Source organism: Mus musculus, chromosome 6 (assembly GCF_000001635.26).
Source record: "Mus musculus strain C57BL/6J chromosome 6, GRCm38.p6 C57BL/6J".
NCBI classification, from domain to species: Eukaryota; Metazoa; Chordata; class Mammalia; order Rodentia; family Muridae; genus Mus; species Mus musculus.
The window spans coordinates 73,365,327-73,426,274 of NC_000072.6; the positions used below are offsets into that span (position 1 = coordinate 73,365,327).

At 43.0% G+C, this 60,948-nt stretch overlaps 1 pseudogene; it reads right to left on the reverse strand.

The window, feature by feature from the left end:
• Window positions 54,991-55,892, reverse strand: Olfr210-ps1 (olfactory receptor 210, pseudogene 1; annotated as a pseudogene).

A 60,948-nucleotide genomic window follows, 5' to 3' on the forward strand; every position in this document is an offset into this window, starting at 1 on the left:
TCTCCCATAGTGCATTTGGGCACTCTTCTAGGAAGAAGAAAGAGCCATGAAGTGTTCGATTACTTTGCCTTATGGTGGTTGATAGTTGACCTGATCAACTTCCTCTCGCCCTTTGTCTGGAGACCCAGGGCTCGTATTCCTTTCTGGCCGCCCACTGCGTCGAACCTTCTCATCTGTGCATCACGTCTATTCTGGAACATTCTTCCTTCCACTCAGACGTAATTTGTGCAGTATTCACCCACCCCTAATGCTCAAAGCCTTGCACACGAGTGCTTGAAGCAGGTCCAGCAGCTAGATGCTCTTTGAATTTTTGGATATAATATCCTGTCTTAGAGGAGTCTAATACCATATGGTTTTGGTCAAGCCATTTGATGAATCTTTCTTGAACTTGTCATGCATTATTAAATACGACTCAACATTATTAAATACTATAGTTAAAAAGGAGTAAAATTCCAGGGCACTTGCTTGGTGATGCAGCAGATAGGTCACCTCCTGACCCCCAGCTCACACACATCTGTGCTTATTACCTGCATTCCTTACCCCTTTGTTAGTCCCTCCTCTGTCTCCCTGCTTCTGCTCAGCCAGAAGATCTCAACCTGTGGGTGTCAAATGGTCCTTTCACTAAGGCCATCTGAAAACACACTTATTTATGTTACAGTTCGTAACAGAAGCTACGTTACAGCTATGAAGTAGCAATGAAACTAACTTTATGGTTGGGAGTCACTACGACGTGAGGAGCGGTGTGAAAGGATCACAGCATTAGGAAAGGGAGAACCACTGAGTGAGAGTCTCGCCGTTACCTAACCTCTGCACGCACACACACCACAGCTACGGCGGTACCCCAACAAACCCAGGTCTAAGACACACTAATGGCAGCTAGTGGGAAAAGATTAGTGGTCTTTGCTTTTTTTTTTTTTTTTTTTTTTTACTGTGTTAGGGGCTCTCTCCCATGAACCCTGGTCTGGACTGCCTTAGTCACAGATAGGAGTGACAAGACTGTGGCCCAGAATTAAAGCCTAAAGCTGCCCCCCCCCCACTCCTAATAATGATAATGAGATGAAAGTAACCCATACTCCAGGGAAAAGCATCAAACAAACAAACAAAACAACAGACAAGCAAAACCCAAATTATCTGTTTCCCAGACTAGCCTCAACGATGGCTGCGAGTCTAAGCATGGTTCCAGTTGATGGTTTTGGCAGAATAGGCTGAGGTGCTTCTGGGAGAGGAGAAAGTGTCTCCCTCTACTCAGGCCCAGCGGGTGAAGGAGGGATTAGTGCACATCCCTTCTGAAGATCACACAGGCCTGTGAGAATGGGAAGATGGCATTTCCTTTCCTTGGGGGATGCTAATTGCTGTAATGTCCTACCTATGACATGAGGGAACTGGCCTTTCTGCTGCTTTCTGGGCAAAGGAGCAGATAAAGAATGGAGGGTAAAGGAGAGCCCACTGGAGACAACCATTACCATGCCACCAACCAAGCTCACAGCCCATGCAGAGGACACCAGCAGCAGATACCACTGGGTCCTGGAAGCAGTCCCTGGGGAGCGTGACATGAAGGCCAAGTTTCTTCTTCCAGAGATCTGTGCTCTGGGGCGCTCCAGGAGCATTGGCTACTGCCCCTTGTCACACAGAAAGCAGCCAAAAGCCAAGGGCTGAGATTTGCCAGTGGGTGGACAAGCCTTACCCTTCACCTTACCCACTCCTTGGAGTGGCAGTGTGAAGGTAGAGAAGTGCCCCAGAGACCAGAATTCCTGTCCTCACCCTGTTCTTGCTCTGAACGGCAAGATGGTGTCTGAGAAAAGTTTAAATGTAACAGAATAAAATTTTAATAATCAAAAGTGTCCCCCAAATATAGACTCTGATCAAACTTCCATTAAGAGATCTGTTCTTCAGTGGGTGGAGATAATGTAGTAAAACAAAAAAAATTAAACAATTGGAATTTAGATTCCCACACTGAGCGCAGACCCCTCAGTAAATTCTTCATGGTCACCAGGAAAGGGGGTTGCTGGAATGAAAGACAAGAACACTTTGAGATTTTAAAAAAAGTATTTATTTCTTTCTCTCCTTTCTCTCCTTTCTCTCCTCTCTCCTCTCTCTCTCTCTCTCTCTCTCTCTCTCTCTCTCTCTCTGATACTGAGGGTGTGCATAGCAGGGTGTGCATATGCAGAGGCCAGTGTCTTCTATCAATCATTACCTTATTTTTATTATTTAAAGAAGTTGGCTGTGGTTTTCTGTAATGTTCCCCCTCTTCTGTAAAGAGAAGGTTCCTTGGTGAGGACGAGGACTGTATTTACCTGTATTTACCCGTGGTATAAGGACAGATACTTAGAGTGTCGTTAAGGATTGTGATACTTTCGTATAAAAGTGGGGTTTGTAGGTTCTCCTCCAAGATCCATGACTTTACTAGCCTTGGGTAGTTGGCTAGATTTCCAGTCATAAGGTTAGCCTTCAAGGTGTTAGGTGAGTAATGTCCACAAGGTGGCAGCAGAGGACTAGTATGGCCAGTGGCCGCTTGAGTGTGGAAGTAGGAAGTTCTGAGTAGTGCTATTTCCATGAGGAAGGTTGCAAGTCAAGGAAGCAAACAAACAGGTTAGAAACCTGGGAGATAAATACAAACAGGTGCAGATGAATTTTAGGAGGGTATTGAGATGAGACTTGAATAGAAAAATTAGTAATCTCGTACTATGTGTTTATTCTGGGCAGGCAATACGCTCAACTCTCCTGCCTTGTCTGAGCCATTTCTTGGAATAACCCTGCAATTATTTCTATTTCACTTCCGAGGAGATAGAGGCATCGATGAATTAAGTTCCTGACGGAAGTTTACACAGTGACTAATAGGTGGAATTAGGACTAAAAGCCGGGTTTGTCTGACTTCTGAGTCAGACTGAGTCAGTCTGGCTTCTGAACTGCCTTGTTAGACACTGCTGGAGACCAGAGGTTCTCAGAATGTAACACATGGAGACTCGCGGTATTTCTTACTGCATCCATATAGTGTGTGCGTGCGTGTGTGTTTCTGGCACGAGGCTGGGTAGAGCACTGTGGAGGTCAGAGAGCTATATTCTTGAGCTAATTCTACTATGTGGGTCTGGAGCATTGAACTCAGATCCTCAGTGTTGGTGGCAAGCATCTTTATGTACTGAGACATATTATTGGTGTGACTCATGTTTTTAAAGCAGATATTGAGGGGATTCTGATGTGGGTTAGGTTTTGAGAACTCAGCAGGGTTGCCCGCTCGCACTTTGGCTCTTCCCTGGGGTTTTCACAGTGAAACTGGTGGGGACAGCCTTAAAGGTACGGGAGGGGCGGGGAGTCACCCCAGCTCCCTCCCTTACTTACCTGCCTCGATTCGCTTCCGCTTCAGCGCTTCGCTTCGTCTTTGTAGAACTTGGAACTTCTCCCTTCATTAACATGACAAACAGGCTACCTCCATCAAGGGCGGTCGGGTGAGACTAGCCTGGAATTTAGAATCTCCTTATAAATAAAGTCTCAGCTTTAAGCATTAACAAAAGACATTGGATCTTTATAGCGCCATTCATTTCTGAACTTGCCAATTCGGCAGCCAGAGAGCAGCTTCTAGCCTTGCTCCCACCACTAATTATGAAACTGTACCCTGATGCGTGGTAGCGCAGCTTCTTAGCAGAAGCTGTTATTTATCTAAAGATGTTGCCATTTACAGGACTGGGGGAAAGACAGAAAGTTGTTAATCTGTTTCTCTAGCCAGGAATTTCCACATGATGCGGCGAACTGGTTTCCTGGTGCCTTTGGCAGTTTGCTTAAACTTTGAAGTGTACTCATGTTCTTTTTCAGTAAGAGGGGAAATAATAAATGCTCTTCTGCAAACAAGTCTTTTATTCTGAGAGACGAACCCAGCAGAATGAAAGTTATGAGTTGGAAGTTCCTGGTGGAGTTGGGAAGAGCTGGCTGAAGTTTTTGGATATCCCTTTAAAGAAAAAAAGAAAAGCAAGCTAATTTTCACTTTATTTGTTTGAAATTTATGATTACATCCATAGGAGATAGGAGCCCCTTTTGCAGAGGCTACAAAAGGATAGAGAGTAAGGCCTTGGTGTTGTTTACGGGGACACATGGTTTCCATGAGTTTGAGCTGCCTTTGACATTGCCATTTGCATGTCTGCATTAGTATGCTCCGTGAGTAGTCTTGTTTATTCATGTGCACATTATAGATTGTAGACCTCTCCATCAGCACCCATCGCTAGCTTTGAAATCAGAGGGTAGGCATAGCAATTAGGCGCCAACTGTTTGCAAGTGTTTATTCGGCCAAATATGAAAATGATGATCTCATTCTCTGTGCTGAATCCTGGATCTCCAAGGCGCCATTGCTCTGGACTTAGTCAGGGTCACCATAAGGAGAGCAAATACTTGACAGAACAACTCAAGGGGAAAGGTTATCTCTTTTAACTGCAACTTTATAATTGTAGTTACAGTTATAGTTATTGTTGTTAGCATTTTGTCTAGGCTCCACCCCACAGTTATCTGGCAACAGCCAGGTGTGCCTGACTCACTATAAAAGGGGCTGCTGGCCCCCTCTGCTCTCTCTTGCTTTCTTGCCTTCTTGCTCTTGCTCTGTTGTTTCCCCCCTTACCCCTCTCTCCTCATTACCCTACCCTTCTCTCTCCATGTGCTTATGGCCGGCCTCTTCCCTTCCCTTCCCTTCCCTTCCCTTCCCTTCCCTTCCCTTCCCTTCCCTTCCCTCCCCTCCCCTCCCCTCCCCTCCCCTCCCCTCCCCTCCCCTCCCCTCCCCTTTCTCTCTGTCTCTACTACCCTCTCAGCTCTTCTCCCATGCCCTGAAAAACTCTATTCTATACTATACTGTCTCGTGGCTGGTCCCTCAGGGGGAAAGGATGCCTCAGCATGGGCCTGCAGAGACACTTCCCTTATCCCATACCTGACTACACACTCACCAAACATATTCCTTCTCTCCTTATCTTCTTATAAAACACAATAATAGTTATAGTTGTTATAGTTATCATTCCAGCCAGCCATGGATCTACTGATTCTGGGTCCACGTTGAGACAGAAGATAGTGGCGTGGGAACATGTATTAGAGGCTACCCATGTCATGGTAGAGGAAAGCTGGGACAGGAACCAGGTACCACCATCAAAGGCATGTCCCCCAGTGACCTGCTTCTTCCAACTAGGCCCCAACTCCCAAAGTTCCCAGAACCTGTTAGATAGGAACCACATACAGGAGCTTGTGGTGGGCATTTTAATGTGTGCGCGTGCATGTATGTGTGTGTATGTGATGTGTGTGTGATATGTGTGTAAGTGTGTATAGGTGCTCATACATTTGTATGCGTGCATGTAGATGCCAGTGCGATTTATTTATTTATCAGTAGGTTCTCTATTACTGAGCCTGGAAATGCTCAGAGATCCAGCTCAGCCTGCTGACCAGTAAACTCTACTGAAGTGTCAATCTCTGCTTCTTCAGTACCACCGGGAACGCTATCTTCCTAAGCCTAGTTTGCAGCTTCTATTCTGCCCCCTGACAACATCCTGGTTTTCTTATAGAGAACCACCTTCCTGCTTTAGTTAACGTGACGTGGTCCTGGATCCTCCCTTTCAGACTCTTGGAGATGGTTCCTCAGCTCTGGTGTAGCCTGGGTTCAGCTGCTCTCTCCCGAAGCTTTGACTTTGAAACAGACTAAGGGGGCTGAGAAGAGTGCATAGGATCCCTGAGTCTGTCAGCAGTGGCCACTGGAGGGACAGACAGTTGACTGTGTGATGTCACTGTACTTGGTGGCTCTGTTCTCTTTCTGAGAGTCCCAAGCCTCCAGCTCCCACAACCCTCTACGGTCCGCCGTCATCCTGCATTCCACTGTTGGTGCCTACAGTGTCCTGGCTGGAAAAGGCCTGTTGCTTTCTCCAGAGCATCCTTAACATTTTACCAAGTTATAAGTGTGAACCTTCAAGCACATAGCTGAGAGTCTTCACTGTCCCTCTGTTGCTATGGAGAAGCTCGTTCAGTGAAGCATTGGCTTCCTCCTGACCCTGTTATTGGTTCTGTCTTCTCTTCTAGACTGGTACATCTTCTTATCCCAGTTAAAATGGCAATGTTCTGAGTTTAGGATACGGATCACTTCCTTAATGAAAGTTTTTCTTTCCTCCCTAGGACAGAGTATTAGGCACACCATTGTTTAGATTCACTTATTGATTCTTATACACCTATAGACTGAAATTTCCATCAAGGTGGGTGTCATATGCTTTACTCTTATGTTCCCAGGCTAGTTTTTTTAAATTTTTTAAAAATCAAGATGTTTTAAAATGTATTTTTACTATATTTATGTGTGTGTGTATGCATTTACCTCTGTGTGTGTGTGTTTGTGTGTGTGTACTCTGTGGAGAGCCGTGAGCAATTGCCATCATGAGCCTCCGCTGTGCCTAACTGGTAAACAAGGAATGTGCACAGGTGCAAGAGTAAATTCGTGCCAAGTCACTGCCCATCCCGGGGTGTGGTGATGAGGCTCTGGGAGAGCAGCCAATCAGGTGTGGACATGCCACACTAAAGTGTATATAAGCAGCGCCTTTTTGGTGCTTAGGGTCTTCCTCTTCATGTTGAAACTGGTGTAATAAAGTTGCTGCAGAAGGATCCGTTTCTCACAAGTGTGTTCTTGCTGGCGAGACAATAGCGCATGTGAGAGTACTCGTGTGTGTTTGTATGCATATGTGTGTGTGCCATGGTGCACAGGTGGTGGTCAGAGGATACCCCACATAAGTTGGCTCACTCCTAACACCACATGGGATCTGGGGATCATACTCAGGTTGCCAGCCTTGGCAGCAAGTACCTTCACCCTCTGAGTCATCTCAGCAGCCCTAGCATGTTTTTAAAAATATAATTATTAGCACATTATAGCCACACCGATATCAATGGGCTTCCCTGTGGTAGCCCCATGCAGGCAGTCATGGAGAAATGGCTGTGTTCATCCACCCTTCTTTTGCAAGTTGTCCCAACCCTCATAGTGCCTCGGTACCTTTCTTCAGAGCAGGTGTTTCATTTCATATCTGATTGTCCAATGGATGAATGGATCACCCATGAATCTGGCAAACACACAACATGACGGTTCCTATTGATTGCCAACTCACAGGATCAGGAATTGCCTAAGACAAGCTCCTGGGTATATCCACGAGGGAGTATAGATTAGGCTACACCCTGAGCATGCCTAGGAGGGATTATCTTGAGGAGGTTAGATGAGCAGGAAGCCCACTTTCACTGTGGATGACATCATCTTATAGGCTGAGAGCCTGGACTGAATAGGAAGGAGAAATGGGCTGAGAACTACTATTCCCCCCTCTCTGCTTCCTTACTGTGGAAAAATGCAATCAGCTGCCTCTCTACTCCCCGGCACTGTGCTCTTGACCTGTGTCCTAAAACAGCCCCCCAACCCCCTGAGCTGCTTTTGTCTGGACATTTTATTATAGCAATACTAAAGGAAACCAGCAACCTGCCTTAGCACTGGGGAGGTGAGATTGACAGTCCAAAGGGAAACAGGGTGCGTGCTGATAAAGTTGACTGGAAATCCCCTTGTGCAGACACACCAGGGCACTCAGGCTCTATTGCCTTTCCCATCAAGAGAGTGGCCTTAATTTTCCTATCATCGATCTGGCCCCATGACTTAGTTTGACTGTGAGACTTCTGAATTTAGCCTCCAAGAGCTCTGTAGTTACTGCTATTGCCCTTTCAGATTGCTGGCCAGAGTCCACCATGCGAAGCATCTCTGAGCAGCCTGCCAGGGACAGAAAATGACAGCACTGTAGCCAACAGTGGGATGTGTGAATGGGGATGTTCCTTAGCATCCCCCCTGGACAAACAGCCAGATGATTGGCGCTGCCTGATGGAGTCTGCGGAGAGTACCAGCAGCAGTGTCTGCCCAGATGCTCTCAGCCCAGGCTGGTACCCTGCAGAGTTGTGGACAAATGAATGTGGTTGTTTTAAGCTGCTACGTTTTAGGTGGTTTGCTATGCAGGGGAGAACTGATGTGGATACCGTGAATAAAGAAGCAAAAAGAACAGGGGTTCACAATGTCCCTAATACTTCCTACTTTTCAACAGTTGTATTTGCCCCCCTGTGCCCATTTATGAAGCTGACTGCCAGAAGTGATTGCTGTTAATCCCAGCCTCTTGGCTGCCTGAGTTAGTTTGCTAGGGGAGCCATAACAAAAGACCACGGACTGGATGATTTATGTTCATAGAAATTAACTTTCTTGTAAGTTTGGAATTTAGAAGTCCTTAGACTAACATGGCAGACTTGTTTTTTTTTTTCTCCTAAGATCTCTTCTTGTCTTCTGTATGGTCATCTTTCCGTGTCTTCTCATGGTATTTCTTGTCTTTTGTATGGTCATCTTTCCGTGTCTTCTCATGGTATTTACACATCGATTGTGGCTTTATTTACTTTTCTTATGAGGCGCTGAAGATGAATTAGGTCCTATCTCATTTCATTCTAATTATCTATGTTAAAAGGTGATGGCTGAGATAGGCTCTTAATATGTAGCCCAGGCTATATATCGTGAACTTCCAACTTTAATGTCCAAGTGTTGAGGTTGCAGGTGTCTACTACTGCACTTAGCTCATACTTAACTTTCTAAAGGCTTGCCTCCAAAGACAGGCACAAATTAAAATATGGAGTATAAGGATTTCAACATCTAAATTTGAGGTGATGTAATTTGTTTCATGGCACAGGGTGCCTGAAATTTGGGCATTAGCTTATTTTAGTAGATTCTTCCTATTGGTTTTTGCTGGGCTGCGTTTATTTGCTTGGTGTGACCGACAGGTAAATGGCCAGGACCACTCTGAGAAGCTCCCCTCCAGGTTGGTGACAATCAAACCAAGTTAGGGAGTGTATGACTCCATAGAGTTTCTGCCTAATCAACCACTGCGCTCTTCCTGGCTGGGTTCAGGGTTGCCTGAGCAGTTCCCAAAATCTCACTGCAAAATGTAAGAAGGACAAACCGAGGAGGGAGGAGTCCAGCCATTTGTGGAGGTCACTACCACCTCGGGGCTGACATCACTGCTGGTGTGGAAATATCTAAATAAGAACCATAGATCTCCTCTAGACTAAAGGATACGGGTGGTGATGTAGTTTTTACTGAATTCTTCAGCAAGAGAAGCAAACTCACACGCACTTTTAGAATTAGAGCTGGCACGTCAGCAGGCAGCCTATCAGCGCAGACAGTGAAGTCTCAAAGTAGAGACAGCGACAAGATGTGTGTGCATGCATGTGTATTGGATTTTGGCCTCTGTCAATCAATACACCCACAGCAAAGACAGAATTGAGTTGCTAGAAGCATCTAGATTTCTAAGGAGCAATCGGTTAGTATTTATTGAACGTTCACCACCTGTGAAGCCCTGTATAATAGGCTGTGAAGAAAGATTCCAGTCTTGACTCTTGCTGTGTAAATACTTTCTGAAACATCCGAGTCAACATTCCTGCCTAATTAAGTCTCCGTTAGCTTGTAAGGCTGAGCCTGATGGCTTGGCTCTTCTGCAGCCTGAGGGTGTTAATTCTTATTTCTAGTGATCATTGGGAGAAGGCTGCAATTAACTGTGGGAAAATGACTGGGCTGCTTGTCAATGGACCCAGTTCACTGTTCTGTTCAAAAGGCATTTGATGATGATACCATGGGACCAAAGAGATGGCTCAGTGGTTAAGGGCACTTTGTGTTGTCCCAGATCACCCAGTTCAGTGTTTGGTGTTCATGTCCAATGGCCCACAGTTACCTGTCACTTCAGCCTCAGGGTATCTGACACCTTTTCTGGGAGACCACACGCCCTTGAACACATATGGCATAATACGAATAAATCAATGCACACACATAAATAAAAATAAAACCAAAATTGTAAAACTCTTGTGATGGGTGCCAGATTTGAATTATTATTCTAATATCTATAGAAACAGCTAAGTCAGGACTACTATGCCAGACAGCCTAGAACCCAGTGGATTATTTAAAAACTCAACCTAAAAATTGCTCATTTAAGTGAACTCCTGAAAACCACAGAAACCATGACTTGCAATATTAGAAAGGAAACCTCACCAAAAACTGAGTATATAGTGAAAAGTAGCTTTTTGGATTATATATAATTTTATGTTATGTATAAATCTATATAGTGTTCCCTCCTACTAGTTGACATTACTTGCCTTTTGATATACATGTCGGAGTAGACACCAAGAGACCTGTATATAGAAACATGTCTGTGCAAGAGAAGGGTCTTTGTGAAACTTTGTGAGGTGCCTTCCTAGGAGAAAGGTCACGGGACTAGGCACTGGCATGACATTTCACCTTGGGATTCTTTGTCTTTAAGTCCAGAACAAAGGGCTGGGGAGATCACTCAGTGTTAATATGCTTGCTGGCCCAGCATAAGGACCAGGGTTCAGATGCTTACAAGTCCACATGCATGCTGGGTGGATGTGACAGCCTGCTTATACTTCAGTCCCAGAAGGCAGAGGCAGGTGATTTTCAGGCCATATCAACAAACACTGGGTTTGACTGAGAGATCCTGACGTAATACATAAGGTGGACGAATGATCAAAGATAATTCCTGACATCAACCTTGGGCCTACACACACACACACACACACACACACACACACACACACGCACACACACTGATAAACAAAACAATTCCATTATGAAATCTGTAGTGGGTGGTCATCATTCATACTGGCATTCCCTGGAAGCGGGAAGCATAACTTCTGAGGGTGGCATGAGCTGAGGCAGCCAATGACTCAGATGAAATGACAGAAACCAAAACCAAAACTAAAAAACAAACAACCAACCCATAAAGCATGTGACATCTTCCATAGGGAGACGACTAGCAACTCTTCCTTGTAAGCTGACTAGATGGTGTCTCTGTGGGAGGCTGCATGCTACAACATTCTCATGTGTCTGCCCGATACTGTGGTTCTTGTAGCATTTCTTCAAAGCAGTTTTCCTGCTGTTCCCTCTCATTCTCTTTAGATGATTAAGTGAGATGTTATGTATGAAGCACTCAGAGACCTTTGGATGAGCTTTCATTGTTTTCCTTCTCTGACTTGCTGATTTTACAAAAAGATTTATTTTTGTTTCTGTTTTTTCTTCTTTTGGTGTTTGTGTGTGTGTGTGTGCATGCACGTGCGTGCGCGCCAGGTTAGTGTAGTACCGGAAGGGGCCAGCAGAGGGCGTCAGGTACCATCGAGCTGGAGTTACAGGTAGTTGTGAGCCTATTCCTGGGTGCTGGGAACCACATCCATCCTCTGGAAGAACAGCGAGTGCTTTAATTCACTGAGCCGTCTCTAGAGCTCTTTCGTTGTTGACTTAAGGATGCCACCCGATGACTGGACAGGCACAGACAGACCATTCAGTGTCCTCCAAAATGTGCATCTTCAGTAGATAAAAGATGAGAAAAAATTTTCACTTTTTACTATTTTCACAGCTGCTTACTTTGCTAGGGAACATAAGAACCGTTCAGGGAGGACTGAACTCCGCATCTCTCTGATCTAATTGTCAAGAGAACTGGAGAGTCCTTCTGGCGGGAGGCTGGGATGCCTGCAGATGGCGAGTGAAGCAGATAAATACCAGCACTTGTGGGAACGTCACACACCCGAGAAGCTCTTTGGGGTGCATATTGATCACGACAGCATGAGCTTCGGGGGCCTTGCTGTTTTGCTGCTAGTAGAGGGGAAGATGATTGTCAGGTCTGAGTGAGCTGGGAAGGAACTTGTTTTCAATATTTATTATTAAAAATCACACAAGTATATTACATATAAATACATTCTACCTGTAGATGCAACTTCCCTCTTCTTGTCTCTCTCTTCCCTTTCATAGCTCAGCTCCCTTTGTTTATCATCTAATAAATACAGGATATAGTTTTATGTATTTGTGTCAAAACCTAGGAACCGGAAATGATAGGAAACCTGATATTTATCTTTCTGGGGATGACTGAATTTGCTTATTATAAATATCTCCAGTTACAGCCATTTTCCTATACACAACATAACCTTGTTCTTTTTTCACATTTGCAAACAATACCATTGAGTATTCTTTATCCGTTGCTCTATTGCTGAACGCTAAGACGGGCCCCAGAACTTTGCCATCGTAAGCAGTGCCACCACAGATGCTGGTGTGCAAACATCTCTGAGTATAAAGAGTATCAGAGTTGGAGAGGTGGCTCAGCTCTTCAAAATACTTGTTGTCTTTTCTGAGAACCAGGGATTGCTCCTCAGCATCCATGTGGCAGTTTACAATCCTCTGTAACTCCAGTTCCAGGGATCTGATGCCATCTTCTGACTTCTTTGGTCACTTCATGCATGCGGTGCATGGACACACATGAAGCCATAACACTTACATGTATGAGAATAATAAAATCACTTTAAAAAGCATCATCACATTCTTAAATAGAAAAGATGTATTTATTAATTTTAAAGGCAGATCTTCACTATAAATTCAACCATATTAGAACCAAGGCCTTCTGTTCAGTCTCAGATATCCATAGGAAAGCGGAAAGCATGAACCACAGGCTGGAAAATGTATTGTTAGCAATGGCTACTACAAAAGGCTTCTGTCCTGTGTGCTCAAACCAAGAATGGGGCAATTCAAAAGAAAAATAATTGGTAAAAGATTTGAACCCACTTTTCATAAAGATGAAATGCAAATGGCACATAGTGAAATGAAAAGGGGCTAAGCCTCGTTAGCCTCCTTAGTCATCAGGGAGATGCAAATCCACCCACCAAGGATGTCATCACAAGCTTAGCAGAATGGCTGGGATTCAACATTCAGAAGCTGGTAAGGATCCAGAGCAGTGAAGATTCTCACTGCGCTGCTGGAAATCTAAAACGGTTCAAACTCTACAGATGAACCCCATGAAGAACACCACTTTCTGCGTACACACAGTCGTGGACGAACGATACAGTGTTCACCACAAGCTCTTTCTTAATTGACCCAAACACACACGATGCAATCTAAATGTCTATTCACAGAGTAGCAAGTAAATAAATTGTGCTATTTGCACACAGTTACTGTAGAATATATTTAGAAACGAAAAGTAGAGTCGAAGCTACTCACAATAGCACGAATGACCTTTTCAGATATATTCATTAGTCCTTATCATGAGACAAAAGGTGTACCACAAGTACTTCTTTAATGCTTGGGAGAGGTAAGAAGAAATTCCTGATCTTCTCCAACCATTAAAGTATGCGAAGCTCAAGAATTGTCCCCGGCCCTTTCATCCTGGGTCATGGTCCTGGCTTTTATGTGTGAGTTGCACAAACCAAAATAAGCTTCAGAGTTAATGGGCTGTTTTGTTTTGTTTTGTTTAAAACACACACACACACACACACACACACACACGGCATATTTTGTGGGTCACTGGGGAGGTTCCTTCTGAAGAGACTGGCATTTCAAGTGGAAGTTGTGAGGGCCAAGGCTCATCTGTGAAGTTGTGTGTGGCTGTGATAAAATGCAGTTTAGGGGAGAAAGGATTTATTTGGCTTAGACTTTCAGGTAACAGTCAATGGTTGCTCCTACCGTGGCGTCTGAGAACAGAGACAACACAAGAGTGACTGCTTCCTGCTCAGCTACCTTTCTTTTTTTTTTTTTTTTTTTTTTTTTTCCATTTTTTATTAGGTATTTAGCTCATTTACATTTCCAATGCTATACCAAAAGTCCCCCTTACCCACCCACCCCCACTCCCCTACCCACCCACTCCCCCCCTTTGGCCCTGGCGTTCCCCTGTACCGGGGCACACAAAAATATCTTGGCATGACTCTAACTAAGAAAGTGAAAAATCTGTATGATAAGAACTTCAAGTCTCTGAAGAAAGAAATTAAAGAAGATCTCAGAAGATGGGAAAGGATCTTTACCTATCCTAAATCAGATAGGGGACTAATATCCAACATATATAAAGAACTCAAGAAGGTGGACCTCAGAAAATCAAATAACCCCCTTAAAAAATGGGGCTCAGAACTGAACAAAGAATTCTCACCTGAGGAATACCGAATGGCAGAGAAGCACCTGAAAAAATGTTCAACATCCTTAATCATCAGGGAAATGCAAATCAAAACAACCCTGAGATTCCACCTCACACCAGTGAGAATGGCTAAGATCAAAAATTCAGGTGACAGCAGATGCTGGCGAGGATGTGGAGAAAGAGGAACACTCAGCTACCTTTCTTAAGTGCGGTACAATTCAGGGCGCAGTCTGTGAAAAGCTGCCGCCGGCTTCTCACAGCTGCTGAGGCTTCTCACCTCAACTTAGGCAACGAAGACAGTCCTCCCCAGACATGTCCGCAGACTGAGCTCGACTCCACAGTGTCTGAGTAAGACCCTCATCCTAGGTGACTCTAGGTTGAACCAAGGTGACGGCACTAGTCATGACTTTCTCCTCTCTAGTCTGTTGACGAATGGCTAGGGCATTAATGGAAGAGATTAGAGAACTCCTCTGGGCTTGGGATTCAGAAGAAACACAGGTGCAACCTGGTTCTAGCACTATGGTAGAGGGTGGCTGGGTTTGTTTGTTTGTTTGTTTGCTTGTTTATTTATTTAATTCATAGAGGCAGTGCTCTCTAGGTAGTTACTCCCAGTGTATCCAGTTGTCTCCTGGGTTTGTGGGGGAGGATAACAGGGGCTGGTATGAATGACTGTTGAAAGCTTCCCTCACTTTCTCCTGCCTTGTCATCAGCGTGCTCTAGGAACTCCAGAGGCCTGCCTCTGACACTCTATTAATTTTGGTCCTCATTTCTCCCCCACCCCCGTACAGAGAGAGATTTGAATGAGGTGATGGCTGAAGTCCATTTGCGCTCTGAAGCGACTTCTCTTATACATTTCCTGTGGACATTCTTCAAGGCAGCTATATGGGTTTTACAACTTTAAATTCATTCCTTTGCTGCGAATCCCCTGCCTATAGGTGGGATATCAGGTGGGTGTGTTATTTGCAATGGAGAATTCCTACGTGGCAGTCCTTGTTGAAGGGATAGCCTGCCCGTGAGTCAGAAGCCTACATTCAATCTATTTTTATGACCTCGGGGTGTATTATGTGGCCCAGAGAAGCTGGATGGGATGCTGGGATTTTGTGTGACGTGCCCCTTTCTGTTTTGAATGTATTTCAAAAAGCATGGGGTTACCGGTCTAGTGTTTATCCATTGTGATTTAATCCTCCTGTGCTTCGAGCCCTGGGGATGGGGGGGTGGTTTACTAGGCCCCTTCATGATGCTTTCTGGCAAGCCTCGTTGCTGCTCCTTTATCCTTCCCCATGTAGCTCCTCAGAGTTGGTCCTCAAGATGGAACTAGTTTGCTGTCTTTGCGACAGCAGGTGGAGGGTCTAAAGTGGCCTGTGGTGAGCTACAGGGTCTCACATGAAATTTGTGATTTCCAAAGATTTCTCTTTCTCACAGCCTCTTCTGTCATGGACTTCTGATTTAATGTGCTTTTATGATTTCATCTTTTCTTGTCTTTAGGTTTAATCTTCCCCCCACTAAACATACGTCTTCAGGCTTATATGGCAAGTGCTTTGTCCACTGGGACTGCAGAAATGAGCTACAACATCCAGGGTGGCACAAGATCTTTTTTTTTTTAATTTAAATTTATTTTCTTTTACTTATTTACTTTACATCCATCTCAATGGCCCCTCCTGATCACTCCTCCCACAATCCTTCTCCTGTACCCCCTCCTCTTCTCCTCTGAGTGGGTGAGACTCCCTTGGGCATCTCCTCACCCTGACACTTGATGTCTTTGCAAAGCTAGGTGCTTCCTCTCCCACTGAGGCCCGACAAGGCAGACTCACTAGGGGAACATATCCCATGTACAGGCCATAGCTTTTGAGATAGCTCCTGCTCCAGGTGTTCAGGACCCACATGAAGACCAAGCTGCACATCTGCTACGTATGTGAGGGGAGGCCTAGGTCCAGACCATTTATGTTCTTTGGTTCAGTCTCTAAGAGCCTTAAAGGTCCAGGTTAGTTGACTCTGATGGTCTTTCTGTACAATTCCTATCCCCTTTGGGACCCAAAAGCCTTCCTCCTGTTCTTCAGGGCCTAGCAAACACAGAAGTGGATGCTCACAGTCAGCTGTTGGATGGAACACAGGGCCCCCAATGGAGGAGCTAGAGAAAGTACCCAGGAGCTAAAGGGGTCTGCAACCCTATAGGAGGAACAACAATATGAACTAACCAGTACCCCCAGAGCTCGTGTCTCTAGCTGCATATGTAGCAGGAGATGGTCTAGTAGGCCATCATTGGGAAGAGAGGCCTCTTGGTCTTGCAAACTTTATATGCATCAGTACAGGGGAACGCCAGAGCCAAGAAGTGGTAGTGGGTGGGTAGGGGAGTGGGAGGGGGAGGGTCTGGGGGACTTTTGGGATAGCATTGGAAATGTAAATGAAGAAAATACCTAATAAAAAAATAAAAAAAGATAAAAATAAAGGAGTCCCCAAGCTCCATCAACTGTTTGTCTGTGGATGTCTGCATCTGTCTGAGTCAGCTGCTGGGTGGAGCCTCTGGGAGGATAACATGCTCCCATCTGCAAGCATAACAGAGCATCATTAATAGTGTTAAGGATTTGTGCTTGCCCATGGGATGGGTCTCAAGATGAGCCGGTTATTGATTGACCATTCCTTCAGTCTCTGCTCTATCCACCCCCCATGCCTGCATTTCTTGTAGACAGGATAAATTTTGGGTTGAAAGTTTTGTGGGTGGACTGGTGTCTTTATTGTTCCACTGGGGTTCCTGGTTTGATATAGGAAGTGGCCTCTTCAGGTTCCATATCACCAACGCTATTAGTCACAGCTAAGGCCATTCCCATTGATTCTTGGGTGTCTCCCTTATCCCAGGTGTGTATCTCATTCTGGAGATGTGTCCCACCTCCTCACCCCCATCAGTTGTAGATTTCAATTCATTTTCATGGCCAGCTAGTGGTAGAAGATTTTAATGATAGCTTTGCTCACCCCCATCAGTTGTAGATTTCAATTCATTTTCATGGCCAGCTAGTGGTAGAAGATTTTAATGATAGCTTTGCATGACCCATCATATGGTCCCATGGCTTCAGCGCCAGTAGATATTATTCTCGTAGAAAGTGCTTGCTTGCTATTTTCTAAAACAATGTTGAAATTTCAGTTAATCCTTCAATGCCAAATATTTGTTTTACTAATATCACACCAATATCCTACCGTTCAATTCTTTCTTTTCTGGAAGTATAATAATCACTTCATCTCATTGTCAAAACACTGTGTGCTTTTAAAGACATTGTTCCTGTCTATTATGGAAATGTTTAAGTATAAAAAAGTGGAAATAATAGGATATTGAGCCCTATAATCTATTAAGTGCAGTAATTACAACACCTTGCTAGTTTTCCTTTTTTTTTTTTTTAAACTTTTACTTTTTTTTCTTTGTTTTTGGTGGTGAGGATTGTACTCAGGATCTCATAGCACACCAAATTCTGAAGATTCGGATTACTCCAATACCATGTTCCAAAGTAGAAGCAGTTTCATGAAGATGTCATAGTAACAGAACAAGGAAATTCATAGATCTCAACACCTTTTTTAAGGTTTTTTTTCTTCAGTCTGTTTTTCTTTTTTTTTTCAATTTTTTTATTATTACGTATTTTCCTCAATTACATTTCCAATGCTATCCCAAAAGTCCCCCATACCCTCCCTCCCCAGATCGCAACACTTTTAAACACATTGCTGGAAACCTCAGATAGGCAGGTTAAGGAAAGCAGAGAGCTCTGCCATGGGCTTCAGATGCCATCTGATCACATGCTTAGCTTTTTTTTTTTTTTTTTTTTTGAGGGTGGTGGTGGTAGCTAGGTATCTGTACATTCCAAAGAGTTTTCCTAATGATCACAAAGATGTTAGTTCACTACAAAGGAGGGCAATAAGTGACTATTAAGAGGGCATAGACAGCCCAAGATAACCTGTCTGTAGATGCATTGACAGTCTAATCCTCCACAGTCTCTGCTTATTCTTCCATAAAAGTCTCCAAGCTCCATGCACTTTTTGTCCGTGGGTATCTGTGTCTGTCTAAGTCAGCTGCTGGGTGGAGCCTCTCAGAGGATAACATGCTCCCGTCTGCAAGCATAACAAAACATCATTAATAGTGTTAAGAATTGGTGCTTGCCCGTGGGATGGATCTCAAGATGAGCCAGTTATTAGTTGAATTTCCAGTCAGTTGATCTGCCTGCAGAAGGCTCTGGAAGGTGCAGCTTCCTTCAGATAACTTTCATTTATAGGCCTCATGCATGCTAGGCAGATGCTCAGTCACTGAGCTACATCCCTAGCCTTTGCTATTCTATTCTGAGGTAACTGAACTTGGTACACGAGTGAAGGCATTGGAGCTATCTCGGGCTGTAGGGCATGACAGTCATACCATAGCTGCCGCGTGCCTGGGAGGGACTGGAGGCCACCATTACTGCAACCTGCATGCAGCCTTCAGAGTCACCAAAATGTAAAGAACGTGTGTCTTAGAATTGCTGGCATAGTCCACACAATAGCAACAAGGCCAAGATGCATTTGCTATTTGTGTCCATACCCAAGAGGTTAGAATTTTCCTTAATGCTTGAGGGAGGCTCTGCTGTTCCCATTCACCCGCTCTGCACCACCAGAACACAGGGATTATATTTCTGTGTCCACAGCACATCTCCTATTGAACTCTCGTGACCCCGGCAGATCCATCATCACTGTGAAGAATGCTCGGTGCCCATTTCTTTCCAGCCATGGATGCTTTTCATTCTCCTTGGGTTTGAGCTACTTCTGTATACTAGAGATGTGCGCACCACTCAAGTGTGTTTTGCTCTGGGCTCTTTGTACCCTCTCCAGAAACACATGCTTCTGTGGATCAGAATGGATGCTTACTGTTTGTACACTCAGCATGCCACCTGAACCAGGTACTGAGTGCTCAGCGGTCTGTCAGCTGGCCTCAGGCACTTGCTGTGTTGTTATTTGTTAAGGAGTCACTATTCTGCCTTCTGCCAAAGTATCTTCTTGAATTGATCTCCTGGAAATAGACCCTGTGCCACACACTCAAATTTGTGCCATGCCAGTGACAGTGTATTTGGCTTGCAAGTCATAGGTTTGTACAGGTTGTATAGCTCTGGCCCAAATGGACTCTGGGAGGAAGTGGTTGTCAAGGACAGGAGACTCATAACGGGGCTGATGAGTGCTAAGCCATTTCAGAACAGGATGACAGACAAACTTGAGTTCAGCTCTTAGCTGGTTGCTAGCTGTTGAAGCCCACATGTGTGGTGTGGGCCTTATAATTTTAGTTAGTTCTGACCCTCCAACTGTGGCTTGCCACTGTCTGTAGGCTTCGCTTTACGAGCTGGGAAAGGTCACTCTGCCCACATCTGCCCAAGAAGCCCTCAATCAGTGGCTCTGAGGGGTTGGCACGTCACTATCCCAGTTGGCTCATTAGAGGGGAGAGATAAACGCAGAACTCTGTCTTCGATCGACTTCATGTTTTGAATTTTCTCAGGGAATCAACCTCCAGGTGCACACAGACATAACTAGATTGTTAGATCATTCTTGCCTGCTTTCCTTCTTCCTTGGCTTTCTTCTCTACTCTCAGACTTTCACAGCTTTTGTTGCATATCTGAAACAAGATATTTGTACTTGAATGCTCATTTCAAGGACTATTTCTGGGGATGCTCAAACTAAGACAATGAGTAAGTGGGCCATTTACTTTCCTTGGGCTACAGGCTTTTTTCCCTGTTAGTGACAGATAAGCTCTTGCTTTGTGGAATTTCTTCAGCATCCTATCTCTAGGCAGGATAGACTTGTGAGGACACAATGCCTTTTTTTGTGTGTGCATTTTGAAGATCAGAATCTCTGGATTCTGATCTTCAGGGCTCCTTAGAAAGCACTCAAGCCCCCGCTGATTATGACTATCTGAGCCAAGACTGAAGCATAGCTTTGTACTGCAAAGCTAGTTTCCTTTCTAGTACTTCTCGGCCTCTATTGTTTCTTTTCAGCACTGGGCCTTATATTTCTCAAAGAAGAGATCAATGTGTGATATAAGTTTCAGGATCTTTCCTCTGGGACTGTGGTCAGCTTTGACTGGAGGAGGTGGCCCTGTGTTTCTGGGTACCAAAAATGGATGGTCTCTGAGAGGCTCAACTTCAAGGAATACAGTTATATCTCATGTCCCTTCTGAGTGGGTAGATATCTACAGTTTTGTCTAGTTTGCTTTGTATTGTTTTCTCAGTGCCATGATTGGGCTCAGAATTAGTGGCTTTGTTGAGTGGTGATTTACAGTAACCATAGAAACACAAAGAAGATGTTTCTGGGAAAGTTTAACTTTGCAAGGATTATCTGTTTTTTACTGTCAGAGACACCATCCCATAGCTGGGGTCTTGTACTAAGTGAAAAAAGGAGAAAGTGAGTCAAGCAGTGTATTCCACCTTTTCCTGCTTCCTGACTGCAGTTCTCTCATGGCCCTGCTGCCACGCTGCTGTTCTCCACCGTGATGCATGATGCGCTGTCTCCCTTCTTACACTGTGAACCAAGGCAAATGGTTTCCTTCTTTACATCACGTATATCAGGCATTTTGTCACAACAATGAGAAAAGTAATGAATAGGTTAACACAAGTGTTGGTAGGCACAAGTGTTGTAGCCTACAGAGTATGCTGCCTTCCTTGCTCCCACAGTACCACATGGCTAAGACCTCCCACCAACATTAACTGATTACTGATACTAACTTTCAGAAAGGCTTTTTCCAGAGATGTCATGGAGGACAAGGGCTAGCCAGTAACCCCAGAGGACTGTGACGATCCTTACTGAATAATAAGATATCATTTTAGAGGCGTTTTAGTCCATTCTTGAGTAGACAGCTTTTGGTGATGTTCCTACACTCCTACACCCTAAACCTTTAACCTGGGCCCATATTCTATAGGGCTTTCAGATAGGAAAACAAAATAATCTTGTTCTAACCCTCAGGCTTCCTGATGGCTCTCTTCTGTTCTCCTTTGTTTGCTCTCAGAACACTCCTTCACCCCAGCAGCTTTCTCTGTTAGTTCAGAGGTTTGTAGTTTTCCTTAGTGTTTGGAAATTAACAGAACGGAGTTAATTCTCTCTTGATTTGGCACTCTTTAGGACAGGATTGCAGTCACCCAAACCTCCATCTGTTCCAGGCTATTTCAGGCAACTGCTTCAACCAAAGCCAACTGTAGCTGCCAAGGCTGGCTAGGTATTGACACCTTGGCCAGCGTCTGGATGGGCCAGTCATGACCTACCATAGAGAGTATTTGGAAAGCTACTGCTGCCCACTTAGGTGGCCTTTACAGCTCTAGAGTGGCAAAGCAAAAACTAAGTCTTCCTTTGATTCCAATGCTTTAGGATAATCTGGGAAAACTTTCTTCTATTTCGTAGGTTATTCTTTGGGGAGGTATTTTTGACTATCTTCCATGAACAAACTAATGGATATGAAATGGTTCCTTATTGTGGGAGGCTAGAAATAGCCTTACCTCCTACTCAGTAATAGCTACACATCTTGAATGCAGCTATTCCTGAATCTCTCATATTAGCTTGGGGTTGATATTGAGTTATCAGAACTCTCATCAAAGTAGCTGCGCCATCAAGGAAGGGTAGCATCAGAGTGTCTTGTGGTCCTTAATCCTAGCTCACATACAGAGAATGACTCTCAGAATGGAGTGCATCCATTGCTCCGAGAGAGTAGAAGGTCGCATGAAAGGACAGGTTAAAGAGAGAGAGGAATTACTGAAGCTAGAGGATAGGGTATCATTCTTGAAGGCAACATGGGAGAAACCATATTTAGCATAGTGCAGGGCTTCCACCAGCCTTCAGTATTGGAAGGCATTGTGTGTGGAGGTGCATGTCTGTAATCCCAGCTCTTGAAAAGTAGAAGTAGATTTCAAGAGTTCATAGTCATCCTTCCTGGGCAATTAACTGAATTCAAGGTCAGCCTGGGATAGTTTGAGACCCTGTCCAAAGTGTAGGAAACACAAGGCAGTCAGGTCTACCAAAGCCTGTCTTCACAAATGCTTCCCATCACCGAGCTACACTGACCAAAATCTATAGCAATTTCCCCCATCCATTTTAACAAAGTGGACAACTCTAGTTTTTTTTTAAATTCTATTCCATTTCAGAATAGGTATAATATGAGTGGAGAAAGCGTCAAGTCAGGCCACTGGGGTGATGGTGTATGTTTGAGGAGGGTCTAAGTTCAGTACCCAGCACCCACAGTAAGGGGTTCATGACAGTTTATAACTCCAGTTCCTGGGAATCTGACTCTATCTTCTGGACTCCACAGGTTAGTCCCATCACACCTTCAGTCACACACACACACACACACACACACACACACACACACACACACACACACAAACACACAAATTAAAACTAAAGCACTATACCCCTACAATGAGTGTCTGTTTTCTCATCTGTAGAATAGGAGAAGTTCAGAGTGATTTTAAGGCTGTGGTGAGAGCACCTGTCTATCGTATTTTGTAAACTGCAGCATTATAAGGGAAACTGTGGCCTTACTGTGTTTGCACGATGAGGAAACTGCATCTTTCTTGGAAGATGCTTTTTACACTGCCCTCACTTTGGCCTTTGGAAAGGCAGTCAAAGGTTGTACCACGTCTCTAAGCAGCCAGAAGTGTTTTCGGAGTCAGCAGAACCCTGGAAAGAATGACTTCCGACAAGCCTGTTGGCAGTAGTCACTTTTCCCTCTTGGACTTACCAGGAGGGGCTGTCAGAGGTGCCACCCATTAGGGGGTGTGGAAGAGATTCATCCAAGGAGGCAGACAGGGTTGACTCCGTGGCCCTTCGAACATGAAAAAGCATTGCTGCTCGAGACCTTTTGTTCACTGCCTTCTCAGCCTTCCACAAAAGTCTTACCCAGTCTGTAAGCTTGGCAATAGCAGATATTGTTGTCCATGAACGTTGCAAATGTCAAGCCCATTATTGAGCTGAGCAATGCAGAGTTTTAATTGAACTTTCTCTTCAACCTTCTGTTCTTTGTAGCTATAACAGAAGCTGTTTGCACCACTGTGAACTCCCCCTGTCCACCCCAAGGCCTGGGCTGGAAAGAGTAAATTATCTTCAAAGATATGTTTGGAAAGGAAAAGTCTGAACTTTGGAATTTCTGTCAAGGTCTTGGTGTCTTCTTGCTGCAAGCATATTTTGCTAGTAGGTTGAGGACATCATTTGTACCAACAGGTCTACATGCAGGTAGAAAAGAAAGAGAAGGAGCACATGGTAGGGTTTGGATGGAGGAGATGGAGGATAAAATATGATAGTTATATTATAATCTAAAAAAAAATAAAGGGGAAAAATAAGAACAAGAAAGAACCATGAAGACATGAAAGCCCATCCATCCATCCATCCATCCATCCATCCATCCATCCATCCACCCACCCACCCACCCACCCATCCATCCATCCATCCATCCATCCATCCATCCATCCATCCCTCCCTTCCTTCTCTCTCCCCTCTTCCCCATCCTCCTTCTCCTCCTTCCCTTCCTAGCTCTGGGACTCTATCCTTGTACACAAAAGAATGGCATCTCTCCTTAATCTCCAGCCTTTCCGTATTCTTCTTTAACTCTGTGCCCTCTGTCCTTCCCCACAGCCAAGCCTCTATAACATGCAACCTGCTTGTTGTTCTGCTTCTGTGTTTCCTGTCACCCACATCTCCACCCTGGCCACCTTCCCACTCTACTGCTCCCTGGCCATGCCCTTATGATATGACAAGTAGCCTGTCACCTTTGTCCATTCCTTTGTTCCATGCCCACCTCTATGCTCTGCCTTTCTGCAAAGTCAGTTTGGCTGGACAACTTCAACAGAAGACTCAACTGGTCTCAACTAGTCCTCAGGCTTCTTACCTCGGTGCTTGCTAGCGCATCCTCCTGACTGCTTCCTCAAAGGCACTTTAGAAGCTTCACATTGCTCTGGCTCCCCAGCCTGCACTGCTAAGCCCTTTGAAGCAGTCTCTGCTTGCTCTGTGGCCTCAGGGCTGCCACTTCCTCCCTGTCTTCTGCCCTGCAGCCATATTGATCGAATCCTACAGTGTTTCCTAACTGGCTCTGCTTGTTTCTCTTCTCAGGAACTTTGTATCTACTCATTCATTCCTCTGTCAGAATGGTTTCTTCCCTGGCTATGCCAACGCCCCCTCGTTTTCTGCAGAGCCAGCAGAGACGTCCTAGTCTCTGGGAAGCCCTCAGATTCCTAGTACTTGCTCCCACGTGCTTCCCTCAGCATTCTGCATTTCCCCATCCTTCCTCACTCCATGGGCTGCTTTCTAGTGTTTTTCATTTTAAAGAGGGCATCTTGAAGGCAGCAGAGGCAGAATTTGTATGTAAGCGGGATATTGACAAGGGACCCCTAGGGAGGACCAGAGAAAGCCAAACAGCAAAGGTGAGCATACCTAGCAAGAGTGTATCCTCAGTCAGGAGCCTGGGGAGCAGCTGCAGCTTTACCTACAAGGAGCCCTGGAGATACTTCAATATCTGTGGTCACTAGTCAAGGCCTGCCCCAGTGGAACCAGATTCCCCGTAGTTTCTCTCTCTCTCTCTCTCTCTCTCCCTCTCCCTCTCCCTCTCCCTCTCCCTCTCCCTCTCCCTCTCCCTCTCCCTCTCCCTCTCCCTCTCCCTCTCTCTCTCCCTCTCCCTCTCCCTCTCTCTCTCCCTCTCCCTCTCCCCCCCCTCTCTCTGTGTGCATGTGTGCACTAGCTTCTCAGGGCCTGGAGGTGTCATAGCTACTGAAGCTGTCTGCCCTGATCCCAGGAGACTGAATGGATCAGTAGTTGTGTGCTGCATGTGGCTGGTTCCAGTGCCTATGATATCTGGCACATCAGGTGCTCTACTGCACACATCTGGTGACTTGAGTTTGATCCCTAGGACCCACATAAAGGTAGGAGGAAGACAAGTGACTACACCGAGCTGTCCTCTGACCATCACACATGTGCTATAATTCTTGTTCATATGTCACATACACCAGTAATAAATAAAACAGAGTAAGATAAAAGGAAAGCGGAATGACCTAGCACAATGTGGGCTGCTGAATGCAGAAGTTTCTGATGACCCATAGGCAGACTCCCTCCCTCCATCTTGTGCTATTCTGAGTACAACCTTGTTCTTGACATTGTCAATTGAGCCGAAATATGAGCTCTACCACTAATGGGCTTTTGTTGTCTCAAAGCTGGTGACGTCTCCACATTGAAGAAGACCTATGCAGCCTGAGAAGTAGAGCTCTTCTTTGTTTGATAGAGGTTGTTTAGGAGTGATATTCCTTGAGATGTCAATATTTCAATCAATAGCAGCCCCTTTATTCGGAAAATGAGTATTAATTAGGTGACAAGGAAGGTCAGACTTCAAAGGACATGTGAGTTGAGAAAGAGGAAATGAAGCTAATTGTTTTCAAGTTCCAACTCTGTCATTTTTTTTGTCTTATGATGAATAAGTACATAAAATATAATTGATAGTGAAAGTGTAAAATCCCAGGCAATGTTACATGGCTTCAGACTTGCTATTCTAAGTGTATGAAAGCTCACCGAGACGGGTAGGGATTGGGACTGGGCTAATATTTGTTTAAGCGCCTATCTTAATCTAGCTGGGTAATGTTTTCATTTGTGAGTTAATTACAATTGAGTGATTTTTAAATACATAGATGAATAGATATCTAAGCACTTTGAATACCTACCTCATTTGTATATTATCAAACAAAAAATCCACGCAGTAATAAAGATGACACAATAAAAAGCAAATCTATGACTATAACAACAGTTCACTAATATCTTCTACTTTGTGCTGGTTGGTTTCTTGTCAGCTTGACGCAAGCCAGATGTCACCTGGGAAGAGGAAAACTCACCTGAGACAATGCCCCCATCAGAGGGGCCTGCAGACATGTCTGTGGGACGTTTTCTTGATTAATGATGGGTGTGGGAGGACCCAGCTCACCATGGAGTGTGCCACCTCTGGGCTAGTTGTCTTGGGTTGTATAAGAAAGCAGGCCAAACAAGCCACGAGGAGAAAGCCTGAAAGCAGAGTTCCCTCAGAGTCTCTGCCTCAGTTCTTGTCTTCTTAACCTCCCACCTTGAGTTCCTGCCTTGACTTCCCTCAGTCAGATGGACTCTGACATGGAAGTATAAGCCAAATAAACCCTTTCCTCCCCAAAGTGTTTCTGGTGTTGGTGTTTATCACAGCAACAGAAAGCAAACAAGAATACATTTAGACAAATGTCCAGAGTAGCTTTTCATGCTCACGGAGATAGAATCTAGTGTCTTTAATTCACAAACAAGGCTTGAACTAAACTGGTGGCCTGAGTCAGGGTAGGGTGAGGAACAGGCTGCCCAGGCTGAGATCATGCCCATCTCAGACACCCAGGCCCTGCTGACTGCTTCAGCCCTGACTCCTCCCGCCCCCGTGATGGACACCTGCTGAGTACACTCTTATGCCTTTTGTGACTATATCAGACATGTCTACAGATGTTCAGGATGCAGGTAGAAAAGCGCTCTGGTTTGTTTCCCAGGATGTTAGTGGCACTCCATGACATGTAAGCCGGTGTTCTCTGAATCAGGCTCTAATTCTTGTTAAAATGTTTTGAAAATTGAGTGCTCTGCCATTCCTCCAGACCAGGCCTGTCCTCAAAAGTGCCCTGCCAGTTCTCCAGCCTATTCCTGGGCCTTTTACACATTTGCTTTTTTTTTTTTTCTTCCCAAGGGGTTTTCCTTCTTTTTTAATATTCAATTTGGAAATTTCTACTATTCTATCAAGTTAAAACTCAACTGTCACCTTGCTTTTGTGCAATTTTGTTTTTCCCTCTGTACTGGCTAGTTTTGTGTCAACTTGACACAGCTGGAGTTATCACAGAGAAAGGAGCTTCGGTTGAAGAAATGCCTCCATGAGATCCAACTGTAAGGCATTTTCTCAATTAGTGATCAAGGGGGAAAGGCCCCTTGTGGGTGGGACCATCTCTGGGCTGGTAGTCTTGGTTCTATAAGAAAGCAGGCTGAGCAAGCCAAGTGAGGCAAGCCAGTAAAGAACATCCCTCCATGGCCTCTGCATCAGCTCCTGCTTCCTGACCTGCTTGAGTTCCAGTCCTGACTTCCTTGGTGATGAACAGCAGTATGGAAGTGTAAGCCGAATAAACCTTTTCCTCCCCAACTTGCTTCTTGGTCATGATGTTTGTGCAAGAATAGAAACCCTGACTAAGACAAATTGGTACCAGGAGTAGGGTATTCCTGTGACAACCTGACCATGTTTTGGGGAGGACTGTGGAAGGACTTTGGAACTTGAAGATCCATCCGTTGTTAAGAGCTCTGTCGGATGTTGTGTAGGAGCTTGGAAGATAATGTTGAGAACACTGCAGAAGATGGAGGTCTGGTTTGTGAAATTTCAGAGGGAAAATTAAAGACTCTTTTCAGGGCCATTGCTGTTTTGATTGTGAAGATTCTGTGGTTCTGGTTAGCTGGGGCTGAAGAATCAGCTGTGATTAACAAGATACCAGAACTACCAAAGCAAAAATTTTGCATTACTGGGACTATTGATGCTGGTTAGCTGGAGCTAAGAAATTAGCGGTGATTAAGAAGAGACCAGCATCATTGAGGTGACATCTTCTGGGAAGTGTTTTCTGAAAGCACAAAGAGGCTGTGTTCCAGAGATGGTCAAGGTTGTACTCCTGCTGCAGCGGGACTTGGTAATATGTAAGGGTCACCCAGGTGGTACTGGTTTTGAAGGCATGAAGGGGTCACGCAAAGCAGCTGAGGCTCGGCACTGTGAGAGGCCATGGAAGGCCACTGGTGAAGGTGCAGCCTCAGTTGCAATTGAAGGCCCAAGACTGAAGGGGTCATGCAGTGTTTTGGAGATGCCAGTACCATGAGATGACCACCAAGAGCAGCAGCAGCAGTGGAGTACAGGCATCTGGAGCCTAGAGGATGACGCGTGTGCTACAAAGGGCCTGGCTGGAGAAGTGACCCAAGCCCTTGGAAGAGCCCAGAAGATCGTGAGTTGGATCCCAGACATTGGACGGTTGGAGATTGACTTTTGCTTTTGATTATGACTGTGCCCTGATAGTTTCCCTCTTGAAGGATGAAACTGTTTTAGTGGAGCCCACAGTTAAGAGACTATTAATTGTAAAAAGACTTTGAATTTTAAAAGAGATGGATATTTTTAAAGAGATTGAAATTTTAAGAATATGTAAAGACTGTGGGACTTTTAAAGTTATTTAGATCTTGGGGATGAATAAGATTGTAAGGGTTGAGGCTTACTAGTGATGTTTTTGTGTGTCAAGTTGACAAGGGGTCAATTGTACTGGCTAGTTTTGTGTCAACTTGACACAGCTGGAGTTATCACAGAGAAAGGAGCTTCGGTTGAGGAAATGCCTCCATGAGATCCAACTGTAAGGCATTTTCTCAATTAGTGATCAAGGGGGAAAGGCCCCTTGTGGGTGGGACCATCTCTGGGCTGGTAGTCTTGGTTCTATAAGAAAGCAGGCTGAGCAAGCCAAGTGAGGCAAGCCAGTAAAGAACATCCCTCCATGGCCTCTGCATCAGCTCCTGCTTCCTGACCTGCTTGAGTTCCAGTCCTGACTTCCTTGGTGATGAACAGCAGTATGGAAGTGTAAGCCGAATAAACCTTTTCCTCCCCAACTTGCTTCTTGGTCATGATGTTTGTGCAGGAATAGAAACCCTGACTAAGACACCCTCTTTTTGCTGTGCTGGAGACTGCCACACACTGGTCAAGCAACTTTCTAGTGAACTATACCCCAGCCCCTCTGTGTGACTATTTTCTAAGATCAATTTTCCTGAGTTGAGGTCCCCATGACACATTGATCAGCATAGTCTGTCCCACTTCTGTTACTCAACCAATCTTACTGTGCTGAAATTTCATCTGATTTTTTTTTTTTTTTGCTTATGTTTTCCTTTATGAGCAACTAGAGAATAAACTTGATAGTAAGATTTATTCATGCCACAGAGGTGGCATTCAATGAACATTTCTTAAATTAATTCCTACATAGAATATATAGTCATTGTACTTAGAAAGAAGCTCTGGGGCTATGGAAGGCATATTGAATTGGGAATCAATTGAAATAAGTTAGCAAGGTAGCTTTACAGGCTATAATGCAGAGGCTTTGCATGCAAGCTGATGCTGTCTGAACGAGGAACTCAGGCTCTAAATCTTTAATCACTTAGTGGCTACAACATTGGGCATTCAACCTGAGTACCAGTTTTCAGGTAATTGGAGTTCTAAAAATTAATCATGACTGTGAGGTACTTCCTAGAAGAATCAAGCAAACACCGAGTGCTCAATACCTGTTAGCTTAATGAATAACTAAATGGATATATTAATAACTTTCATGTTAGAACAGCTGACACCTTGTCTGACATTACATGTGCAGGGGAAAAATTTAGACACCAATTTATTTATTTATTTTTTTTTTCCATTTTTTATTAGGTATTTAACTCATTTACATTTCCAATGCTATACCAAAAGTCCCCCATATCCACCCACCCCCACTCCCCTGCCCACCCACTCCCCCTTTTTGGCCCTGGTATTCCCCTGTACTGGGGCATATAAAGTTTGCAAGTCCAATGGGCCTCTCTTTCCAGTGATGGCCGACTAGGCCATCTTTTGATATATATGCAGCTAGAGTCAAGAGCTCCGGGGTACTGGTTAGCTCATAATGTTGTTCCACCTATAGGGTTGCAGATCCCTTTAGCTCCTTGGCTACTTTCTCTAGCTCCTCCATTGGGAGCCCTATGATCCATCCATTAGCTGACTGTGAGCATCCACTTCTGTGTTTGCTGGGCCCCGGCATAGTCTCACAAGAGACAGCTACATCTGCGTCCTTTCAATAAAATCTTGCTAGTGTATGCAATGGTGTCAGCGTTTGGATGCTGATTATGGGGTGGATCCCTGGCTATGGCAGTCTCTACATGGTCCATCCTTTCATCTCAGCTCCAAACTCCGTCTCTGTAACTCCTTCCATGGGTGTTTTGTTCCCAAATCTAAGGAGGGGCATAGTAGACACCAATTTATAACATCATACTGTTTTGTAAACATATCTAAGTGTGTTCCCATTTTTATGGCGCGCGCGCGCGCGTGTGTGTGTGTGTGTGTGTGTGTGTGTGTGTGTGTGTATCTATTAGCTGATCCTGCTATACTATGGAAGAATGCCTAACAAGAACAACTTAGTGGGGGAAGAAAGATGTATTTTGCTCATGGTTTCAGGATACCAGTTTATGATTATCTGGCTCTATGGTTCTGCAGTTCATTATGGCAATGGTAGTGTAAGAGATTCTTCATCTCACAGTAGGCAGGAGAAAGAGAGAGAGACAGAGAGAGAGACAGAGAGAGAGAGAGAGACAGAGACAGAGATGGGAGACAGAGAAACAGGCACAGAGAAAGGAAGGGGTGAGGTACTCTGGGCACACACTACAGTGGTACATTTTTTAAAAAGCCAGATCCATTCTCTCAAAGTTCCAAACCACCTTTTCAAACAGTGCCAGCAGCTGGGGACCAAGCATCCACTGTATGAACCTTTGGGGAGCATTTCATGTTAAAACTCCAGCAGCAGATGCATTCATCTGTCCTGGCTATTTTTTGTCAACTTGATACATCTGAGAAGAGGTTGACTAAAGAACTGTCTTCATCAGATTGGCCTGTGGGCACTTGTCTGTGTGGCATTTTCTTGATTGATGGTTAATGTAGGATGGCTCAGCCCACGATGCGCGTTGCCATCCCTTGGCAGGTAGGCTTGGGCTGTCTAAGAAAGGTAGCTGTATATAAGCATGGGAGTGAGCCAGTAAGTGGCTTTCCTCCATGGTCTGTGCTTCAGTCCCTGTCTCCAGGGTTCTCTGGTTTCCCTTGAGGATAGACTATAACCTGAAATAAATAATCCTCACCCCACTTTTGGTGTTTTTGGTCATGTATCACAGTGTCACATGCAAATTTGAATAAAAATGTCCCGCATAGGCTCAGATGTTAGAATACTTTATCCCCAGTTGGTGGAGCTGTTTAGTACATTGGAGGAATTACACCATTGGAGACCAGTTTTGAGGGCAACAAGTCCAGCACCATTACTAATTTGTTCTCTTTCCTTCCTGCTTGCAGTACAAGATGTGAGTTCTTAGTTGTTCCTGCCACCATGCCTGCTGCCGGCTGCAGTGATTCACTGTCATGATGGATTCTGAACAGTAAACCTAAATAAACTTCTAGAAATGGTCATGGGGTTTTATGGCAGCCATGGAAAAATAATATAGTGATAGAAAGCAAACTATAACAGCATCTCTTCCTGAGACAGAGTTTTTACTTCTCTTACGCATACTGACTGGGATTCCACTTTTTAAACTTCTCTGACAACCCTCCAGAAAGAGCTGTGGCTACAGTTTTGACAGTGTGTCTAGTGAAGCTTCATTTTCATGTCTGTTTCTCTCTAGCTGGAGGCTGTTATCCACCTTCCCTTCCTGTGTACATTGATATGTGCCACTTACTGCAGCGTGCTGGCCGCTCGCGGATGGCTTGCAGTCCACATTAGTCTCCTATGGCCCAAGGATGCTTGTGTTCCTGTGGAGTCTCAGAGTCTTTTGTGGGTTTAATTTTTCTTTTTCTTGAAAGTGTTTACTTTGCTGCCATTTAAAATCCATGATTTAACTCTATAAAAGCTTCTCTGTGGAAAAATAATGTCTTTTTGACAAGCATTAGGAAACTTCCATTTGTCAGATTTCACTTTCAGTTGGTTTTGGGGGCTTCTTTTTGCCCTGTCTCTCTGTCTCTGTCTCTGTCTCTCTGTCTCTGTCTCTGTCTCTGTCTCTGTCTCTCTCTCTCTCTCTCTCTCTCTCTCTCTCTCTGTGTGTGTCTGTCTCTTCTCTCTTTCCTCTTCCAGTCCAATTCCTTTTCATTTTTGAGTGTATTTTGGTAGAAAAGCTGGGCCTTTCCCTTATGTTCCTGTGTGATGGTTAGTTTTCGGTATCATCTTGAGCACGACAAAGGATGTTCAGGTGGATGGAAAACTTGTTGTTGATGGGTGCACTTGTGAAGGATCTCTGGGAAGAAAGCATCATTTGAAGTAGTGGGCCAAAGAAAGAAGATCACCCCTCCAATGTGAGTGGGGCCTGAACTGAACAAAAAGAGTGAGGCAAGATGAAGTGTCTCTGTGCACTCATCCATTCTTCTGCCCTCCCATCCATTTTTCCATCCATTTACCATCTATCTCTGTATACTGTCGGCTGTTCATTTCTAAGGAATCTGGTCTAATCCAGCTACCAAATTGGCATGCAATCAATGCATATCTTTGCTTTTTTAAAAACAGAGATTCTGAAATGAAATAATAGACATGTACTTGGTTCATAGTTCTGGAGGATGAAAGATTCAGAGATGTATCTGCACCCACTAAGGGTTTTCATGCTGTATTGTAACAAGACAAAAGGGCAAGTGAACACACATATGACCAGGGCAGAAACTAAGAGGGGTCAAACTTAGAACATACCTACTCTCACTATAAAGGAGTACTCCCAAGATAATATTAATCTACTGCCCAGGACATCTGTTAATGCTGTTGCTATAGCAATTACATTTTAGCATACATTTTTGAGGACACACTCTAGTCATGACACCATCTTCTCTATTGTCAGGTTCAGTCTCATCTTAGATTTCAGCTCTCGTCACTGATGACCTGGTCTTTTGAAAGCAACTGTCCTAACTCACTAAGGTGCTTCTACTTCCTCCCTGACCCTAGAGACCGTGTATTTCTTTTTTTTTATTGGATATTTTCTTCATTTACATTTCAAATGCTATCCCAAAAGTCCCCTATACCCTCCCCCCCTGCTCCCCCCCCCACTCACTCCCACTTCTTGGCCCTGACTTTCCCCTGTAATGGGGCATATGAAGTTTGCTAGACTAAGGGTCCTCTCTTTCCAGTGATGGCCAACTAGGCCATCTTCTGCTACATATGCATGCAGCTGGAGACACGAGTTCTGGGGGTACTGATTAGTTCATATTGTTGTTCCACCTATAGGGTTGCAGACCCCTTTAGCTCTTGGGTACTTTCTCTAGCTCTTACATTGGGGGCCCTGTGTTCCATCCTATAGATGACTGTGAGCATCCACTTCTGTATTTGCCAGGCACTGGCAAAGCCTTACAGGAGACAGCTATATCAGGGTCCTTTCAGCAAAATCTTGCTGGTGTATGCAATAGTGTCTGTGTTTGGTGGCTGATTATGGGATGGACCCCTGGGTGGAGCAGTCTCTGGATGGTCCATCCTTTCGTGAGACCGTGTATTTCAAGAGCAATATGTGAGAAAGCTCCTGCCATCAATCTATCCACTGCACACATCCATTCTTTACCTTTCTGCAGGGACACCAATGTGACATATCTTGGGACTCTTTCCTAAGCCAACCAGTGGGCTTCACTAAATGCCTCCAATTCCTGATGGTGTCTCACTTGAAAGATTCCTGAGTGCAACTGGGTTGCTAATTTTTAGTTTTCTTCTCAGTAACTCCTCTTCTTACTTCTCCAAAATGGAGCTCAGAGCCTGTGGGGCTGCCCAAAAAAAAAACTCAAATCTTCCTCCTATTTTCATTCAGAATGGTTTGTCTTCTGTGTCAACCACTCTATCCAGAACAACATGTTTGTCACTTTCATAGCCAAATGCCTACCCAAAGTGTCCTGGTAAGACACAGAAGAGCCGACTTCACCATCTACTTCCCCAACACATGAGTGTGTTTCCACATTTAATACCAATAGAACTGTTTTTCTATATAGTATACAACTATTTTTTCAAGTGTTAATCCAGAACTTTATATTTCAAATGCTTCCTATCTCTTTGCCCACTAAAAAAAGCTTTAAATAGACCAGTCTGTAGGCCTTTCAGTTACAATTGACCTATTAATCCACGACTACTTATGATAATTATTATTAATGACAAGGAAATTACTAAACTGTTATTAATTCTTGGCCTCTATCTATTATAAATATCTGTGATAATTCACAATGAAGAATCTGCATTTAAAAGGATTCTCCTTAGAATTCCATACTGTGTTAGGTACTTATTTCATTGATGCAACAAAAAATAAGCAATATAAGAAGGAAGGAAGGCTCATTTGGACTCAGATTTCAGGTGTGCGGTCCACTGTGGTGGAAAGGCATGGGGCAGCAGTAGAGAGCAGCTGGTAGCATGGTGCCCACAGTCAGGAGCAGAGAACAATGAATTCTGGCACTCAGTGCACTTTCTCCTTTATATTTAGTCTGAGATCCCAGACCATGAGATGGTGCTGCCCACATTTAGGATGGGTCATCTGATCTCAGTTAACACAATCTAAATACTCCTGCATAGATATGCTTAGAAGCTTGTCTTCACTGTGACCCTAGATTCTGTAAAGTAGATAATATGAATCATCACACACACTTTAACTGGTTTGACATTCCAGAGTAGGGCCTGCATTTTGGTTGGTCTACTGTGACCGATGTGATTGATGGATACCATGCTAAGTATTATTTCATAACTGCTTTCATCCTAGCATGTCTGACATCAAATAAACAATTGGAAATAAAATCAGTCAAGCTTCTAATTACTTGGAAGATGCAAGTCCAGGCATTGATTTATTTTAATTGCTAAATTGGCTTACTCAACAGACATGTGAATTTCATAATTATATCCTAAATGTTGGCACCATGTGTTCAGGTAACAGAAAACATAATTGAGTGTGCAGAACCAACCCATATAATGAATACCATATGACTTTGGTGCTCTCTGCTTCTTGCCTAGATCTAGTCTAGGCTTTGGCTGATGATGACCTAGGCTTTCCATCCTGATTAATCTACATATTCCGATTCTCAGATTTATTCATGTGTGGCTAAGATTTCCTGTGACACATTTGCTTTTCCAGCTGCAGTTGATGGTTTTTGGTGGTCTTTGACCTTATCCAGATGACCCTCCTAGGTTCACTGGAGGCTTAGCATTCCATCATTACCTGTGGGGCAGAGGTAGGTGTAGCAAATAACTGAAGGAAGTATCCCTGGTATAGAGCCCAGCCAGGTGAAACATGTTATGGACCTTGTAGGAAGCAAAATCTAGCGTTTATTATCTAAGATCAGACAGGAGAAGAAGGTAAGGGAGGCATTGGAGGCAATGACCTGTATAATGTGGAAGTGTTTCAAAAGGGACCAAAAGTTGGAGGGCACTGGTAAAGGTTAGCATTCTTTCTCATTTTTAAAAACATTTTTTTGGATGTCTTCAGCAGAGAAACCAGTTCATATCCTCAAGATGTCGTTGCTCCTGATGATGAGAACGAACTCCTGAGGGATTTGGACCCATTACTGCTGAGATATGGTCTGATTTCTAAGTGGTGATGGGCCTTGCTTCATGTATTTTCATTATTCCTCTGAAGTTTTCAAGGGAATTGTCCAAGGTGAGGCCAGGACACCACCTAGACGTCTGTTGGGACCCACAGACTCCAGCTGTTTCCTGTTTCCAGTGTCAGATTACTTTCCCAGGGCACTTATTTCAGCAGATCCTCCAGTGGGTTAAAAAGCTATGGCTTCTCTTTTTTTTTTGTCCAAAAGTCATCATGCAAGTGTCTTGGAGGTAGACTGTCAGTCTCTGAGATTGGCAGCATTCGCACACACAGTTTCTCAAAGTCTTTTCCTAGAGCTCAAGGACTTTCTGAAGATAAAAGTCACCACTCTGCCATGCTGGGCACTGTACAGATGGCAAAGCGAGAGAACACACGATGACCACCATGCCTATGAATGTCAAGGGGACAGGGACATTCAGTCCTAGGCTAGTGTTTCTTTCTTCTCCTTCAGTATAGCATCTGCCTTCTACTTCTTCCTCCCTCCTGCTCCAGCTCTGACTTTTGGACCCTATGATGAGACCTCAGCACTAATTGTCCACCCCCTTCTGCCCTTGAGAGCTGTTAGCGCAGCTTATACATGTTAATGCTCCTCTTTGTGGGAGCAGGGTGAAGGGTTCTCAGCATGTGGTCCTTATGGTTCACAGAGGGCCAGAATGATGCCAGGCCAGTTTGACAGATCTAGTCAATGGGTCACTGCACAGCATGCCAGCCTGTCAGTTGCTGTCAGTTATGGGCAAGGAGGAAGGAGAGGATTTTTTCCTTTCTTTTTGAAAAATCATGAGAGTCAGGTTATATTTGGCAGCAAGGTGAACTTCGTCTTTCTGGTAAGAAATCTGTATTTCCACACTCTCACAGTTATTGCCGTCTCTAAGGAAAAATAAATGAATTAGCCGGGGGCCCTTATCTGTAGCCTTGCAAAAGCCAATCATCTGGTCCAGACTGGTGTGATATGAGGATAATATAGGGAGTGACACATCAGTAAGAGACACTGAGCTACGACCACGGGCTACCCGAGGAAGCCACAGGTTTGGTGAGACATGAACTGTGAAAATGCTCTGAGATTATCTGGATTGTAATGTTGATAGGGTTTAGAATCACCACAGAGCCACCTCCCGCAGCCACAACTATGCCTTCTATCCAGAATGGACTGATTCTACCCTTAAATTGTAAGCCAAAATAACCAATCCTTTCTTAAGTTGCTTTTCTCAGAAAAATGAGAAAACAGAATGTGTGTAATTTTAACTTCTTATGTTCATAGTTGGTTCCTATCTATAAAATGAAGGAAAATGAAGGAACAGATATAAATGGTTTCTGTATTCCTTTTTCAGCAGAAGATACTGGTTGAAATGTCTAAGATTTACATTTTCTGGACTTCAACCAAACACTTTAAAATATTTTTGTTAGGGTGTAGGAATTCCCTCACAAACTGCACAAACACCGATCTCAGTCAGACAAGGAGAGTTTGTTGAGCAGACGCCCCAGGACTGGTTGACCAGGGCCATGGTCCAGATGTGAAAACTGAACCATGACACCGAGTTAAGATCCCACAGGGGTTTTAAGCTCAAAATCCACAAACATTTGTGCCAAGTTATTTCACCAGTCAGGATTTAGGGAAAGGGGGATTTCCTCAGGAACATGGCTTTGTTGCACATTTATTCTGCTCCCTTTGTTTGGGGTATTCAACAGTGGCAGAGGATATGTCTTATCTAATATTCATGTCCTAACTTGTCTACCAGAATGGGACTTGTCTTACATTCATATCTTTTTTTAATTTTCTATATTTTTTATTACTTATTTTCCTCAATTACATTTCCAATGCTATCCCAAAAGTCCCCCATACCCTCCCCCCCACTCCCCTAACCACCCATTCCCACTTTTTGGCCCTGGCGTTCCCCTGAACTGGGGCATATAAAGTTTGCGTGTCCAATGGGCCTCTCTTTCCAGTGATGGCTTACTAGGCCATCTTTTTTGTTTTATTTATTTATTTATTTATTTATTTATTTATTTATTTGGTATTTTCCTCATTTACATTTTCAATGCTATCCCAAAAGTCCCCCATACCCACCCACCCACTCCCCCTTTTTGGCCCTGGCATTCCCCTGTACTGGGGCATATAAAGTTTGCAAGTCCAATGGGCCTCTCTTTCCAGTGATAGCCGACTAGGCCATCTTTTGATACATATTCAGCTAGAGACAAGAGCTCTGGCATACTGATTAGTTCATATTGTTGTTCCACCTATAGGGTTGCAGTTCCCTTTAGTTCCTTGGGTGCTTTCTCTAGCTCCTCCATTGGGGGCCCTGTGATCCATTCAATAGCTGACTGTGAGCATCCACTTCTGTGTTTGCTAGGCCCCGGCAGAGTCTCACAAGAGACAGCTATATCTGGGTTCTTTCAGCAAAATCTTGCTAGTGTATGCAATGGTGTCAGCGTTTGGAAGCTGATTATGGGATGGATCCCTGGATATGGCAGTCTCTAGATGGTCCATCCTTTCATCACAGCCCCAAATTTTGTCTCTGTAACTCCTTCCATGGGTGTTTTGTTCCCAATTCTAAGAAGGGGCAAAGTGTCCACACTTTGGTCTTCCTTCTTCTTGAGTTTAATGCGTTTAGCAAATTGTATCTTATATCTTGGGTATCCTAAGTTTCTGGGCTAATATCCACTTATCAGTGAGTACATATTGTGTGAGTTCCTTTGTGATTGGGTTACCTCACTCAGGATTATGCCATCAAGGTCCATCCATTTACCTAGGAATTTCATAAATTCATTCTTTTTAATAGCTGAGTAGTACTCCATTGTGTAAATGTACCATATTTTCTGTATCCATTCCTCTGTTGAGGGGCATCTGGGTTCTTTCCAACTTCTGGCTATTATAAATAAGGCTGCTATGAACATAGTGGAGCATGTGTCCTTCTTACCAGTTGGGACATCTTCTGGATATATGCCCAGGAGAGGTATTGCTGGATCCTTCGGTAGTACTATGTCCAATTTTCTGAGGAACCGCCAGACTGATTTCCAGAGTGGTTGTACAAGCTTGCAATTCCACCAACAAAGGAGTAGTGTTTCTCTTTCTCCACATCCTCGCCAGCATCTGCTGTCACCTGAATTTTTGATCTTAGCCATTCTGACTGGTGTGAGATGGAATCTCAGGGTTGTTTTGATTTGCATTTTTCTTATGATTAAGGATGCTGAGCATTTTTTCAGGTGCTTCTCAGCCATTCAGTATTCCTCAGGTGAGAATTCTTTGTTTAGCTCTGAGCCCCATTTTTTAATGGGGTTATTTGATTTTCTGGAGTCCACCTTCTTGAGTTCTTTATATATATTGGATATTAGTCCCCTATCTGATTTAGGATAGGTAAAGATCCTTTCCCAATCTGTTGGTGGTCTTTTTGTCTTATTGACGGTGTCTTTTGCCTTGCAGAAGCTTTGCAGTTTCATGAGGTCCCATTTGTCAATCCTCGATCTTACAGCACAAGCCATTGCTGTTCTTTTTTTTTTCTTTTCCATTTTTATTAGTTATTTAGCTCATTTACATTTCCAATGCTATACCAAAAGTCCCCCATAGCCACCCACCCCCACTCCCCTACCCACCCACTCCCCCTTTTTGGCCCTGGCATTCCCCTGTACTGGGGCATATAAAGTTTGCGTGTCCAATTGGCCTCTCTTTCCAGTGATGGCCGACTAGGCCATCTTTTGATACATATGCAGCTAGAGTCAAGAGCTCCGGGGTACTGGTTAGTTCATAATGTTGTTTCACCTATAGGGTTGCAGATCCCTTTAGCTCCTTGGGTACTTTCTGTAGCTCCTCCATTGGGAGCCCTGTGATCCATCCATTAGCTGACTGTGAGCATCCACTTCTGTGTTTGCTAGGCCCCGGCATAGTCTCACAAGAGACAGCTACATCTGGGTCCTTTCGATAAAATCTTGCTAGTGTATGCAATGGTGTCAGCGTTTGGATGCTGATTATGGGGTGGATCCCTGGATATGGCAGTCTCTACATGGTCCATCCTTTCATCTCAGCTCCAAACTTTGTCTCTGTAACTCCTTCCATGGGTGTTTTGTTCCCACTTCTAAGGAGGGGCATAGTGTCCACACTTCAGTCTTCATTTTTCTTGAGTTTCATGTGTTTAGGAACTTGTATCTTATATCTTGGGTATCCTAGGTTTTGGGCTAATATCCACTTATCAGTGAGTACATATTGTGTGAGTTCCTTTGTGAATGTGTTACCTCACTCAGGATGATGCCCTCCAGGTCCATCCATTTGGCTAGGAATTTCATAAATTCATTCTTTTTAATAGCTGAGCAGTACTCCATTGTGTAGATGTACCACATTTTCTGTATCCATTCCTCTGTTGAGGGGCATCTGGGTTCTTTCCAGCTTCTGGCTATTATAAATAAGGCTGCTATGAACATAGTGGAGCATGTGTCCTTCTTACCAGTTATGGCATCTTCTGGATATATGCCCAGGAGAGGTATTGCTGGATCCTCCGGTAGTACTATGTCCAATTTTCTGAGGAACCGCCAGACTGATTTCCAGAGTGGTTGTACAAGCCTGCAATCCCACCAACAATGGAGGAGTGTTCCTCTTTCTCCACATCCACGCCAGCATCTGCTGTCACCTGAATTTTTGATCTTAGCCATTCTGACTGGTGTGAGGTGGAATCTCAGGGTTGTTTTGATTTGCATTTCCCTGATGATTAAGGATGTTGAACATTTTTTCAGGTGCTTCTCTGCCATTCGGTATTCTTCAGGTGAGAATTCTTTGTTCAGTCCTGAGCCCCATTTTTTAATGGGGTTATTTGATTTTCTGAAGTCCACCTTCTTGAGTTCTTTTTTTTTTTTTTTTTTTTTTTCCATTTTTTTTATTAGGTATTTAGCTCATTTACATTTCCAATGCTATACCAAAAGTCCCCCTTACCCACCCACCCCCACTCCCCTACCCACCCACTCCCCCCCTTTGGCCCTGGCGTTCCCCTGTACCGGGGCACACAAAGTCTGCGTGTCCAATGGGCCTCTCTTTCCAGTGATGGCCGACTAGGCCATCTTTTGATACATATGCAGCTAGAGTCAAGAGCTCAGGGGTACTGGTTAGTTCATAATGTTGTTCCACCTATAGGGTTGCAGATCCCTTTAGCTCCTTGGGTACTTTCTCTAGCTCCTCCATTGGGAGCCCTGTGATCCATCCATTAGCTGACTGTGAGCATCCACTTCTGTGTTTGCTAGGCCTCGGCATAGTCTCACAAGAGACAGCTACATCTGGGTCCTTTCAGTAAAATCTTGCTAGTGTATGCAATGGTGTCAGCATTTGGAAGCTGATTATGGGGTGGATCCCTGGATATGGCAGTCTCTACATGGTCCATCCTTTCATCTCAGCTCCATACTTTGTTTCTGTAACTCCTTCCATGGGTGTTTTGTTCCCACTTCTAAGGAGGGGCATAGTGTCCACACTTCAGTCTTCATTTTTCTTGAGTTTCATGTGTTTAGGAAATTGTATCTTATATCGTGGGTATCCTAGGTTTTGGGCTAGTATCCACTTATCAGTGAGTACATATTGTGTGAGTTCCTTTGTGATTGTGTTACCTCACTGAGGATGATGCTCTCCAGGTCCATCCATTTGGCTAGGAATTTCATAAATTCATTCTTTTTAATAGCTGAGTAGTACTCCATTGTGTAGATGTACCACATTTTCTGTATCCATTCCTCTGTTGAGGGGCATCTGGGTTCTTTCCAGTTTCTGGCTATTATAAATAAGGCTGCTATGAACATAGTGGAGCATGTGTCCTTCTTACCAGTTGGGGCTTCTTCTGGATATATGCCCAGGAGAGGTATTGCTGGATCCTCCGGTAGTACTATGTCCAATTTTCTGAGGAACCGCCAGACTGATTTCCAGAGTGGTTGTACAAGCCTGCAATCCCACCAACAATGGAGGAGTGTTCCTCTTTCTCCACATCCTCGCCAGCATCTGCTGTCACCTGAATTTTTGATCTTAGCCATTCTCACTGGTGTGAGGTGGAATCTCAGGGTTGTTTTGATTTGCATTTCCCTGATGATTAAGGATGTTGAACATTTTTTCAGGTGCTTCTCTGCCATTCGGTATTCTTCAGGTGAGAATTCTTTGTTCAGTCCTGAGCCCCATTTTTTAAGGGGGTTATTTGATTTTCTGAAGTCCACCTTCTTGAGTTCTTTATATATGTTGGATATTAGTCCCCTATCTGATTTAGGATAGGTAAAGATCCTTTCCCAATCTGTTGGTGGTCTTTTTGTCTTATTGACGGTGAATTTTGCCTTGCAGAAACTTTGGAGTTTCATTAGGTCCCATTTGTCAATTCTCGATCTTACAGCACAAGTCATTGCTGTTCTGTTCAGGAATTTTTCCCCTGTGCCCATATCTTCAAGGCTTTTCCCCACTTTCTCCTCTATAAGTTTCAGTGTCTCTGGTTTTATGTGGAGTTCCTTGATCCACTTAGATTTGACCTTAGTACAAGGATATAGGTATGGATCATTTCGCATTCTTCTACATGATAACCACCAGGTTTGCCAGCACCAATTGTTGAAAATGCTGTCTTTCTTCCACTGGATGGTTTTAGCTCCCTTGTCGAAGATCAAGTGACCATAGGTGTGTGGGTTCATTTCTGGGTCTTCAATTCTATTCCATTGGTCTACTTGTCTGTCACTATACCAGTATCATGCAGTTTTTATCACAATTGCTCTGTAGTAAAGCTTTAGGTCAGGCATGGTGATTCCACCAGAGGTTCTTTTATCCTTGAGAAGAGTTTTTGCTATCCTAGGTTTTTGTTATTCCAGATGAATTTGCAGATTGCTCTTTCTAATTCATTGAAGAATTGAGTTGGAATTTTGATGGGGATTGCATTGAATCTGTAGATTGCTTTTGGCAAGATAGCCATTTTTACAATGTTGATCCTGCCAGTCCATGAGCATGGGAGATCTTTCCATCTTCTGAGATCTTCTTTAATTTCTTTCTTCAGAGACTTGAAGTTCTTATCATACAGATTTTTTACTTTCTTAGTTAGAGTCATGCCAAGATATTTTATATTATTTATGACTATTGAGAAGGGTGTTTTTTCCCTAATTTCTTTCCCAGCCTGTTTATTCTTTGTGTAGAGAAAGGCCATTGACTTGTTTGAGTTAATTTTATATCCAGCTACTTCACCAAAGTTGTTTATCAGGTTTAGGAGTTGTCTGGTGGAATTTCTAGGGTCACTTATATATACTATCATATCATCTTCAAAAAGTGATGTTTTGACTTCATCTTTTCCAATTTGTATCCCCTTGATCTCCTTTTGTTTTCGATTTGCTCTGGTTAGGACTTCAAGTACTATGTTGAATAGGTAGGGAGAAAGTGGGCAGCCTTGTCTAGTCCTTGATTTTAGTGGGATTGCTTCCAGCGTCTCACCATTTACTTTGATGTTGGCTACTGGTTTGCTGTAGATTGCTTTTATCATCTTTAGGTATGGGCCTTGAATTCCTGATCTTTCCATGACTTTTATTATGAATGGGTGTTGGATCTTGTCAAATGCTTTCTCTGCATCTAAAGAGATGATCATGTGGTTTTGTCTTTGAGTTTGTTTATATAATGGATTACATTGATGGATTTCCGTATATTAAACCATCCCTGCATCCCTGGAATAAAACCTACTTGGTCAGGATGGATGATTGCTTTAATGTGTTCTTGGATTTTTTAGCGAGAATTTTATTGAGTATTTTTGCTTCTATATTCATAAGGGAAATTGGTCTGAAGTTCTCTATCTTTGTTGGATCTTTCTGTGGTTTAGGTATCAGAGTAATTGTGGCGTCATAGAATGAATTGGGTAGAGTACCTTCTACTTCTATTTGGTGGAATAATTGGTGCAGAACTGGAATTAGATCTTCTTTGAAGGTCTGATAGAACTCTGCACTAAACCCATCTGGTCCTGGCCTTTTTTTTGGCTCGGAGACTATTAATGACTGTTTCTATTTCTTTAGGGGATATGGGACTGTTTAGATTGTTAACTTGATCCTGATTTAACTTTGGTACCTGGTATCTGTCTAGAAATTTGTCCATTTCGTCCAGGTTTTCCAGTTTTGTTGAGTATAGCCTTTTTTAGAAGGATCTGATGGTGTTTTGGATTTCTTCAGGATCTGTTGTTATGTCTCCCTTTTCATTTCTGATTTTGTTAATTAGGATGTTGTCTCTGTGCCCTCTAGTGAGTCTAGCTAAGGGTTTATCTATCTTGTTGATTTTCTCAAAGAACCAACTCCTCGTTTGGTTAATTCTTTGAATAGTTCTTCTTGTTTCCACTTGGTTGATTTCACCCCTGAGCTTGATTATTTCCTGCCGTCTACTCCTCTTGGGTGAATTTGCTTCCTTTTTTTTCTAGAGCATTTAGATGTGTTGTCAAGCTGCTAGTGTGTGCTCTCTCTAGTTTCTTTTTGGAGGCACTCAGAGCTATGAGTTTCCCTCTTAGAAATGCTTTCATTGTGTCCCATACGTTTGGGTATGTTGTGGCTTCATTTTCATTAAACTCTAAAAAATCTTTAATGTCTTTCTTTATTCCTTCCTTGACCAAGGTATCATTGAGAAGAGTGTTGTTCAGTTTCCATGTGAATGTTGGCTTTCTATTATTTATGTTGTTATTGAAGATCAGCCTTAGTCCATGGTGACCTGATAGGATGCATGGGACAATTTCAATATTTTTGTATCTGTTGAGGCCTGTTTTGTGACCAATTATATGGTCAATTTTGGAGAAGGTCCCGTGAGGTGCTGAGAAGAAGGTATATCCTTTTGTTTTATTATAAAATGTTCTGTAGATATCTGTTAAGTCCATTTGTTTCATACCTTCTGTTAGTTTCACTGTGTCCCTGTTTAGTTTCTGTTTCCAAGATCTGTCCATTGATGAAAGTGGTATGTTGAAGTCTCCCACTATTATTGTGTGAGGTACAATGTGTGCTTTGAGCTTTACTAAAGTGTCTTTAATGAATGTGGCTGCCCTTGCATTTGGAGCATAGATATTCAGAATTGAGAGTTCCTCTTGGAGGATTTTACCTTTGATGAGTGTGAAGTGCCCCTCCTTGTCTTTTTTGATGACTTTGTGTTGGAAGTCAATTTTATTAGATATTAGAATGGCTACTCCAGCTTGTTTCTTCATACCGTTTGCTTGGAAAATTGTTTTCCAGCCTTTCACTCTGAGGTAGTGTCTTTCTTTTTCCCTGAGATGGGTTTCCTGTAAGCAGCAGAATGTTGGGTCCTGTTTGTGTAGCCAGTCTGTTAGTCTACGTCTTTTTATTGGGGAATTGGGTCCATTGATATTGAGATATTAAGGAAAAGTAATTGTTGCTTCCTTTTATTTTTGTTGTTAGAGTTGGCATTCTGTTCTTGTGGCTGTCTTCCTTTTGGTTTGTTGAGGGATTACATTCTTGCTTTTTCTAGGGCGTGATTGCCGTCCTTGTAATTTTTTTTTTGTTGTTATTATCCTTTGAAGGGCTGGATTCGTGGAAAGATAATGTGTGAATTTGGTTTTGTTCTGGAATACTTTGGTTTCTCCATCTATGGTAATTGAGAGTTTGGCTGGGTATAGTAGCCTGGGCTAGTATTTGTGTTCTCTTAGGGTCTGTATAACATCTGTCCAGGCTCTTCTGGCTTTCATAGTCTGGTGAAAAGTCTGGTGTAATTCTCATAGGCCTGCCTTTATATGTTACTTGACCTTTCTCCCTTACTGCTTTTAATATTCTCTCTTTATTTAGTGCATTTTTTCTTCTGATTATTATGTGTCGGGAGGAATTTCTTTTCTGGTCCCGTCTATTTGGAGTTCTGTAGGCTTCTTGTATGTTCATGGGCATGTCATTCTTTAGGTTTGGGAAGTTTTGTTCTATAATTTTGTTGAAGATATTTGCTGGCCCTTTAAGTTGAAAATCTTCATTCTCATCAACTCCTATTATCTGTAGGTTTGGTCTTCTCATTGTGTCCTGTATTTCCTGGATGTTTTGAGTTAGGATCTTTTTGCGTTTTGTATTTTCTTTGATTGTTGTGCGGATGTTCTCTATGGAATCTTCTGCACCTGAGATTCTCTCTTCCATCTCTTGTATTCTGTTGCTGATGCTCACATCTATGGTTCCAGATTTCTTTCCTAGGGTTTCTATCTCCAGTGTTGCCTCACTTTGGGTTTTCTTTATTGTGTCTACTTCCCTTTTTATATCTTGGATGGTTTTATTCAATTCCATCACCTGTTTGGTCGTGTTTTTCTGCAATTCTTTAAGGAATTTTTGTGTTTCCTCTTTAAGGTCTTCTACCTGTTTAGCTGTATTCTCCTGTATTTCTTTAAGTGAGTTATTAAAATCCTTCTTGATGTACTCTACCATCATCATGAGACATGCTTTTAAATCCGGGTCTTGCTTTTCGGGTGTGTTGGGGTGCCCAGGACTACGTGGGGTGGGAGTGTTGAGTTCTGATGATGGTGAGTGGTCTTGATTTCTGTTAGTAGGATTTTTACATTTGCCTTTCGCCATCTGGTAATCTCTGAAGCTAGTTTTTATAGTTGTCTCTGGTTAGAGCTTGTTCCTCAGGTGACTCTGTTAGCCTCTATCAGCAGACCTGGAAGACTAGCTCTCTCCTTAGCTTCAGTGGTCAGAGTATTCTCTGCAGGCAAGCTCTCTTCTTGCACGGAAGGTGCCCAGATATCTGGTGTTCAAATCTGCCTCCTGGCAGAGTTTGTGTTCCACTCATCAGAGATCTTAAGATCCCGTGGAGGGTCCTGTGTGGGTCTTTGCGGGTGTCTGGAGACTTCTCAGGCAAGGCACCCTGGTGCTGGGGTGGACTGGAAGGGACTTGTGCAAAGATAAGGCCGGGTTATCTGCTTCCCTAGTTAATGCAGTCTCAGGTCCCGCGAGATTGGATTGGAGCAGATGCTGTGTTCCACTCACCAGAGGTCTTAGGATCCCGTGGGGGATCCTGTGTGGGTCCTTGCAGGTGTCCGGAGACTCCGCAGGCAAGGCACCCCAGTCCTGGAGTGGACCGGAAGGGACTTGTCTACATTCATAGCTTAACTGGCCAACCAGAATGTCAGTTACCCACGTACATGTCTCTTTCTGCCAAGTAGGATGTCAGTTTCCAGGGAGGTCTTGGGAACTTAAACTTTATTAGACCACTACTCAAAATGGAAGTGTTATTTTAAATAGTGTCTTATATTGGTGCAGGCATCTCTCTTAAGTTTGGATCTATCCCAGGGGCAGCTTATACCATAAAAGCTTATACACAGGTACAGGAAGTACTGTTGGGTGGTTGGTTCAGGTCCAAGCTTATTTCGGGGAACTATACAATAAATAGTTCTATTGACTTTTATCATGATTGGTTTCCAAGGGCACAGAACATAACAGAATATGTAATCACTCTTGGCATTAGAAACTTTCCTAGTAACAACAGAAACATATCAGAAAGTTTCCTTATAATGGCAAGCTAGCCAAATAACTGTTATCTAGGCCTTAATATTTTACCTAGGCCTTAACAATTTTATATATTTTTTGAACAAAATGTCAAAATGCGGGTTGTGATTATCATTTTTCAGTTGGATTCCATAATAATGTCATATTAACATATCATAATATAGTGAAATATAATATGAAACTATATCTGATATCTATCAAGAATTAGTCTTCTCATATGCAAGAATGCTTGATCCTTTTATAAAATGTAGCACAGATTAAGAGAGAAAGCATGTGTATAAACTGGGTGATGGTTGAAGTATGGCAGAGACAGTATAGAATGCAGATGGAGCAGGTCAACCTTTATTTATATCCCAGTGTCCTCCAACTTCCAGTGTTCAGTTCCAGTTTCTGAAAATCCTGAAAGGAGTAAGCTTGTATGGCTGCTTGGGAAATTATTATGTCAGTGTCTCCAAAGCTAGAAAAAGGACTATTCTGCAGCCCTGCTATTCCACTCTACACATACTAAGGAGTCTGAGCCAACACACCACAGAGATACTTATACAAGCAGGCCTCTTGTTGCCCTATTCACAATAGATAGAAAATAGAAAATGGAACCAATGCAGGTGCTCAGCCACAGATGAACAAATAAAATGCACAGGCACATGGCAGAATTTTATTCAGTCATAAGAAAAAATAAAATCAAATATGCAAAAAGGTGGATAGAGCTGGAAATAATTGTTAAGCAAATCAAGTTAGGTTTGGAAAGACAAATACCACATTTTCTTATGTGCAGAACTTACCTTTAAAAGTGTGTGAGTGTGTGTGTCTGTGTGTGTGTGTGTTTGTGCGTGTGTCTATCATGAAACTAGAAGAGAGTCATGAAAAGAGAGGAAGAAATCTTAAGGTGGGGACAGAGAGTGTGTAATGTGATGTGAAAGCAGATGCAGGATCCAGAACCAGCCAGAATGAAGATAGTGAGAGGACAGAGTGGAGAAGGGGGTGGGAAGTAGTCAGGGAGGGAGTCAAATTAGAATAATATGCCAAGATATGTATGAAAATGTAACAATGAAACATTACTTTGAATACTAGTTGAAAATCAATATGAAGCTGGAGAGATGGCTCAGCAGTTAAGACTACCTGCTGATCTTCCAGAGGATCCAGGTTCTATTCCTGGTATTTATATCAGGTAGCTCACAACTACCTGTCACTACAATTCCAGAGGATCTGACACCTACTTCAGGTACACAGGTACACATGCATACACCAAAAACCGAAAGTAACAAAAGAAAAATCTAAAAATATTATAAAATAAATTCTAAAATAAAAGCCTAAAAGAGGGAAACTCAAGCATGGCACCAGTATGTGAGAAACACAGAGGTATAATTTGTGCCTCTGTGGGTCCTGGGTCTCTTTGGGCTTCTGAAGGAACACAGTCTCCCATGCCTACTTCTTCACCACACCACATGTCCTTGAAATAAGCTCATCCTCTCAGATTTCTGAATACTTAACACATATAGTTACTAGCAGGACATAGTCAATGTGAGCCTTGCAGTGGAAGTGAACAAAATTAATCTAAGAAGAGTATGTCCACCAGAGTCCATGTCTTATCTGCTCACATCAACTGATGCTGTTTGTGCTTTGTTCCCCGGTAAGATATAAATAATTATGGTGGTGGAGGAGAATATTCTTGGTACTGTTTGTATTAATAGCTTCCCGTCACAGTAGCAAAACACCTAAGATGATCAACTTCAGAAGAGTTTACAGATTCATAAGGTTAGATTTCATGTTGGAGACAGTCCTCATAAGCCCATGCTGAGGCAGCATGCCATGATGTGTATGAGTGCTGGAGGAAGTCATTTGTTTGCTGCTCAGTGAAGACTGAAAGGAAGGGGGAAGGGCTGAAAAGATTTAGGAACCGAAAAGGCAAGCTCACCAACAGAATACAAGATACAGAAGAAAGAATATCAGGCATTGGATGCCAGGCTGCATGTCTGTCTCATCACTGGGGTGCCCAGAGCACACTGGCTCGCTGCATAGTGGGGGTCCTCAGTCCATGTTTTCCCGGAAGGGAAACAGCGGAATCTGGGATGATTGCTGTGGTTCCCAGTCTCCTTGGTACCCAGGCAATGTAGGTGTACAACTACCTACACCACTGGGAGTTGGGAACCTGGATCCCCAGTCCATGCTTCCGCTCAGGGCATCCGGAAGCAGGAACCTGGTTTGGTTTCCGAGTGAGTGCTGCAAGTTCAGAGGGGGTGGAAGAGAGAAGGGCTTCTCCGAGAGATTTAGGCTTTATGATGAAGCCTCTTACCTCCACCCCACCATGGCGATATTTTGTGAAGAGAAGGCTCTTGCTTTATTTGATGGTGAATGTGAATGCATACACCTTACTCAGGGTGAGCCAGGGATTAAATAGTGTGTGCAGAAAGGAATGTCCAGGGATGAAATATCATGAAACTGACAAGCTTCTTTCTGTAAGGCAAAGGACATTGTCACTTGGACAAAGCAGCAACCTACAGAATGGGAAAAGATTTTTTACCAACTCCACCCTTGATAGAAGACAAATACCCAAAATATATGAAGAACTCAGTAAACTAGAAAGCAAGAATACAACCCTGATTAAAAATGGGGTACAGATCTAAACAGAACATTCTCAAAAGAAGAAACTCAAATTCTGAGAACATTGCTGTTTATAAGGCAAATGCAAATGCTTTGAGATTTTTTTTTAGCTTACTTTGGCTAAGATCAGTTAAACGAGTGGCAGCCCATGCTGATGAGGATGTAAAGTGAGAGGAGCATGCATCCATTGTTGGTGGAAATCAGTGTGGTGACCCTCAAGAAGATGGGAATGGGTCTCCATGGAGGTCCAGCTATATGGATCTTGGGCACATACTCTACAGACATTTCACTTTATCACAGAGACACTTGCTCAGCCTCATTGCAGCTTTGTTCATAAGAGACAGAAACTGGAAACAATCTAGATGCCCCTCAACAGAAGAATGGATAACAAAAAATGTATATTTATACAATGGAGTATTACTTATCTATTAAAGAAATGAACTCATGAAATTTGTAAATGAATGGATGGAGTTAGAAAAAAAATTACCATTAGTAAGGGATCCTAGATCCAGACAGATAAATGGCATTTACTTACATGTGGAACATTATCTGTTAAGTAAATAATAACAAAGCTACAATCTCTAGAACCACAGAGATTGGGTATAGAGTAAGGGGTTTGGGGGAAAGATAAATCTCATTAGGAAAGGGAAACAGAATATATAGTTATACGTGGATGAGAGGGCACAGAGTGGGAGGGTTAAGCAGGGAGGAAGAGGGATATGAGGGGGGAGAATATGGGGAGATACAGCTAAAATTAAGGACCATTTGAGTTGTTGAATGTACCTAATGCAGTAGAAGCTTCCTAACATATATATATATGAAGACAATCTACATTTAATTGTCAAATAATGGGGAGACAGAGCCCCAATTGGGCATCTCTTGTCACCAAATGAAGTGCACAGTACCAGGATTGGATTACATCTAATTTAGTTGTTAGCCAAAGGGTCCCATGAGAACACCCAAACAGTCCAGACTGTCGCTAAGACTATAGATGGCTCTCCACAAACTGATGGCAAGGTTTCATTGCTGAAGACAGCACCTGGAACACAGAGAATTTGAGCTGGTGCCGACATAGAGCCTTCAGCCCTATGATTTTATTTTGTTACAGAAAGGTGCTTGGTATGCTACCCAAAGAGAAACATAAAGCCAGTCACAAACCTTTTGATCTACAATGTTTGTCTTGCTTGCAAAATAAGCTAGTACAATGGTGGCGCACAAGATATGGGAGTAATAAACCAACATCTACATTGACTAAGGCCCATTCCACAAGATGCAACCTATACCTGACACTTCGTGGGTTACTGAAAACCCAAGACTAAATAATCCAGGAACCTCGAGTAAAACCAAATACTATTATTATAAAAAAAGTAGTAATAAAATGAGTCCCAATGACACTCTACTCATAGATCAATGCTTTGCTCAGCCATCATCAGAGAAGCTTCATCCTGGAGCATATGGGAACAAATTTAGAAACCCACAGGCAGACATTATGCAGAGAGCGAGAACTCTTGGAACACTTAGTCTCAAATGGGATGGATCCATGAAACCCCACGGCTCAGGGAAGCCCTTGGGAGAGGAAACAGGCATGGGGGAGGCAGAGGGGATGAAGGATGTCAGAAGAACAAAGACATTTAAAACAACTGAGCAAAACTCATATGAACTCACAGAGACTGAGGCAGCATGCACAGGGACTGGTTGGGTCTGCACCAGTTCCTCTGAGTATTTGTTAAGGCTTCCAACTTAGAGTGCTATTGCGATTCCTGAGTGTGGGAACAAGTGGTCTCAGTTTCTTATGCCTTTTCTTGGGCTATTTTTCGTCTGTTTGCTTTGTTCAATTAATGTGTATTTTCTTTTGTTATATTATTTATATTATATAACTCTTTCTGTTTCCATCATTTATTCCATATCTTCATTTTTTTCATTAATTTATTTATTCATTTTACGTTCCAATTGCAACCACCCCTTTCCCAGTTCTCTGCTCACACAGTCCCTTCTCCCCTTCTCCTCTGGGAATGGGGAGTGCATTGCAGTCACTGCAGACTGGGCAATCCTCTCCTACTGAGGTCTGATAAGGCAGTCCAGATAGGGGAATAGGATCCACAGGCAGGCAACAGAGTCAGAGAGACAGCCCCTGCTCCAATTGTTGAGGGACCTGCATGAAGACCAAGCTACACATCTGTTGCATATATGTGGGGTGGGGCCTAGGTCTAGCCCATGTATACTCTTTGGTTGGTGGTTCAGTCTCTGGGAGCTCCCAAGAGTCCATTTTAGTTGACCTTGTTGGTTTTCCTGTGGAATTCCTATCCTATCTGGGTCCCTCAGTCCTTTCCTCAACTCTTCTATAAGACTCCCCAAGCTCTGTCTAATGTTTGATTGTGGGTTTCTGCATCTGTTTTGGTCAGCTTCTGGGTGTAGCTTCTTAGAAGATAGTTATTCTAGGCACCTGTCTGCAAGCATAACAGAGTGTCTGTCATTAATAGTGCCAGGGATTGGATCTTGCCTGGGATGGGCCTCAAGTTGGGTCAGTCATTGACTGGACATTCCCACAGTCTCTACTTTATCTTTGACTCTGCAATTCTTGTAGGCAGGACAAATTTTGGATTGAAGGTTTTGTGGATGGTTTGGTATCCTTATCCCTCTTCTGGGAGTCCTGCCTAGCTACAGGAGGTGGCCATTTTCAGCTCCATATCCCTCACTGCTAGGAGTCTCAGCTAGAGTCACTGAAGCCTCTCCCATCCCAGGTCTCTGGTACAAAAAACCAGGATAGCTAAAACAATCTTGTATAATAAAAGAACTTCTAAATGTATCATCATCCCCAATTTCAGGCTGTACTATAGAGCAATAGTAATAAAAACTCCATGGTTTTTATATAGAAACAGACAGGTTGATAAATGGAATCAAATCAAAGACCCAGAATAAACCCATATACCTACAGACACTTGATTTTTGACCAAGAAGCCAAAACCATACAATGGAAAAAAGAAAAACATGTTCAACAAATGGTGCTGGTCTAACTGGATATCTACATGTACAAGAATGCATATAGATCCATGCTTATCACTGTGCACAAAACTCAACTCCAAGTAGATCAAAGACCTCAACATAAAACTAGATACACTAAATCTAATAGAAGAGAAAGTAGGGAATAGCTTTGAATGATTTTTATATTACTTTCTCTTAGAAGCCTGTTTGATTTCTAATGAGAGACAGAAAGGGAATGGATTCTGATATGAGGTGTAGTGGGAAAGGAATTGGAAGAGGTGGAGGCAGGAGAACTATAATCAGGGTATATTATCTGAGAAAAAAATCTATTTTCAATAAAAGGAAAAAAAACCAACCAAACCAAAGCAAACCAAAGCAACCAAGCAACCAAGCAACCAAGCAATCAAGCAACTAAGCAACCAACCAAGCAACCAAGCAACCAACAATCCAACCAAAACCAAAAACTAAATAACCCTTGGATACATAATCAGTTCCAAACCAGCCTAGCCTAAATATTTCCCTGTCTTAAAAATAAATTAATGAGAAAATGTGACATTGGTATGATATGATTTTATCATGGGGTCAAGATCATCAGTAGATGTGATGAATGAGAAGGTATATCCTTCTAAATGAATTTTTCCTTCTAAGGTCAGATAAAATAGGACCACTCCATTATGATATACAATTGAGAGAGACAATGGGTGCTATCCTGTTCCTTCAATGTCCTCCCCCTGCCCCCTTGCTCTGCAGTTGTGTGGATGCAGAGACTACTACCCAAATATTAGCTTTAGACTCGTCAGGAATCATGGGACTGCTGGAAAGTTAGAGAAAAGAAGGCTTCTGCTTCTTCCCTGAAAGCTCCTTGTGTTCTGAATTTTGGCTTTATTCGGGATATCTTTACTAAAAGTCATTCTATCACAGGATGGCAGCAGAGATATAATCTAAATTTATAAGCTATGATGCATGGATGCATCCCAGCGGGGAGGAAAACGTCTAATTTATGTTTTTCCATATATTTTTCTTTGGTTGGTGTTTGTGTTCGAAGTTTCTGGAGGCATCAAACATAGAAAAGCCCTGTAATTCCAGAGGGGATTAATGCAGACAATATTTCACCCAGGAAGTGTAGCCATAAATAAGAGGAGGTACTTTTAAATGGTCTCTAAATTTTTCGAGATACCACTCAAGTGCCTGTAAAACCCAAATCAACTTTCTACTTGCATTCTTAATTTTCTCTGCACCTCATTTCTCTCTTAGATGGGGACGATTTTTCAGTCTGACTCAGAAAGGAAGGGCGCTTATGAAAGACATCAACTTTCTATAGAATGGTTTCCATCCCAACTCGGAATTTCTTCTATTTTCTCTTAGAAACAATTTTCCTGTGCTCTAAAGTGATAAAACCACAGGGAAGTGGTGACTCTGTTATGGTGGGCTTAAAACTTTTGTCCTGGAAGTTTTATATGTTTGGTTAGTTCTTTCCAGATATGGATATGCCTTTCTTGAGCCTACCAAGGGCTCTGCATGTGAGCTAAAATCCCCAGTGATATTGGGTTTCTTCCAAGACAGAAAGCTCAGGCATGCTCACAACTCATTCATTCACCTCACTCTTAATAGACACCATTATGTGAGGCTTAGTAGCGAGGTGCACATTGACTCGTGTTCCTTGCTGCTCTGCAATGTCCTTGCTCATTTTATAATGGGGAAACTGAGGCACTGGAAGTCAACATGACAACAAATATTACACAGATGTTTAGGGTTAGACTCAAGGCTAGGAACTCGAGTCGAATTTTTAAATACTTCAGCAAATGCTCCAGGAAGTTCATAGTCTTGAAGCCATCGAAAGCCTGCAGTTTGCAAAGAGAAGCTAAGTAACTGTGGGAAATTATCCAACGACTTGGATCGAATGTTCAAAGACTGAGCTACACAGGAAAATGCTAAGAGACAGCAAATTCTTTAGCAGAGAGGTACGTATTTCTCTCTCTCTGACAACTTTTGACAGTTTCACACATATATACAATATATTATGACCATATTCACCTCATTACCCCCTCTTTTCTCCTTCTCACTCTTACTGACTGCTTTCTATTTTGAAGATACTGTGTAAGATTTTTGTATTTCATTAGAAATATTGTTTGTAGTTGAATATAAACAATGTGTTGCTAATATGAAAAACTGAGAACTTATTTTTTTACATTTATTTATTTATTTACTTATTTTTTTGTGTGCGTATGTGTGTAAGTGTGTACATGTGTGTATGGTGTATATACATATGTGTATGTTTGAAAGTGTGTATGAGGTATATTTGTGTGTGGCTTTGAATGTGTGTGATATGTATGTGTGTTTGAGTGTGTATGAGTGTATGTGATATGTATGTGTGTTTGTATTCATGTGGGTGGTATATATGTGTGTGTGTGTGTTCGAATGTATATGTGCCTGTTCATGTGTGACAGTTTGCAAGTAGAAGTCTCAGAACAATTTGCAAGAGTCAATTATTTCCTTCTACCATGTTGGTTCCAGGCCTGGAACTGTGTCTTGGGAAGATTTTCTTTTCACTGGTAAGTCTGAACTGTTTTTGAAATGTCTTCATGGTAAATTTGTCTCATACAATGATTTTATCAAGGAGAGGCTAGTCTTGAATTTTCATGGGGAAGGACTTAATGACTATTACCCAGAATTCTCCTTTAGTCTGAGGTCATCATTGAAGAATTACAGTCTTTCTGGTAATGTCATTGAAGCTCTTTTTCAACTGTTTATTTCTGAAAGTGTAAATGAATAAGTCTAGTAATGGGGCAACTGAGGTATTGAGGACAGCCATCCCCTTGCTGAGGACAACTCCTCTTGATGAAGGCTTTATGCACATAAAGATGCAGCTTCTGTAAGAGATGGAGATGACAAGTGTGTGGGAAGAACAAAATGCCTTCTTCCTCTGCTATGCAGAAGGGATCTTTGGAATGGTCCTGATGCTGCACATGTAGGAGAGTCTCCAGCACCATGGCGACTCTCAAGGTCATGATTACTAAGAAAAAGCAAATAGCTCCATCAGCCTTGTGCTAGAACAAGCTATTTCTATAAGGGTCCCATAGTCACAGCAATGATGTTTGAGCACATTTGATGCACAGAAATCCAGTGACTGGTCAGGATGATGGGCAAGAAGATGATTAGGAAGCAACTCAGACAAGAGCAGGGAATCAGCAGAGTGCAGACCCTGTTGCTCATTATGGTGGCATAGTGTAGGGATTGGGAGGTGGCAATGTAGTAATCACAGGTCATAGAAGTCAGAGTCCAAATCTCAGAGGTTCCAAAGAAAATGGCAATGAAGCAGCCAACAAAGTTGATGGTCTTAATTTCTGTAGAGATGCTGAAGAGCAGCTGAGGAATAAAAGTGGATGTGAGGGAGATTTCCAGGAAGGAGAAGCTCCTGAAGACGAAGTGCATGGGAACCTGGAAGTGGGACTCATGCAATGTGAAGGCATCGGTGTTCTGATTCCCCCCAATGCTGAGCATGTATGTGAGGACTGGAAATAGGAAAACTGTTTTGAAGTCCCTGCTCACTTGTGAGTCCCAGCCAAACAAATATATAGCAATGACACTTGGCCACATAGCACCAAAGGAAGAGATGATAAAAGAACATGGCTCTGATGGCTGTCGGATGGTAGAAGAGGTGGGGAGAGTTCGGCTTGTGAATACACAGAAGAGGTAAATATGTGTAAGACAGAAGTTCAGGATATTTAAGATAGATTTTATTCCTGCAGAATTGCAGCAAGTCCTCCCCCAAATCGTCTTGCTAGCCTGGGAATTTTTTCTATGGTGCCTTTTTATAATTTTTAAGTACTTTCCTTTCTAATCAAATATTCAAATTATTTTGTTTTTCTTTTCTTTTATTGAAAATAGATTCTTTCTCATACTGTATCCTGATTACAGTTTTCCCTCCTTCTCCTCTCAGGTCCTCACCAACTCCCCTTTCCTCCAAATCTGCTCTCTTTCTGCTTCTCATTAGAAAAGAGCAGGCTTCTAAGCGATAACAATTGTGATAGCTTGTATATGCTTAGCCCAGGGAGTGACACTATTAGAAGGTGTGGCCCAGTTGGAGTAGGTGTGGCCTTGTTGCAGTAGGTGTGTCACTGTGGGTTTGGGCTCTAAGACCCTCATCCTAACTGCTTGGAAGTCAGTATTCAGCTAGTGGCCTTCAGATGAAGATGTAGAACTCTCAGCTCCAGCTGTACCATGCCTGCCTGGATGCCATCATGTTCTTGCCTTGATGATAATGGACAGAACCTTTGACCTGTAAGCCAGCCCCAATGAAATGTTGTCCTTATAAGAGTTGCCTTGGCCATAGTGTCTGTTCACAACAGTGAATCCTTAACTAAGACAACAATCAAACATAACAAAATAAAATATAGTAAGATGAAGCAAAAATGTGACAAAGGGACTTTCTTTTCTGGTCTAATCTATTTGGTGTTCTGTATGTTTCTTATACTATTATAGGCATCTCCTTTTTTGGGTAAGGAAAATTTTCTTCTACGATTTTGTAGAAAATATTTTCCAGGCCTTTGAGCTGGATCTATTTTCCTCTCTCTACTCCCATTTTTCTTAGGTTTGGTCTTTTTATAGTGTCCCAGATTTCCTGGATGTTTTTATCTCAGGAGGTTTTAGATTTTACATGTTCATTGACTGATTTATCCATTCTTTTTATTGTATCTTCAATGTCTGGGTTCCTCCTTCCATCTCTTGTATTCTATTGGTAAAGTTTTCCCCTGAAGTTCCTGCTCAAGTTCATTACATTCTCATTTCCAGAATTCTCTTTGTTTATGTTTTCTTTATTTATTTTATTTCTATTTTCAGGTCTTGAACAGTTTTAGTCCTTTCTTTCAACTTCTTGGATTTCTTTAAAAAATTTATTCATTTCATTTTTCTTTTGGAGTGTGTGTGTGTGTGTGTGTTTCTTAAAGGGATTTATTCATTTCTTCACACTGTTTGTGTTTTCTATGATTTCTTTAATGGATTTATTCATTTCCTCTTTAAAGACCTCTATCATTTTTGTAGAGTTGCTTTTAAGGTCTTTTCCTTGTGCTTCAGCTATGTTGGAATGTTCACAGACTGCTGTGGTAGGTTAGTAGGGCTCTAATGGAGACATATTACGATGGTTGTTATTGTGTTCTTATGCTTGCATGTAGGCATCTGGCAGGTCTAGGGGCTGATTTCTGAGTTTGTGCTTGTTGGGTGGGTGTTTTGTTCCTGGGTCTCTGTTTCTTCTCTAGATTTTTGGAGAGTGTGATGCTCTGTCATTTATGTTTTCCTGCCTCCAAGTGATGTGTTCTTAGGGAATGTTGCTGGTTGGGGGCTGTGATACCGGAATGAATTGTGGGAAGAAAGATTGGAAGAAAAGGTCTGTGTGATCCTTTGGGGATGGGGTCAAAGAGGGAAGGAAGATCACAGCAGGTTTCCTGCTACAGAGCTGGGATGGGACTAGGGAGATTGGATCTCAGGAGCCGTAGGACGTAGGACGGGTATGGGCCCTCTGGCTACTTGTTGCCCTGGGAGGAGCATCCTTTTGGTCAACAGGGGGTGCCTGCTGGGGTTGGAATCTTGGAACAAAGCAACAGGTGCAGGGAGGAAGTTTAGTAGGGGAAGATCTGTGGGGTCCACAGATGATGAAACAGGGGAGCAGGGAAGGCTACTATAGGTGTTCTGCTGCAGAGCTGTGGAGTAAATTTGGGGAATGGATCAGGGGGAACAGAGAGAGAAGAGAAAGTCGTGGGGCAGCTTACCTGGTTTTCTGGCAGGTGCCTTGACAACCTTCTTTTACCCAATTATTTCCCCTCCTAGTTTACCAACCTTCTGTGTGTGTGCATACAGGTGTGCGTGTGTGAGTGTGTGTACACGTGTTTGTGTGTGTGCCATGCAGGTGGCTACAATTGTTCTGTGTTTTAGATACAACAGCCATGTTGCATCCAGAAGACAGTGCAGCACAGCATTTATCTCTTGGCTTCTTAAAATCTTCCCACACCCTCCTGCAATGTTTCCTCAGGTCTTGGAGTGGTTAATAGAGATGCCTGGTTAATAGAGATGCCTGGTTAATAGAGATGCCTGGTTTAGGTCTGAGCATGAACAGTCACCTGCCTTTAGCACTTGATTAGTTATGAGTCTCTCATTAAGGACTGCCCACTGCAAAACAAAACAAATAAAAATCCAAACAACAACAAGAGCAGCAGCAGCAGCAGCAGCAGCAGCAACAACAACAACAACAACAACAACAACAACAACAACAAACCCCAAACAGAACAGCCTTGTTGACCTGGGATGCATAATCCTTTTCTTCTCTTTCTCCTTCTGGACAGTGTGAGCTTTTATATGGGGTCTTTGATAATAGAGTGAGGGAACTGGGTAACAGAGATGGGAACTGATAGGAAAACTTGGCTGTGTTTTGGGTGCAGACAAGTATATGCATTTTAAGAAGTATTTCAGCCTGAATGATTCTGTGGACCTCAGCCCATCACACTCACTGTTTTTCTTCAACTGTTTTCTTCCTCTTAAGAACCCCCCCCCCCCATGGACTTTGGAAAGCTCAGAGAAGATGAGTGGGCAGCTTGCTTAGCAAGGTGCTGAAGTCAAGAGAGAAGTGAACCTCCCTCTGTCTGGGACGAGCTTGTGGGCAGGGATGTGGGCAGAAACTTCGTCCAAGAGTAGATTATATTATGACTTTGTCTGGAAAACTTGTGCTAGGACGTCTCAGGAACCAGAGTGAGGCAGATGGTTCACGTAAAGCCAATATCAATTTCTTCACATCAAGGTTGAGTTCTGAACATCAGAACTATTATTAGATTATTTTCTTGGGGGTATCCAAGAGTTTACTTTCTATTAGCCAATGATGATTCATGGCAGAATAATTTGGGTGGTTTGGTTCGTATCCTAGGAAATACTTGTCTTTGAAATTTTCATCTCCCTTCATTTTGCTTTTCTGCATTTTGAAAATTGCATGTGTGGTTTATAAACTATGGTTACTTTTCTGCACTTCTGGACACAAGAACTCTTTTCTGCTTAATCTTTCTGGTTTACTTTTAAATGCCTTGAATTTGAGTAAATTATATACAGAAGATAGAAAATAAGATTGACTCTCTCTCTCTCAAATTATTTTATGTATATGGGTGTTTGGTCTGCAAGTGCACTACATACAAGTCTCGTGTCTTTGGAGGTCAGAAAAAAAAAGAAAATAAGATTGAAGCCATTCTCAGGGATCATGACGTTAATGGCAACAAGGATACTCAAAATGACAAACCCCAAGGAGTAAAATAATGTTTGACTTTCATTTTGCTGTTCCAGCATTCAAACTATTAAAAGTGGTGAATTTATTGTGGTGTAACAGTTTATGTTTTTCCATTTCTAAAGAGATAAATAAACAGAGAAATGGGCCATATTTCTCCAGAGATGAATGGCTTAAGACAACAGAGAGACTATTCACTAAGAGCTGTAATGAGTAGGGGCTAAAAATACAGCCACCATGGTATTTGCAGCAACTCTGCAGTTATCTGCATTTTATAGGGTGGAAGAAAAAGTGTCTTCACTTGCTCTGACCCATCCCCTTTCAGAGTCATTATTTTGTCATCCAACACCATTTGTTTGCATCCAAGTATTTCCATTTATTCTTTCAATGCCCACAGAAAAGACTGGCTCAGAGGGCCATCCTGAAAGCAAGGTTGTGGGGAGGGCAGGACTTGATGGCATAGTTTTGAGGAAAATCTTAGTAGTGAAAACTTTAGCCTATGTGTCTCCACTTTTCACCTCTGTGTTGCCAAATATGCACATGGAGTATCAACGAGGCAGTGCCAGAAGTGGCGGATGGGTCTGCAGGAGTACGGCTAGGTCGCGTTTAGTCTACTTTGCTGTCTATCTAGAGAAGATGCATGTAATTAATATGTTCCAGAGAGAAGACTGTCATTGTTATACAATCTCTATACCTGCCCTGTGTGAACAATCATCTGATTGGAGTTCAAACGTAAATAGATCTTGTAAGACCTTGGAAGGCACGATCTTGGGTCTCAGTTCAGGAATTCAAGGGTCTTCTAATCAGTGCCATTGTTTAACTTATCAAAACTTAGATGTAACAGGAAAAAAACGGCTATTAACACCCGTCGTTGAAAATTCTGCTTTACTCAATTCTCTGTTGAGTGCCTGTGTTAGTTAATCCTCCCAGAGGGCTCTGGAGTGTTAGTCTGATTGCATTGGGGCGTCCCCTACTGTGAGCCAGTGAGGCAGACTTTTCTAAGAACTACCATCCCTTTCTTATCCACACGTGGGGTGAGGGTGGGAGTCTCCAGATCCACGTTTGCTTTCCATGGTGAAAGTTGGCATCGATCTGAAGCTGGGACTCCTCGCATCCTCTTCTCTAGGATGATTTTTTAGGGGGGTGGGGATGAAATGATAAAGAGGAAATGATGAATGACTGACTGGTGGTTCTGAAGCAACCCAACTACAGCCTGTGTTGCGGCAGGCTGTGGGGTAGCTATGCTTTTCTATAATCCAAAGAAACGAGGAGTCCGAGAAAGTAAGAAAATAAATAAATAACAAATAAATAAATTCGGATTGGAAGTAAGAAAAGAAGAAAAGCAGAGGAGCATCTTTAGCAAACATTGACTCACTGTTCTAAGAAAATCATGCT